Source organism: Mytilus edulis, chromosome 4 (assembly GCF_963676685.1).
Source record: "Mytilus edulis chromosome 4, xbMytEdul2.2, whole genome shotgun sequence".
Taxonomy (NCBI): Eukaryota; Metazoa; Mollusca; class Bivalvia; order Mytilida; family Mytilidae; genus Mytilus; species Mytilus edulis.
In genome coordinates this window covers 94,817,111-94,883,076 of record NC_092347.1, presented here as the reverse complement: position 1 = coordinate 94,883,076, position 65,966 = coordinate 94,817,111, and the positions used below count along the sequence as shown (strand labels likewise).

General features: G+C 32.8%; 2 protein-coding genes and 1 long non-coding RNA gene across 6 annotated transcripts; all 3 read right to left on the bottom strand.

Annotated features, from left to right (window-relative positions):
* Positions 1-21,298: 21,298 nt before the first annotated feature.
* On the bottom strand, positions 21,299-33,000 carry LOC139521101 (placenta-specific gene 8 protein-like). 3 transcript variants are annotated; one of them, XM_071314377.1, is made up of 4 exons: positions 32,898-33,000; positions 23,190-23,310; positions 22,557-22,696; positions 21,299-21,524 (listed from the first exon to the last, which is right to left on the bottom strand). In XM_071314377.1, exons 2-4 carry the CDS (start codon positions 23,308-23,310, stop codon positions 21,429-21,431), a joined length of 357 nt encoding a protein of 118 aa, XP_071170478.1. In that variant the 5' UTR covers positions 32,898-33,000; the 3' UTR covers positions 21,299-21,428. The 3 variants fall into 3 exon arrangements, with proteins under 3 accessions (XP_071170478.1, XP_071170477.1, XP_071170479.1); XM_071314376.1 differs by lacking the exon at positions 32,898-33,000 and adding an exon at positions 25,848-25,985; XM_071314378.1 differs by lacking the exon at positions 32,898-33,000 and adding an exon at positions 25,670-25,777.
* Positions 33,001-38,887: 5,887 nt separating this feature from the next.
* On the bottom strand, positions 38,888-63,089 carry LOC139521100 (serine-rich adhesin for platelets-like). Of its 2 annotated transcripts, XM_071314374.1 has the most exons (10): positions 58,656-63,089; positions 50,534-52,224; positions 47,907-48,128; positions 46,788-46,971; positions 46,533-46,565; positions 45,206-45,328; positions 44,714-44,916; positions 43,593-43,758; positions 40,876-41,004; positions 38,888-40,261 (listed from the first exon to the last, which is right to left on the bottom strand). In XM_071314374.1, exons 1-10 carry the CDS (start codon positions 62,617-62,619, stop codon positions 39,783-39,785), a joined length of 7,194 nt encoding a protein of 2,397 aa, XP_071170475.1. In that variant the 5' UTR covers positions 62,620-63,089; the 3' UTR covers positions 38,888-39,782. The 2 variants fall into 2 exon arrangements, with proteins under 2 accessions (XP_071170475.1, XP_071170476.1); XM_071314375.1 differs by lacking the exon at positions 46,533-46,565 and having other exon boundaries at positions 58,656-63,088.
* A 1,047-nt stretch (positions 63,090-64,136) lies between these two features.
* Positions 64,137-65,478, bottom strand: LOC139518575 (uncharacterized). Its single transcript, XR_011663416.1, has 2 exons — positions 65,374-65,478; positions 64,137-64,825 (listed from the first exon to the last, which is right to left on the bottom strand). It is a non-coding gene; the product is annotated as an uncharacterized lncRNA (long non-coding RNA).
* Between the last annotated feature and the right edge of the window lie 488 nt (positions 65,479-65,966).

Below are 65,966 nucleotides of genomic sequence, written 5' to 3'. Positions count from 1 at the left end.
AGGAAAGGTACAGATAAACACATCTAGTAATAAAAATGTACCAGAGCTTATCACAAAATCTTATGTTTCTAATGACATCAGTAACAGTTCAATAGGAGATAGTAAAAACAGTTTTGCTGTCAGAAAAAGAAATGAAATAAAAGCAAACCTGAATGATTCTTTACAAAGTTACCATCCTAGAGATTCAGCAAAATCATACATGTCTATCCTGAAAATCCTGATCCCAATACCCTATCAAATTCCTCAGACTCAAATAGTAAAAAATGTTTTTCTGTTGAACAAAGGAGTGAGACAAGGGTATCAGAAAATTGTTCTGACACAGTAGGAGTGCCACCAAACAAGAATGTTCAACACATATACAATCCTTTTTTAGACAAAGGTCAAACATTCCTCCTGGACCCAGATATAGCACCCCCTGTGACAAGAATGATATAACCTTGGGAAAATCAAGTCCGCTCCGAATTGTCTCTTTCAACATTAAAGGCTTTAAGGAGGCTCGAGGGTATAACAATTTCATAAAAAAAAACAAACATTTGTTTTTCATTACAAATTTTATTTATTTCCTTTTATAGTTGTTACTTTATCATATGGTACAAAAATCATTCAAAACAATCCATTCGTGTAGGCCCAGATGACTTTCAAAATGTATACATCATTGAAAAAGTTCCAAATTATCTCCCTTTGGTGTAAAAATGCCATTTTTTGGCTCTAAAATTGAAATATCTTTTTCAACTCATCGGTGACCTATCTTTTTTAATATAATTTCCATATAAGCTGTACTTAAACTAAATTATTGTAAAATTTTAGCGATTTCTGTAATAAATTTCTTTTTTTTATTTCGATATTACCTTTATTTCTCCTATTACTTCAACAGAAAAAAAAAAACACCTTTACAAAAATGTATGCTTCTGTCGAAGGCAGATTGTGAGCGCAAATAACGGTGACCCCACTTTTTTATTTTATTTTTCTATTAACTATAAGATAAAGTTCATTTATAGAAAAATATAGATAAATCCTATATAAATGATTTAGACCCGCGAACCCCCTTAATTCCAATAAAAACTACTTTGATGAACTTCTTGATAAACATGATATTGTACTGATACAAGAACATTGGCTTTTAACTATGAAAAAGGATTATTGAAACAACATAATTCAGATTTTATAACCTCAAGACAAATTGATGATAATGAACCCTTATCCCCAATCAGTAGACCAAGAGGCCATGGAGGTATTGCAATTGTGTATAGAAAGTCCATGTCAACCATGTTTTCTCAACTTCCTGATGGAGATAACAGAATACAGGCTATCGAAATTTCAACTACAAAAGACCCAATATGTCTTATAAATGTATATCTCCCCTCAAGAGGTACCGATAAATGGCATGATGCTTTTAGATCAGCTTTGGACATCTTGAAAGAATTATTACTAAAATATCAAAGAGCTCATTCAATTATAATTGCCGGCGATTTTAATGCTTCATTTCATAGACCATACAAGGACACCCAAGATGAACTATTTAAAAACTTTTGTACGGACAATCAAATAATGCTACCATCTAACTACCCTATAGACCATACATACCATCAAGGTGATTCAAAATCACAGATAGACTACATTCTAACAAAACCTAGAGAGAATAATGACGAGTCAACTGAATATATGCAGGTGAAAATCTTAAGAGAAGGCCATAACACCTCAGACCATTTTCCCATCTCTGCTGAATTTTCTGTTTGATTACAGACTACTAAAAAACAACACAATGGGGATATTGTGACTAAGATTGATTGGGAAAAGGTTGACAAAGCAAACTATGAACAAAATTTAAAGGAGGAACTAAAAGATAAAACTTATCTGAATATGAGAACACCTTACGGTATTGAACAAGCTACAAACCAGCTATCCTAATATCTGCGGTCTTACTAATGCTTTAAATTTGAGCTATCCACGTGGGAAATCCAAATTTAGTAGAAAAAAAGAAGAAAAGCTGGTCCCCACAACTTGCTAAAGCTGTAGGTGTCTCAAAAAAGGCATTCTATCTGTGGAAAAGGGTTGGTTAACCTCCTTCAAAAAATAACATTTACAACTTGAAGAGACTAGAGTCGAAACGTTCAGTCAGATCAATACAAAGGCAACAAACCGCTGACAAAAGAATTAAACTTCATGAAGAGATTATGATGGCTTCAGACAGGGACAAGGATCTGGGTTTTTTTTACTTATAAAAACTGAACGGTCGTTTTCTTCTCAATTCTCACACACCCTTAGAACTGAAGAAAAAGAAGCATCCACTCCAAATGAGATGAATAATGTCTTCAAAGAACACTTTGAAAAATTAGCTAAGATTCAAATCCTTCCTTCAACATTGATCATGATAATCTTGTCAAGTTAGACGTGGAAACCATCGTAAACATCTGTGAAAACCAAGAAATAACAATTCAGCCTGTTACCTCAACAGAAATCACAAAGCGTATATCTATATTAAAAAGAAAAAAAGCTGGTGATGTCGAAGGCTTAACTGCAGAACACCTAATTTATGGTGGCACAAAATTGACTGAATTCCTGGTAACCATAATTAACAATATCTTCTATACAAAACATGTACCTGAAGTCATCAAAAAAGGCCTGCTGACCCCAGTCCATAAAAAAGACAAAGACCCTACTATGCAATCCAACTATAGAGGCATCACAGTTATTTCCATCATATGTAAGATTTTGGAGCTTTGTTTTAGAGCTAGAATCGAAGGTACACTAAATAAACATCAAAACAAGCTTCAGAAAGGTTTCACTAAAGGTGCATCCTCGATTGATATTGCTCTTCTCATCTCTGAAGCAATTAATGAAGCCAAAGATAAAATCGAGTGTCTCATTCTAATAAATATGGATGCAGAAAAAGCATTTGACGTGGTTGACCATATACACCTATTTTGGAAATTATATCACAAAGGAATTAATGGAGCATCATGGTTACTAATTAAGGAACTATATAACAAAACAACTACACAAGTTAAATCTCAAGGATACATCTCGGAAACATTTGTAAATGAGCAGGGAGTTAAACAAGGTAGAATTCGATCTCTCTGCCAATTTTTACAAGGCTTATAATAAAAATATCCTAGATACTATTGAATCCACAAACATTTGAATTAAAATTGGAACCAATTACGTGGGCTGCCCAACGTGCGCAGATGACATAATGCTATGTGCTGGTTCAGAACATAATGCCTCAATCCAACTCCGCATCATTGAAATTCTGCTGATTAACAAGAAGAATAAAGATATAAATCTTCAACTTTTTAATGAAAAAATAGTTGAAAAGCAAAACATCAAACATTCAGGTATTGAAAGACAAGAGAAAACTAATCCAAACGTAGAGAAAAGAATCTCTGCTGCAAGAGCTACAATATACTGTTAGGTGCAGGATTACATGGAATAAATGGTATACATCCGCTATTATCGTATAAACTATGGCGGACATACTTTATACCAAGAATGCTCTATGGAATTGAAATTCTCAACATTACTAAAACTGATATCCAAAATTTAGAAGCTTTTCAGAAATAATATTTAAACCAAATTCTATCTTTACCACAAAGAACTGCCGATGCTACTATCTATATCTTGCTCGGAGCAGAATCTATTGAGCAACTCATACATAAAGCTGTCATTTCCCTATTTCTAAGAATATCAAAAGATCTCAACTCAATTGAGTGTAAAATTGGAATTAGACAGCTAACAACAAAAGGCGATAAATCAAATAGTTGGTACATAAACGTGGACAAAATCCTCAAATCTTATGATCTTCCATCCGCACATGAGATTACACTAAATCCAGGGAAAAAATTGGAAACGATCGATTCACGACGTCATAGACAAAACCTGGAAAAATAGATGGACCGAAATTGCTAGAAGCAAAACAACACTCAAATACATGGAAGTTAACAACTCGAATTTAAAAAAAAATTCTGTTGGAGCAGTGTCAGAGATCATAAAAGAGATGTTAGCAAAGGGATAATAAAATCCAGGATACTTACAGGAACTTACAAAATCCAAAGTATTACCAACCGATTTGACGAAACAAAATCTACAGAATGCAAATTGTGCATAGTAGGACCTGAGGATTATAAACACTTCCTAGTTGAGTGTGAAAGTCAGAATAGTGTGAGAAAAATTCATTACAATAGACTAAACTACCTACTGGAGGATAATCATATCCCTTATTGCAGTATAATTAACTCTAACGAGGACCTTCTCGAATTCTTAGTTGACTGTTCTAGGAACAACCTTATAACTGTGTCTCAGCAGAGAGACTCAGAACGAATCTGCAAAGACTGGATCTATGCATTGCATGCTAAAAGAGCCCAACTTTTGAAAAACAAATGAACAATCAGTTAAAGTTCGGTGCTTAACTTGCAAGTGGCTGTCAGTCGTGGGAATGTAATGTGTAACAAGTATTATACTACTTTTGTGTATATACTTTATTAAATACTAAGTGATATAGTAAATAAACTCATCATAGATACCAGGACTAAATTTTGTATATACGCCAGACGCGCGTTTCGTCTACAAAAGACTCATTAGTAAGTACTTAGTAGTTACAATCATAACTAGAGTATATGAATATTAATTATCCCTGTAAATAATCTTGTAGACCCAAAATTATGTTGACAAACTCTACTGTTTTATTTAAAACTAATTTTTATAGTTTTTTATTTTTATTTTTATCTTTTACCATTTTAGATTTTAAGTACATATAAACTAGATATGAAACCACACTAGTGCATACATTTACTCATTACTAATACGGATTAGTAATTCATACCACTTTCGTTTTGCTAAGAGAAATTTAAACAACTGATAAGTTAGTATTTTTATCCATTTTAAAATGTATAGTGTAAATACAAGTTCCTGTTTTTAACTAATTTTTAGTTTTACCCGTTTCTAACTCTGTTACTATTAGTTTTAAATTTTAACTAGTACATAAAATTTCAAATAATGCAATTTTAAAAATAGACGAAAATTTTAAATGCGGTGACCTTGCAGATAGGGTGGACTTCCCGAAGAAGAAGAAGAAGAAGAAGAAGAAGAAGAAGAAGAAGAAGAAGAAGAAGAAGAAGAAGAAGAAGAAGAAGAAGAAGAAGGAATAACCCTGGTACCTAAATTGCACCGAGTACCCAAATTCCACCTATTTAGTATAAGTAGCAGCAGAAATCTTGCATGTATTCTAAGAGACGAAACCATTTGTATTTTTTTATTAGACATTATGCACGTCTTTCAACATAAGTCATATTACGATATTAATTTTTACGTGTGTTTTAGAACAATTATACTATATTCAGTATTTGAAATTTTTTAACACTCTCTTTATCTAACATACATGTAATAAACTGACTGCATGCAAAATGCGTTATGCCTGAATCCGGGTCCGTTCGCACCCATTCACGTTCGCACCTAATCACGTTCGCACCCTTTCACTTTTGCACCTTACACGTTCGCACCCAAAGTCCGTTCGAGCCCAATTTTTATTGGTGTTGTGTTTAATAACTTTGTAATCAAGTTTTGGTCAGTGTATTCCTATTAGTATATTTGTTGTCATTGTCTCAAAATAAACTGAGACACCGTTTTTTTTTGTGTTGAATAAAACTTAATCATGTTTTGGATAGTGTATTGTTAATTTTTTTTTCATCATTTTTTCTAAATAAAGTTAGATTCTGTCAACGGGGATTTTTTGTGTGGAATAAATCTTAATCCTGTTTTTGGTTAGTGTATTGCTTAAATTTTATTTCATTGTTTCCAAATAAAGTGAGATTCTGACAACGTTTTTTTTTTGTGTTGAATAAATTTTAATCATTTTTGGTTAGTGTATTGATATAATTTTTTGTTTAATTGTTTCAGATCAAAGGGGCCAAGCTGTAAAAACAATTATCTTTTGTGTTTTTTATTTCAAATTTTCAATGCTTTACTCATACCAAGCTAAATACATGCAGTATTCACATCAAAGCAATTTTAAACAACAATCATAATTTTCAAATAATTCAACTGGAATTTGATTTAAAATTGGGTGCGAACGTGTACGGTGCGAACGAACCTTGGCTGAAGTTGGGCATAGTGTCCAGAAAAAGACCCAGACAAAACATGTGAGAAACAATGAACCAAGGATTATATATATAGTAATATTTACTATATAAATTTTTGAATGAACTGAAAATATTGAAATCAAACAAGAGGAAAACGTAATATTTTTACATCATTTTATTTTGTGTATTGCCTCATTAAACGATATTTACCATGTTCATGCTTATCTAGTAAATGCACTTTTATACCCCAGTTGGACACTTGTCTCAGGGAAAAATGTTCCGCTATATACCTTGATGTAAGGTATTATATAAGGTTTTATATTAAGGTATATAGGAAAATAATTCTGAGACAAGTGCCTATGGGTTGAAGGCATACGTAAATCAACAAAATAAGTTTACAATACATCATAAAACAAAAAAAGAACAAAACATTATATGCATATGTATCTATCATGTAGTTGTTGAGTCCACCCTCCTCAGTGACCACGGCTTTTTAACAAATGTAGCTTTTGCATGACTAATGATTGAAGGTAATTAAAGACAATGTTGAGTTTTCAACATGTGTTCACTATTTACAATGCTTGTATATTCTGACGCGTGCTATAACAACAGATGCAGTTAAGTTGGCCTCATATCTTGACTTACATCTAGAAATTGACAATGAGGGTCGGTTGAAAACAAAACTTTACGACAAAAGAGATGATTTCAGCTTTCCAATTGAAAACTTTTCATTTCTAAGCAGCAACATTCCAGCAGCACCTGCATACGGGTTATATATCTCCCAATTGATACAATATTCCCGTGCTTGCATTTCCTATCATGATTTTCTTGATAGAGGGTTGATGCTCACAAGGAAGCTTTTAAACCAAGAGTTCCAAAGGGTGAAGTTGAAATCATCCCTTCGTAAATTTTACGGACGTCATCACGAGTTGGTTGACCGTTATGGAATAACCGTTTCACAAATGATTTCGGATATGTTCCTTACGTCATAACAACAATCCACTTCCCTTTCATGAATACCTACCGAATTAGAGTATTTACCGGATTGTTTTATAACATAAACAACACGGCGGGTGCCACATGTGGAGCAGGATCTGCTTACCCTTCCGGAGCACCTGAGACCACCCCTAGTTTTTGGTGGGGGTTCGTGTTGCTTATTCTTTAGGTTTCCTTGTTGTGTCATGTGTTCTGTTGTCTGTCTGTTTGTCTTCATTCATTTTTAGCCAGGCGTTGTCAGTTTATTTTCGATATATGAGATTGACTATCCCTCTGGTATATTTCGTCCCTCTTTTATTATAGTGTAAGTTTAAGGTGATAATTGGATGTTGTAATATAAATTGCAATTTTTCTTTTGATGTTTTAATGAAATAATTTGCTTTAAAAAATTGTGTTGAGGGAAAACCATGGTATATTATCTGCAATTTGGTACCATACTTTGATAATTTAATATGCAACTCAACTAGAATCCAAAGGAAAGAAGTTTGAGCTTAGCTATGGTACAACATATTCATTGTCATGGTATTCCAAGGCTGAAGCTCCACCTCTTTTGTGAACGATATCCGCCTCTGAAATATTAAGGTAACTGAAAAAGGTAAAATGTCATGACCATTTTCTTTTAATAACAAAATGCAATAAATAATTTCTAAAGAAACCCTTCACCCTAAATAGGATTGTTACGAGTTCCCTTTATTTTGGAGAAATACTAAGTTAGGCAGCGGCTACAAGCATATTTCAGACGAATTGTGCACATTCTGCTACAAGCATGAAATTTGGCATAGACCTTCCTCGACTATTACTCTTTTATTTCAGATAGGGAGGCATTTGAAAAAAATTGTCTCACTTCCGGTTAAATCCAAAATGGCGGACACCATACTTAAATCGGCCCAATATCGAAGGCTTGTTTGTAAAAAGGTATTAATATCATGCTGCTATAATAATGTTTGGTACAAACCTTTGTTTTGTACTATTCTTGGATATATTATATAGATCAGATCAGGAAAAACATGCCAAGAAATCCTAGCTAACAATGCTGGTCTACCTCCTACGGTACCCATTAGTATAAACAAAGATTTGATTTCATTCAACAAATTAGTTTATGACCTTTATGTACGTGTCGCTTAGAACACGGCCATATACCAAATGGTCAATATTAATTAAGCTCTATGGGATATTTGCAGAATTTCAACGAAGGCAATTTCTTGGCATGAAAGTTTAATAGTACTTCATATATTTTTTTTCAGAACTGAAAGAAAAGCTTTGTGAAAAATTGTGCACATCCTGCTACAAGCATAAAATTTGGCATAGACCTTCCTCAACTATTTCTCTTTTATTTCAGATAGGGAGGCATTTGAAAAAAATGTCACACTTCCAAAATCCAAAATGGCGGACATCATACTTAAATCAGCCCAATATCAGAGGCTAGTGTGTGAAAAGGTGTTTTTATCATGCTGCTATAATAATATTTGGTACAAACCTTTGTTATGTACTCGTCTTGGGTATATTATATAGATTAGATGTCTTTAAAAACCCTACTTCCGGTAAAATCCAACATGGCGGACATTGTACTAAAAAAAGCTTATTTTTTAGGGAGAGTGATTGAAATGTGTTTTGACGTATTGCTACTATTATTAAATTGTGCGGGAACCTTTCTTTGATGCTTCTTATGGATACAATGTATAAGACATATGTCTTTAAAACCTTTACTTCCGCTTATATTCAAAATGGAGGACATAGAAATATCATTTTTTATTTTGATATTCAACTTCTTTTCAAAATGTGAAAAAAGTGAGTTTTTTTTTGTGCTGGTCATTACATTTTTGGCTTTAAGTTATCCTCTAAACCACTAATTATATTCTGTAGTTGATATCTAAATACAAAGTTAATACTTTCGGTTAAAAAAAACAATATGGTGTAAATTTCAAAGATGAGTTCTCAATCCATATCTTCGATGTAGAGTTTTGTATAGATTGATTAAAACAAAATAAAATCACTTTTGTACTAAAACATTAAAAAAATTACCACTATTTGGCCAAAAATACATGTTAATCCCCAATCACCACCATATGAACACTACGCAGCGCACGGGAAACTTGATTTTTTTACATTAACAACAACCGCGGCAACCTTTCTTACATCCACAATGTGCAAGCTTCTGACAAAATGATGAGGCCTCAGAAATAGTTTTTTTTTTTAAAGTGACCCTCTTTGTCCCTTCGTCATTCATTAGCGCCTAGACTGTGTAGCATAAAAGCCAATTTCAAGCTCGTCCCCTAAACACGTGTCTTAGTATATTGTACGTTTTGTATGCTGGCGAGACTAGAACAAGTTGAGGGAATAGCCTCAATTAGCCTTCCCCTTTGCGTAAATAGTTATATCTTGCTTTGTTAACCACACTAACCCCATCTAATTTGTGCGCTCTTACAGTAAACACCGGTGATTAAGGCGGATCAATTATCATTCTTTATGTTAAAGTTACATCTTCAAATGCCATCAATGTCTCACACGCAGTCATTTTTTTCCTTTTCAAGCAAACAGAGAACCGTATCACAGCCGGTAAATACATGGATCACAATATGTGTGTGTGATTTCTCATTGCTAGTGCATTTGAAAGGTCATTGATATATATTTATCCAAAGCTTTTCCCCTCATAAACACAATCCATAGTTCGTCTATCACTATGTCACGGAATAGCGAAACAGTAATGACAGCATCATCAGTAACGATTGTTCGAATAATGACTCGTTTAAGTTCATGTTTCACTGCATTAGACACATGCACCATGATTCTAGTGTCAGCTGATTAATATGAATATGGTGCTTAACTTGAAATACATCACGCGGTAGTTAAGATAGAAACTCCTGAACATGTGTTGCTACAACTACCATATGCATCCAAGACTTCATCCACTCTTGTAACAGTTTTTTTAAAGGTAAGGGCATAATACCCTATCAGCATACTCGTTATGAAACACCTTGAAACTGTAACAACAGTGGAAGTAGTCTCGGATGCATACATAGACAATACCGGTAGTTTGAAAGCTGCTACAAGAAACAAGAGCTACATTTAGGAAATACAGACGAAACCAGGGTCAAAACAAATTTCTTAAAATTGGCAAAGTTTTCTGAGAGATGACGACATTAAGATAGAACTTTTTAGTTTTTATTCACAGAAGCGTGATCAACAGATTTTGAGGAAAAGGTAGTTGTAGCAACAAATGCTCAGGATGCTCTATGTTATCAACATGATGGTGTTTCAAGTTTAGCCCCATGTTAACATGAAGAGGCTTATACTAGAATCAAGATACATGTGTCCGATGCAGTGATACACATACTTAACTGAGTCATGACTCGAACAGTGTATACTGGTAATGGTGTCATTGCTGTTTCGTTATTGTGTGACATGGGGGCAGACGAACTCTGGCTTGCATTTGGAAGTGGGAAAAGCTTTAGATATATATTTATCCATGACCTTTCAAATGCACGTTTACTTGAAAGGGAACTTCGTTGTTGACATAGATGGCGTTTGAAGATGTGACTTTATGATTTAGAATGATGATTGATCAGCCATGATCACCAGATATGGATTTGATAATGTCATTAATAAAACGATACGTGGTTTTGTAGAAAGATCGAACAAACTTATCAGATGGGGTTTACGAAGCAAGAAAACATGTTTTTGGAAGAGAAAAGACTTACTGATGCTATTTGAACGACTCGGTCTAGTGTTTTTCAGTATGTAAAACGTGCAATATACCATGGCGAGTGTGGATAAGTAACAAGCTTGGATATTTTTCCTATGCTTACTAGTCCAGACGCTTATGAGGCTATTTGAACGACTCGGTCTAGTTTTTTTCAGCATGTAAAACGTGCAATTTACCATGGCGGGTGTGGATGAGTAACAAGTTTGGAATTTTTTCCTATGCTTACTAGTCCAAACGCTTATGAGGCTATTTGAACGACTCGGTCTAGTTTTTTTCAGCATGTAAAACGTGCAATTTACCATGGCGGGTGTGGATGAGTAATAAGTTTGGAATTGGTTCCTATGCTTACTAGTCTAGCCCGGCGCACCTGAGATCACCCCTAGTTTTTGGTAGGGTTCGTGATGCTTATTCTTTAGTTTTCTATGTTGTGTCATGTGTACTATTGTTTGTCTTTTTGTCTTTATCATTATTAGCCATGGCGTTGTCAGTTTATTTTCGATTTATGAGTTTGACTGTCCCTCTGGTATCTTTCGTCCTTCTTTATGAATGGCGAAGGGAAAAATATGATCCATTGGAACCCTTTTGGACAACTCTTTGTGAGGCCTCTTCACCTTATCAGGAGCTTGTACATTATTGATGTAAGAAACAATACCACGGTCTTGGTAAATGAGGAAAATCAGCTCTCCGATTGTGAATATACGTGTATTTGCGGCCACAAATCAGTACGTTTAAAGATGTTTTAGTACTAGAGTGATCTTATTTTATTCTAATCAATCCATCCAAAACTCTACATCGACGATATGAACTGAGAACCCATCTTGGAAATTTACGCCATATTGGTTTCATTTACCGGAAGTGTTAACTTTGTATTTAAAAATTAACTATAGAATAGAATAAGTGGTTTAGAGGATAACTTGAAGCCAAAAGTGTAATGACCAGCACAAAAAAAAAAACATTTGCTTTACATTTTGAAAAGTTGAATATCAAAATAGAATAATGATATTTCTATGTCCGCCATTTTGAATATTACAGGGAGTAAGGGTTTTTAAGACATATGTCTTATACATTGTATCCATAAGAAGCATCAAAGAAAGGTTCCCGCACAATTTAATGATAGTAGCAATACGTCAAAACACATTTCAATCACTCTCCCTAAAAAATAAGCTTTTTTTAGTACAATATCCGCCATGTTGGATTTTACCGGAATTAGGGTTTTTAAAGACATCTAATCTATATAATATACCCAAGACTAGTACATAACAAAGGTTTGTACCAAATATTATTATAGCAGCATGATAAAAACACATTTTCACACACTAGCCTCTGATATTGGGCTGATTTAAGTATGATGTCCGCAATTTTGGATTTTGGAAGTGTGACATTTTTTTCATATGCCTCCCTATCTGAAATGAAAGAGAAATATTTGAGGAAGGTCTATGCCAAATTTTATGTTTGTAGCAGGATGTGCACAATTTTTCACAAAGCTTTTCTTTCAGTTCTGAAAAAAAATATATGAAGTACTATTAAACTTTATTGCCAAGAAATTTGCCTCCGTTGAAATTCTGCAAATATCCCATAGAGCTTAATTAATATTGACCATTTGGTATATGGCCGTGTTCTAAGCGACACGTACATAAAGGTCATAAATTAATTTGTTGAATGAAATCAAATCTTTTTTAATACTAATGGGTACCGTAGGAGGTCGACCAGCATTGTTAATACCTTAACAGAAAAAAGGTATACTATTTCAAGTCAGGAATATGGTCATTGTTATATTATAGTTCGTTTCTGTGTGTATTACATTATAACGTTGTGTCGTTTGTTTTCTCTTATTTTTGAGTGTAAATTCACATTGCGATAAGACGTGTCACGGTACTTGTCTATCCCAAATTCATGTATTTGGTTTTGATGTTATATATATTATTCTCGTGGGATTTTGTCTATGTGTGTTACATTTTAGTGTTATGTCGTTGTTCTCCTCTTATATTTAATGCGTTTCCCTCGGTTTTAGTTTGTTATCCCGATTTTGTTTTTTGTCCATGGATTTATGAGTTTTGAACAGCGGTATACTACTGTTGCCTTATTGTTAGCTAGGATTTCTTGGCATGTTTTTCCTTTTCGAAAATTCAATTTAATTTTGATTCAGGGGGTTATAACTCCAGGTAAAGGAATAAATATCGTCGCGTGGATTAAGACTAAAAACAAATTTCGACAATTTATTCATTTAATTTGTAAAAAAAACATGATTTGCGATCAAATAAGGGGACGGATAAGTATCTTCGCTCCCTGGATCCGCCACTGTTAAGTGTTTTTTCATTTAAATTGTGTTTTTATAAATAAAATAATTGTCGAATTAATAAAATAACGATGTAAAGCAGTTTGTACGAAAACCACTGGCGGATCCTGAAATTTTATAAGTTGGGGCCCATTCCCGTCACGCTTCAGTGATTCTCCGTATATAACCAACCAAAATGTTCCAACAATAGGAGAGAGGGCGCCCTGCCTCTCTAAATCCGCCTCAGAAAACTTTAAATATATATAAGTATGCATCTTTTCAATGAGATGAACAACCTGTAAAATATAATCGATTTGTAAGATATCTTTAAAACAAACAAAAAACTTACCGTCATTAGAATAATGATTTTATCATATTTGCTGGAATCCAACATGTTTTTTTCAACTTTCTGGTGGCATAATAAAATTACCTGTGCATTGATGCTCGTGGATTCGATCATGCAAGGGGCGCAAAACTTACTTGCACGGTTACCACAACGTGATCAATTTCTAACATTAGTGCAAGCTGTCAATGGTTTCATTCATATTACAAATTATATATACCATGTGTCTTACTCATTAACAAATTTAAACAAACCCATCCTTTGGATTCGTTTGAAATATGTTAACTCGTAAGAACCATGGTATATATAGTACTTATTGTAGCAATTAAAACTAAGGACTAGGTTGATAAGAACCCAAACACAACCTTATGTATTTCGTGATCGAAAACGTTTTATAGTCTTAATTGAATAAAAGCAAACAAAAAGTCTACTTTTCGTAATATCCTTTGACGTGGCTAGGTAATGAGTTGTCGTGCAATGGTCATATTGTGTATTCTTGTCTTTCATTTTTACTGATGTGCTTTTTCTATATGCCATTTCGTTTTCCTTTGTTGACGTTTTTGTTTGTTTTATAGCGATTAAGATTGTAACACAGTTTTGTACCCTTTCTTGACATTTTTACCTATAATTATTAGGTCTGTGTGTTTTTGTTCACACATTGTTGTCTATATATTTTGGTATTTATATAATTTATGCAACTGCCATACAAGTGAGAGGTTTAGTTATCTATTAAATCAGGTTTAATCCACCATCTTCTACTTAAAGAAATGCCTGTATCAATAGTTATCAAAGGTATCAGGATTATAATGTATTAAGTCAGGAATATCAAAGTTGTTTTCTTTTCGTTTGATGTATATCAGCTTTTGATTTTGCCATTTGATAAGGGACTGTCCGATTTGAATTTTCCTCGGAGTTCGGTATTTTTGTTAATTCATATTTCTTTTACCTCATAAAACTGTTTCAATAACCCTTACTGGTATTGTTTTTTTCTCAGTTAAAAGTAGTGAATATCCAAACCCCATGAACCCGTAACCCAATATCACGTAATCTGATCATCTAAACATCATTAAAATAGGTAACTAGTACATTAGAATTATGAAATACTCAGAAGGAGATCTAGAGTTATAAAGAATTTCATTTCTTTTGTTTTATGACTTGAGCTACAATTTCTAGAATAGTATGATGAAACACAATCGTTCAAGTAAATCTCCATTTATGTAATTATATTTTCCGAAAAATATCACATTTTGTCTAATGTAAAATATATGTAGGTGAGGATTACAAACTTGGAGTATATTGAATAAGTAAGTGCAATTAAAAAAAGTGCATTTTTTTAAAGAAATAGATTAGTTATGTTTTTTTACATAATCTCAAGATTATAAACCCAATAATGCCATTTACACAATGTAGGATTTCGGGCGTATAAATGATGAAAAAAGTGTTGTATGCATTGACATAATATCATACATTCTTATTTGGTACCGCTGCAGCTAGTCTGCAAATCTAAGAAATATATGCAGACTTGGTAAAAACATATTCTTATATCAAACTTTACCGAGAAAAAAATTCTAAAATGTACCATTATTTGGTATCTGTTAAAGAAACAAAACACATTGTGATTTTATTTTGGGTGAGGGGCGCGAAGAGCAATATGAAAGTGTTCCATAAAAAACCTTTTTCTAGAATGGACGAAGGATACTGCGTAAAAGTACGAACAAAAATTTTATAATCAAAGTATACTCGATTTTTAGTTCTTACTGACAGCCTTGTAAAACATAAGACCATCTATATCACACACATACATCGTAATTTTATGTTCTAGCACATATCTTGTATCAAAATATGGAACTTATTGTTCCCGAACTTATTTGTGAAATCATAAAGAACTATTAAGAAACTAAGGTTTCAACTCAAGAAGGCAAAGTTGACCTGAGTTGGGGTTTTTTTCTGTTAAGGTATTGACAATTCACTTGGAAACTCAACATATACCCTCACGACACTTACCAAAGAGAAAATCCTGGATAATTATAGGTCTGTTCTATGTTCCTTTGGAATTTCAACCAAAGATGAAGAACTGGATCTTCCATCGCTGTATTGGATATCTAAACTACATAAGTGTCCATACAAACAACGATATATTGCTTGGTCTACCAAGTGCTCCACGAAACTTCTTACTAAATTATTAACATCTATTTCATACGCAATCAAAGACGGGCTACAAAGTTATTTTGAAACTGCCTATTCTAGAGTGGGCGTGATCGAATGAATCAGATGTGGATACTAAAATATTCCAAAGATCTTTTAGAGTACATACAATCTAAGACTCTCTCATCTTTAAATGTATTAAAACATTTGACTTTTCTACACTTTACACCAGTATTCCCAATTCCAAACTAAAAGACAAATTGAAAGAGTTGGTATGACTTTGTTTCAGTAAAAAGAATTGCGAACGTAGATACAAGTATCTTGTCTTGGGGAGGGATAAATCCTACTTTGTAAAGAATAACTCTGATTCAAACAAAAAATTCTCTAAAGCTGACATTATCAAGATGCTTGATTTCTTGATTGACAACATATTTGTTACGTTTGGAGGACGTGTTTTTCAACAGACTGTCGGAATTCCAATGGGAACCATTTGTGCCCCTCTTCTTGTCGACTTGTTTCTTTATTATTATGAGGCTGATTTCATAATAAGTTAGCAATATCCTTTAACTTTACGTTCCTCTAATCTTCGCTAGCCAAGGGTTACGATCCACTCCCGTTCTCTTCACAGAAGAGAACGGGAGTGGATCGTAACCCTTGGCTCGCGAAGATGCGTTCCGCTATAAAGATGATGTTCTCTCACTAAATAATAACAAAATAAGTGACTATGTTGAACGAATCTATCCAATCGAACTAGAGATAAAGAATACTACAGATACAGTTAAATCTGCCTCATATCTAGAAATTGACAACGAGGGTCAGTTGAAAACAAAACTTTACGACAAAAGAGATGATTTTAGCTTCCCAATAATAAACTTTCCATTTCTATGTAGCAACATTCCAGCAGCTCACAAGGAAGCTATTAAAACAAAAGTTCCAAATGGAGAAGTTGAAATCATCCCTTCGTAAATTTTACAGACGCCATCACGGGTTGGTTGGCCGTTATGAAATAACTGTTTCTCAGATGATATCAGATATATCCCTTATGTCATAACTACAATACCTTTCCCTTTTCACGAATGTGATCTACCGAATTAGAATAGTTACCGGATTTGTAATAACATAAGCAACACGACGGGTGCCACATGTGGAGCAGGATCTGCTTACTCTTCCGGAGCACCTGAGATCACCCCCAGTATTTGGTGGGGGTTCGTGTTTCTTAGTCTTTAGTTTCTATGTTGTGTCTTCTGTACTATTATTTGTCTGTTTGTCCATGGCGTTGTCAGTTTACTTTCAATCTATGAGTTTGACTGTCCTTTGGTATATTTCGTTCTTTTACCTCCTCAATTGTTGAAATCTTCATTCACACCTAGTTTTACTGATGTATTAATTTGGTTTGTTTTTATAGAGATTAAGATTATAACACAATGTTGACTGCTGTATCCTTTTTTTTACATTTTTACGTATTGTGTCTGTTTGTTTTGTTCACACATCGTTGTCAATATAATGGCATTTGATACAAGTGAGAGGTTTAGTTAACCTTAAAATCAGGTTTAATCCACAATTGTCTCCATAAGAAATGCCTGTACCAAGTCAGGAATACGACAGTTGTTATCTATTCGTTTGATGTGTTTGAGCTTTGGATTTTGCCATTTGATTAAGGACTTTCCTTTTTGGATTTACCTCGGAGTTCAGTATTTTTGTGATTTTACTTTTCTCTATATTGTTTAAGGCTACCTATGTTACACACTCTAAGGTTTATTTGGTTTCTCCTTTTTCACCTTTTGTGTTCATACAGCACTTCAAGTGTTCAAGTCTTCATGTATTCATATACCTCGCATCCACTGTTGTTTTAAGGTGGATAAAAGTTACTTGTTATAATCGTACGGAACAGAGCATCGAACGATACTACAAAATAGAACGATACTACCAAATCGAACGTTTTACCTACAAAAAAAAAACATGAGCATAGGAATATGTAAGCCTGTGAGTACGAAGTCAAATATGAATATTATATTACAACTGCAACTGCTATGTTAAGTAAAATGTATAGGCTTTGCATATTAGTGCATGCACTTATTTTACTTTACATATTCAAGTATTCAATAAGTGTAAGATCAAGCACCAATGCATGGAATGGTGTGCTAGTAGCTTATAGAGTATTGATACTTATTATTAGTTTTGAATTCAGAGTATTAATTAGAAATTTGAAAAATGTCTTTGTTTTCCATAGATCGTTGCTTGATTTAAGTGCAAACCTTTTAGACGCACAGGTTATTTCCACATTATCACCCGAGTAGTACGTTTTATGATTTCACCCTCATTTATGAAAGGATTGATTGCAGTTCTATCTAAAGTAAGAAAAATAGATCCATTTTTGTTATCTTACATTGCAGGTGTTGTGTGGATCCTTTTAAGAATTAAATAATTTTTCTTTTGTTTGGTATCAAGCTGCTGTCATATCATGTTCAAGTCCTTTATTCGCATTGTTTTACAGGTAAATCACACACAGACATGTGGAACTTTATCAATGAAGGTGAACAGCCATTAAACAGAACTTCACCAATTGACAAGTAAAAGAAGAATTCAGAAAATGCTTTTTTACTGTTAGGAATATTGCGTCTACGCCAGATAAGAGTTGAAAAAAGTATGAAATAACAATGTACATGTTCAGTTACGATTGTATTTAAATTCAGCAGTTCAGTTGGAACAACAATATCATTTCCAACATTTACATCACCATTGATTCATCTGACAAAGAACTATAAAACTTTTATTTGAGATAATATTTTTTTCTATTTACATTTTGTCTGTCTTATGTAAAAGTCAAAAGAGTTAGACAAATGGGTTTTAAACTGCATGTACAAGGATTTTGGAATCAGGTGTCAATGTTTGTTGTATTCCTATGCTTTATTGGCACAACAATATTTATTGAACGGTCTTTTATAATTTCACAAATCATGCATCAATACAGAGAAAGTCATGGAAAAACTTTTGTCATTTTTAATCTGGGTATCTTATGGGATAATATTTTTATTTTCCTAATTTTTGCGCTATTTTCACATTTCTCGATCAGTGTGAGAAAAATATTTCTCCTCACTAGGAAAAAATCTGTTCTCGGCAAATAAATTTTCTTTGTTTCTTCTGAATTTTCCTATTGTGACGTCATGAAAAAAGGAGACCATGCCTGGTGACGTCACATAAAAAGTACATAACTTTCTCCATGTTAAATGTTATTTGTATTTAATGTTTGAATATGCAAAAAATCCTTTAAAGTATTTTTGCGTTATTATGTTCACAATATCATTGATTGCATTTGCAAGTTTTGGAAATATATTGTCAGGGACCGTAATGTCCGGTTACAAATCATTTGGAGATAGTTTTATGACTGATAGAATGTACATGTAAAATAAATTATTATTATTATTATATTGACCTTCAGTCTGTCATAGGTTTATACTTCTGTATGTATTTATGTTTTTCTTTTGTTTTATGAAAATGTTCACTGCTATTGTGTTAAACGCTATGAAAATATTGAAACAGAAAGGAGTAACTCATGATGACATTGCATTTTTGATGAACTATTTTATTGATAATGTTAAACGAATATTACGATGACATGCTCTGTATGTTAAAATATTTTCAAAAGTGATTGACTATAGTTGAGAGTATAAAACGAATGTTTTGATGATGTGTTCTGCATGTGAACACACTTCAATAGTGTCTTACGATTTTTTTGTCAGTACGTCAGAATGTGTTTTGCATCTTAAAGTTTTTTACATAGTAAATATCCATATTTAATGATGATGATTTTATTTACGCCTTTTATTTATATAATCTTTTATAACATTCTGTTGATAGGGATCAATGGTTGATTTAAATTGTATTAAGAAAAGATAAGAAATCAGACTTGCATTACCGTTATGTTAGTCAAAAGTTGTGTGAATAAGACAAAATGAAATCATAATAGTGAAAATGAAAGATATATATATCAATGCATGATCAAAAATTTTGATAAATCAGGGCGAAAGAAACGAGAAAAAAACCCAAATAATCGTTACAATAATGTTTGTTTATAATGGCCGATTCTGAAAATTTTCATGAACCGATTATCAATGGCATATTGCTGATTTCAAGCGCTTTACATATTAAAATAAAAACTCATCAAAGATACTAGGCTTATAGTTTGTACGACATAAACAGTTTGTACTTAAACATCGTTCTCCAAGATAAAGGGATGGTTTACGTCACCAAATATGTCAAACCCCGAGGCTTTCTAAAGTCAGCAAACTGTTATTTAGTGCTTGACGTTTGTTTCTTCTTGTATTTATCAGATTTGTTTTTCGTTATTTGTGTTATAAATAAATCAAGCCGTTAGTTTTATATTGTTACGCTGTCACTAAGGGAACTTTCAGAGCTGACAATGCGGTGTGGATTTTGTTAATTGGGAGGCTGCATGGTGACATCTAGTTTCTTACTTCTACGACATTGGTATCACGTCAATGTAGTATCGACGTCTGTATTTCATAGTATATTTCATACATAGTTAATAGTATGGAAATCTTTGATTTTGTGCAAATCTCTATAAAAAATCCGTACAGTAAGCATGAATAAAGGTAACAGTAGTATACTGCTGTTCGAAACTCATAAATCGATTGAGAAAAACCTCAAATGAACCATATTAAAGTATTGCTTTAAAAACAAGTGACAGAAGACACTAAAATGACATTCAGAAATTCACTGTCGAAGAAAAAAATGGAAAAATGACAAATGACAAAAAGATGAAAATAAGACAAAAAAACAGTCTACATAAATTCAACAGAAGACCAAGAAACACAAATTTCATCCAAAATTGTGAATGATATGTTCGCCGGTAGAAAAGTAGACACGTATACACTTAACAATGCATAGTTCAGATAGCCAGTCTTTGTAACTGAATAAGTTGTAATGGCGCTAGCATATTTTTGCATGTGCACATATCATTTGTCAGTTTGTGAATATCTGATTGTATAATATCTCTTTTACTTTCTTTTTGTTGTTCGAATAGAACTCAATAAATCTATATACATATGTTAAATGAGTTGCAAATTTCAACCAAAAGTACTCACTCTATAAAATTCAAAGTTTGATAATAAACTCATCATAGATACCATAACTAATTTTTTTATTTACGCCATACGCGCGTTTCGTCTACAAAAGACTCATCAGTGATTCTCGGTTTAAAAAAAGTTTAAAAGGCCAAATAAAGTACGAATGTGGGCATTAAGGACCAAAGTTCCTAAAAATGAATACCGGTAGATTATGCTTTTGAATGATTACCCAAACAACACAGCACTCATAACTGTGGTGGAAATCTTTTATATAATTGGCTAACCAATCACTGACAGAAGAATTGAAATTCTTCCATAGGTAAAATGTAGATACCTTCACTATTTTACAAAAGAAAGTCGAATTCTCTATTGAACTTCATTCTGTAAATACTATGCACCACTCATTATCTACTGAGTATGAATTATCCTACCTGCCTAGTAATAAAAGAATTGGTTATAACTTTGCAGCGGTATATATATTGATTGGTGCATTTTTCATAAAACTTCAATACATCAAATGCGGGAGTAAACACCCAACTATACGATTTTACCGAAAATCGTATATTGTGACCTCAAACCGTATCAAATCAAGGCAGTTGGCTTTGGTTTCCAATGAAATAGATAGCAATATTTGTAAATGAAGTCTACTGATAATTCGTCAGACCTAGCAATACATTTGGAATTCGTAATCTTTATTAAGAAAGAGCTAAGTCTCAATCACAATTTTTGATATCCTGCTATAATAAATATCACAGATAAAGATAATGCAGATCATGTGCACGAAACTTTTCAAAATCATAGATAATTAGGGGATTCCCATGTTGTCTATTTCTCTTGACATCTGACAGATAGCACAGATACAACAGAAATTGACCACCAGGCAGTCATTACATGCTGAACCCTACAAAATAGTTAAGGAGAAAAATTAGGTAAAGAAAAAATACATGGATTCTGTTATTAAATCTGAAAGCTTAACAATTACATTTTACAGACATATTACCTCGAAGTGTTTATGTGTATACATGACATATACACTAAATTTTGGCTCACTCAATAACATTTGATTTGGATCATAGCTTGGTTGAATTCATGTTTATACAAGTCGTATTCGCAAAATATTTTGATTTTTGTAATTTACGACAGTCCATGGTATGTGTGGGTACTTTGTTGGCATATATTGGACATGGGGTTGGCAAAACATAAAGAAATATCCTGGCGCCATTTAGATCCGTATCTTTTCTTTCATCGCCGCGATAGAGCTTTGTTGTGCTGATGCGACGTAAAGCAAGTAAGGTGATCAAATAGTTAATCTTTTCTTTCGTCACAAATAACGGCAACCACTTAATTACAGGTACATAGAGAAGTTTTATGAAGGTTAAACATGTTTGCAAGCCCTCAAAACTCCCCTGCATGGAACAATGGTGTATAAAATAAGAACATACTGTAAAAATCAATTGGAAATTTCTTGACTCATCAGAATGACACCAAAGAAAGACACACAAGTGCCGAGAGTAAGAGTCATCACGCTGACTGATAGCTAGTTAAATGCCATTAACAAATAATAAATAAATCATTTACCCAGACTTAAGTATCAATGAGAACATATCCAATGGATTTAGTATATAGACGTTATAAACAGTCTGAGAAAAGCATTAGTTTGATCATTGCCAAACGTACACAGTAACCTTTATCAATGTAAGAACAGATAAAAATCATATTCAAATATCTTGTAACAGGGTTGAATGATATTATTTAAATTAGATAAGTTAACTCAAAGGATAAATAACATTGGATATATTGTATTCGAATTAAGAATTAAAGAAAATGAAAGGTCATCCCCTGATGACGCAGCCAAGTCGGTCATTTGCGAATATGATACCAAAAAGAATACTTTTAATTGAAATTCATTTGTTTATTAATAATTTTTCCTTACCTGGATACCACCAAGTGTTCTGATTCGTGTTCTCATGTTTATAGTACCACCTGGAACAAAATAGTGCATACAACAACATTCGCCAATTCTGGATGCTACACTACACGTCAGACATGGCAAACAACAGTATCCAATTATGCCTGTAACATAAATTCCCCCCTTATATTTTTACATGGAAGTCATTTTCCCACTTCAATACGTCATTTTATAAAGTTGATGTTGTCATGGTATGATATTAAATCATCGGGGGGGGGGGGGGGGGGGGGGGGGATGACAACAGTTCCAAATAAATAAAATGTGTTAACAATATATCAAATTAAAATGAAGTTAATGGAATACTATTAGAAAAAAAACACTTCCTTCTTTCTTTAGTATAATGACAATTGTTTTCTTTTTTAACAACAAATTTATGACATAATAATGTACGAGTAGGGTCTTGTCAGTTATTACAAATTACTTTCTTGTATTTGTTGGTTTTACTTTTTTGTTCTACTATAACTTAAGAATCATGGAAATGATTGGATTAATGAAGGCCTAGTTAAAGGTACAAGTGTCATTCATACAAAATGAATTTGAACTACGACAAAAAAAGAAAACTTGGATTTAAAGTGAAGGTTATATGTGATAGCTTACATGTTTTGCAGTCTGAGAAACAGTCGCATAAACCAGTTGACCAATCTCGATGACCATGGACATTTGAGAGAAGTAAATTTCCCATCTGAGATTGTGGTTGAACTGTTACAATTGCTGCCATCTGTTAGATAAATAATAATACAATGCTTGTGTCTTAAGGAACGATTAGGAAATATTCATAAATATAATGAGATAAAATTGAGGATGGAAATGGGGAATGTGTCAAAGAGACAACAACCCGACCATAGAGCAGACAACAGCCGAAGGCCACCAATAGGTCTTCAATGTAGCGGGAAATTTCCGCACGCGGAGGCGTCCTACAGCTGGTCCCTTAACAAATATGTATACTAGTTCAGTGATAATGGACGTCATACTAAACTCCGAATTATACACAAGAACCTAAAATTAATAATGAGACAATTTTCGATCAAAGTTCAAAAAGATGTGAACAATTACATATCACTGTACGTCCTTCAGCAGCGGATGGTTTGTTTTAAACGAAAGGTCCTTCTCTCAAACCAACCTTTTAGCGCGAGTGGCAAAAACATAATTATCAAAACACTTAGTAAGATATTTTATGAAATAAATCCGAAAAAAAGAAGGAAATTCGTTTTTATTAAAACAGTCATTAATTGATTTTTTTTTGTTCATCGATAAGAATAGAGAGATTTATAGATTGACTTTTATTCAATGCATATTTCCTGGCTGTCAGTTTTTATTTGTGGGAGAAACCAGAGTGAACCATCGACTTTTAGTAGTAAAACTGAAATTCAGGTCAATTGATTGAGTCTATTTTAAAATAACGAAAGCAGACTTAAATTCAACAAGCAAATGATAGAAAGAAAATTAATTTTGTTAGTGACGGTTCAGAAATTATAAATCTCAATAAATCCCGCAATTTTATTAATTTGAATACATTATTTTTTCAAACAGGATGTGTTTTTCAATATTCGCTAGGTTAATGATACGTAAAATATCATAAAAAAAGAACATATACCGGAGATAGATACATGCAACAAATTAAATAAGTTTATTACATAATAAAATACGTAGCAACTAAGTAAACATTAATATAACTTAGTATGACACAGTTAAGAAGGTATTTTGATATTTTCTAAGTAAAATTTATTATGTATATTCATGTCTGTTATTGCAGGAAATTGATTATTTCTACCTTTGCCTCTGAAAATTATGATTTTAACATCGAATAAATTATTCTTGTAAAGCGGCACAGAGATTATCGCTATTCCAAGAGGAATTCAAAGTTCCATAAATACTGTAACCCCCCCCCCCCCTCTATGGATATTATGAGGAAACTCTCCGAGTGGTTAACTCGCCACGTGTTCAGAAAATGTTTTATTAAACTGTTTATCGGATGAAACTTCATAACAAACTATGATTGAAATTATTAAAAAAAAACATGTTGGCGGTGTAGATGATATGTATCTGAAAAAATAAGATGTGGGCATTCGTATTTTTTAGTCTAAAACTGGATGTAACACAGTTCAGCAATACCAGAAAAGGAATTATTTTTGAATATATTTTTATAAGACATGTAAAATTTATCATGTATCCTACCAACGAAAGCTTTGAAAAAACCGTAATAAATAAACAACAGGCTTATTATTTAAATTGGTAAGCATGACGTGTATTTCATATTCAAGAGATTCATTAGCGACTCTCGATCGCAGCAGATTGCATAATTTTAAATGGTAATATGATGTTATGAAAGAGTCACAGTGTCCAAATTGCTGAACCCTTCCTCAAATCCTGGATAGAAATTGTTTACAGAAGTTGATATCCCAATGAACAGATTATTTAAGATTTGTAGCCAACCAAAAGTCCGAATGCCTAATATTCTTGAAATAAATATCAGAATGTTGCATTTTACAATTAAAGCCGTACAATGTATTTTTGCATTATTTTTATTTGAAAAAATCACTGACTGGCAACCAAAAGATTTGACATTGATTTTTTTTTAATATTTTTAATTGTACAATTCATTTACTTAGATAGTATGCGGCTTGAATTAAGAAGAATACATATCAAGAAGAAAAAAGCATAACAAAATCTATAAAATGCTAACGAAAGAATACTGAGAAGCGATTTCAGTATAAATGATAATGATTTTATTTAATTTATCATTGGTATTTTTCCCATAATGTTATAGAAATCCCTACTATTTCATTTTTTTTCTAAACGCATTTTTGAATTTGTTGGTTTACCATACCCGATTAATAATATTTTTTCTTGCATTAGCATTTACCTTGTCAGCAACAATTTATCCATTGACTAACGAAACTTCAAAAACAAAAGCAGAGGCGACGAAACAATGAGGCAATTTGGGTATTTATAGAACTATATTTTGGTCGCACACACCCCTACCCTCCCCACTAAACAATAAAAACACTTTTCCAAAGCTGGTAAATATTCAGCTGCTGTTGGTAATCTTTGATTCAAAATAACCTCAATCCACTTACTTTTAGTTCGTAAAATTAGACAATAGCAAAATCCTGTTTTCAAGTATATTGTACAGATATCAACCATTCTGATATTTTGTCTCCCCTCCCCTTCTTTTCCATGAACACCTACTCAAACCATCTAAATACTATATTCCGTCGCCTTTTATCATACCCGTAAATGTTCACAATAACTTACTTCTTCTAATAGGGTATCACTAGTTATACAAATTAACTTCTGCCTCCTTTCCAAATATTATATAATAGAAAGAAATTTGACAAAAACATCGTTCCTATTTATATTTGACCAGTATATATGAATATTCATCTAATTTTCGATAAATTTGATTTGAGCATTTGTATTCATTTTTTTTTAAAACTTATATAGAAACTCTATCAAGCGTAGTTTTAGTTTATTAAAAAAAAAGTTTAGTGTCAATAATAATTCGCCTTAGCAACAGTTTCTAACATTGAATCAACATTAAGGTTTCGTTATGCACTACACCTTTGACAACCTTCCAATTTTCCTCTTTTGATTAACTACTTCCTGTTATATTGATAATGAACTTGATCACCCATTCAATCTGAACAAACTTAAAAGACGTTGTTTTGATATGGCACAATTAATTGCACAGCAAGTGCATATGTCATAAAGCTTTATTACTTGCAGTACAAGGAAATTGAATTTTATATCAATACTATTCGTGGAGTATCAACATTTATACTTTCTCATAAGCATAATCAGGACAGGAGCTAAATATGAAATTTTGTCTACCATAAAGTCTATTTTTAACAACAATTTGTCTTAACAACAGTTTCTGATATCAAATCAACACCTACACGTTTCAAACTTGCTTATATCTTTTTGTGTTACGCACCCAATTTAGCCAACATAACGGAATCAAAAACACCTCTCATACAAGTAAGAGGTTTAATAAGCTATAAACCCAGGTTCAACCTATCATTGCATTCTGAAAATCCCTATACCAAGTCAGGAATATGACAGCTGTTGTTCATTTGTATCGTTAAAGAAGGCGTTCAGTTTTGTCAGTTTTAATTACTTCCCCTTTTTGGATTGCATTGTAGTTCGGTATTTTTTATACACTTTCATTTGTACAATGCAATACTGTTTTTTCATACTTGATATTATATCCTACTACAAATTGATATTGGCATTAAACAAAGTACTTTTAATATACACTTCATTGTGTTCACACTAATTTATTCAGAGCTATATAAAGACAACAGTAGAATACCGCTGTTCGAAATTCGTAAATCGATTAACCAAATCCGTGTTACAGGAAACACATCAGATATAAGAGGAGAACAACGACACAACAGAAACACTACAAAGAATCACACACAGAAACGAACTATAATACAACAATGGCCATGTTTCTAACTTGGTACAGGACATTTTAAGAAAAATGGTGGGTTGAACCTGGTGTTGTGTCCTCCTACTTTTATGGCAAAGTTCAATTTAACATTAAAATGACATTACAACATTACATGACAGGACTACAATACAAATAATTGGAAGAACATACAGGACACAGAAACACACAAATATTAGCTATCAAAAGGTACCAGGCTTTAATTTCATTTAATTTAATTTAATACACAGACGTGTTTCGTCTACAAAAGATTAAACAGTGACGCTCAGATTAAAAAAAGTTCGAAACCAAAAACAAGTACAAAAAAGAAGAGCATTGGGGACTAAAAATCCACAAAAGTTGTGACAAATATTTCTAAGGTTATCTGCCTGAGATAAGAACATCTTAAGAATTTAGAAATAACTTTTGCAAACAGTAAATTTATAAAAATGACTATATTATAGATATACATGTTAACACCGAAGTGGTTACTAACTACAGAATAAAAACAAATACATAAAACAACCTAAAAATCAGCACAAATAAAAAAAAACACAGCTGAACAACGTATTAGAAAAAAGAAATCAACCCACAAAAGTGACGTCACATTTAAATTTCTAAAAAATTTCTAAAAAAATGGATAGAGCTCAAGGTTAGGTTTATAATACTTATATTACGTGTATCAATAACAAAGAAACTTACAATACATATTAATACAAAATTGTGGTAATTGGATAATTAATTGTGTTATATAGCTAAACTGTAAACCTATACATCGTGTAAATTTAGTTGACCCAAACTAAAATCTTATAAATGAACTGGGTGGTTAATTATCTTTACCCTAACACACGAATAGAACAGAAAAAAATATACAACTACAAACGATAAGACATTTGACAATTTCACAAGCCCAGTAATCAGCACGTCGGTGATAACACGAATATCAATTATATGGTCATCTTTATAAATATACTGTCTGCAAAAGTATGAATTATTCCAGGCATTAGTTACCTTCGCCGTATTTGGAACAACTTTTTGGAATTTTGGGTTCTCAATGCTCTTCAACTTTATAGTTGTTTGGCTTTCTAACTATTTTAATCTGAGCGTCACTGAGGATTTACTAAGATTTCCTACACCAGGAATAAATTACCTTTGCTCTTCCTGGCAAAAACCTTTCAGAATTTTGAGATTTATTACATACTTTACTTTGCCTTTTTAACGTTGTTCTATTCGAGCTTCAATGCCGAGTCTTTTGTAATTGAAACGCACGAATAAAATTCTTGTACTTTTGCTGAGTTTATTTGTTCATTGCTATACCTGTCAAACTACAGGGATTTGTTTTAGTTATTGTAAAATTTAATGTTTAATTCAAAATTATTTTTGAAAGCACACCATGACTTAACAATTAAGGGAAAAGACATATTGGTTTTTGATTTTTCAGGAATTTTGGTTTGACTAGATTATGGGATAGAATCATTTGAACAGAGAGCATTTCCAATTTATAATTACAAAAATGAGAATAAATTGTATTTATGAAAACGAAATCCCTATTTGGCTGACTTGAAAGTTATCATTTTTCCAGATTATATAATTACTTTTAAAATTTAGGAAAAGGATTTCGTTGAGTACAACATTCAATTCAACCAATCCATAAAGATCTCAAGAGTTTCAAGTATTAAACTATGTCCTTTTAAAACTAGATATCCAAGGTACAAAATGATGTAAACAAGGTATTACCATACTTGTCAAGAAAGTTTACATAAATACATGATATCTGTTCTTACACTAATGACTATAAAATGATAGCAAAGTAATATTTAAAATTTGAGTTATCTCCTATTGTTCATAATTGTAGTAGAACCAACCTACAATATTCACAGTATTGCCTTCGATTGCAAAAACGAAGGCATAACTTAAATTTCAGCTCACATTGTCCTTTGAAAAAAAAACATTTTACATATACCAGGCCTTCGAACTGGTTTTTATTGAAAGTCCATCTGGTGTTACAAATTATAACCCTGGTATCCTTGATGAGGTGTTTTACACAGATTATTATAGTATGATGTATTGTTTGGGTCATAAATATGAACCCACTTTGAATTATGTGCAGTTAAAGTTGCCTAGACTGTACGGTGTATAACAATTTCATGAAATACTATTTGTTTCTGAACTGCAAACGCATTGTCAAATGACCTGTAACGAAATTGAGTTATGGAGATGCAAATGACGAGATTCTTGGTCAGTCATAAATATCGTACTAAGACTCAGAAATTATCCTATCAAAACCTGGCTTTGGTGCTTTAAATTTCAAATATTTGTCTTTAAGCGTTCCTGATGAAGGTAAATCCAGAAAAGCGCTTCGAACGCATGAAATTATTAAACGTGTTGTTTCCAATTTTTTACATCACTGGGTCGATACCTCTGCAGGTGGATTATTAGTCCCCGAGGGTTTCATCAGCTCAGTAGTCAGTACTTCGGTACTGACATGAGTTAATAAACTTTTCTAAAATTGTCCGTTTATAAATTTTGAAATTATAAAGAAACTAAGGTTTCAACTCCCTCAGGAAAAGCTTCGAACGTATGAAATTATTAAACGTGTAGTTTCCAATATCTTAATTTGTTCAAACAGGACATGTTTTGCAATATTAGCTTGGTTAATGATACATAAGATATTACACAAAAGAACATATACCGGAGATAGATAAATGCAACAAATTAAATAAGTTTATCAAATAATATAACACGTAGCAACCAAGTAAACATTAGTATGCCTTAGTATGACACAATTAAGAAAGTATTTTGATTTTTTTCTAGGTAAAATTTATTATGTATATATCCATGTCTGTTATTGTAGGAAACATTTCTTCCATTAATGATCGAACATACAAAATAATAGTCTAGATTTTTTTTTAGTATGAAATTCAAAACAGTGTAGCTGTGGCCATTGATTGACCCATCAAAATCATCCATTGACTGGGACAATTTACGTGAACGTTTGTCTGTAACAACCACTGTTCATGACGTACCTACGATAGACATTTAAACTGTGGGGTCACCAAAGGTTTCTTAACGCCTTTAATTATAAAATAATTCGAAAAATTAATCAGGAATAAACTTTGTGTTTTGATTTATATAATTGATATAAATCAAAATATCGTGTTATTTCTGATTAATTTTTCGAATTACTTTATTTAGGTTTTGAGAACCTTTGGTGACCCCATAGTTTAAGTTTCTTTAAAAAGTACATAGTGAGCATTGGTCGTTACATACAAACGTTCACCTAAATTGTCCCAGTCAATGAATGATTTTAATGTGTCAATCAATGGCCACAGCTACACTGTTTTGAATTTCATACTATGTATCTCGTAAGTTGTCCTCCTTTAACTGTTTTATCAAACTATAATTTTAACATCGAATAAGTTTTTCCTGTAAAGTGACACAGATTATTGCTATAATAAGACGGAGTCAGCATTCCTCAAAAACTTTAATCTTACCCCGCCACATGGCCAATATCAGGACCCTCTTCAGTTGTTAACCTGCCACATGTTCAGAAAATGTTTTCTAAAAACGTTAATCGGATGATACCAAGACCTTGTCGAAAAATATTCCGTATCAACTTAAATAATACACGATGGTCTTGAAGTATAGATGATAGGTACTGTCGTTGTTTATCATCATCATTACGTGTTTTGGTGCTTTTAGTTGTCTTTGTATTTTTTAACCTTTACTGTTGAGTCCATTTTTCGTAATATACTCTTGGTGTCGCTCAGTAATTATACATGCCGCTATTGTGTTATGATCATTTATTGTATTCTAGTCTTTTATTTTGCTTATGAACTTTTTCTATATAGAATGAAATTCAAAACAGTGTGGCTGTGGCCATTGATTGACACATTAAATTCATCCATTGACTGGGACAATTTAGGTGAACGTTTGTATGTAACGACCACTGCTCACTATGTACTTTTTAAAGAAACTTAAGCTATGGGGTCACTAAAGGTTCTCAACACCTTAATAAAGTAATTCGAAAAATTAATCAGAAATAACACGATGTTTTGATTTATATCAATTATATAAATCAAAACTTAAAGGTTATTCCTGATTAATTTTTCGAATTATTTTATAATTAAAGGCGTTAAGAAACCTTTGGTGACCCCACAGTTTAAATGTCTATAGTTGGTACGTCGTGATCAGTGGTCGTTACAGACAAACGTTCACGTAAATGGTCCCAGTCAATGGATGAATTTAATGTGTCAATCAATGGCCACAGCCACACTGTTTTGAATTTCATTCTAGATATAAGAAGTGGTATGCGTGTAAATGAGACACTTCTCAATCAAAAAAGTTTGAGCTTTGGATTTTGCCATTTGATAAAGGACTTTCTGTTTTCAATTTATTTGAAGTTCAGTTTTTTTGCTATTTTACTTTTTCCACAATTATTTACGTATTTTCAGTCTAAAGCAGGACTAACTTCAGTTTGGCAATATCAAGAAATAATTTATTTTGAGTTTTGATTTTTTATTATTGTTTCTTCGGTACGCAACCATGATCATAAGAAACAATTTTCTAAGACACGTAACATTTATAATGTTTCCTACCGACCATAGCTTTGAAAAACACTCATAAAAGACAACAGGATAATTGTATATTTTAATAAATTCATAATTTATTTCAAGCATGATGTGTATGCTGGTGGAGATTTATTTCCCCGAGGGTATCACAAGCCCAGTAGTCAGCACTTTGGTGCTGACATGAATTGACATGAATTGTTAGGAATTTTGATCCTCAATGCTCTTCAACTTCGTACTTTATTTGGCCTTTTTAACTTTTTTGGATTCGAGCGTCACTGGTGAGTCTTTTGTAGACGAAACGCGCATCTGGCGTATATACAAAATTTAGTCCTGGTATCTATGATGAGTTTATTTTCATCTTCATGAGATTAATTAGCGACTCTCGATCGAAACAGATGCATTATATTAAGAAAAATGTATTTTACATAGTAATATATTATTATTAGAGTCAGTGTCCAAATTTCTCAAACCTTCCTCAAATCCTGGATAGATAAAAACCTGACAGAAGTTGATATCCACAAAAAAAAAACTATTTGCACTTAGGGAATATTTCCAAGTTTTATGTTCTTCAGGGATGAACAGCTAATGTAAGATGTGTAGTCGAACCAAATGTCCGAATGCTTGACATTAGTTTTTTATCTTTTTTTTTAATATTTATAATTGTAACGTCCATTGAAGTAGACAGTATGTGGTTTCGATGAAGAAGACAACATAATAAATGTACAGAAAAAAAGAAAAACAAAATCTTTATAATGCAGGAGAACAAATGCTTTCAATTGGGTTAAGTATAAATGTTAATGACTTTTGCTTAATGTTATTGACCTCATCCACCACACATTATTTCAATTATTTTCTAAACGGATTTTTTAATTATTTGTTAAACCATAACTCATTATCACTATTTTTTTGGTGGGCATTAGCATTCAGCATATCTATGTTATATGTTCAACAGTTTGTATATTGACTAAAACAACTTAAGCTAAAACAAAAGCAGAGGTGATGAAACAATAAGACAATGTGTTATTGATAGAACTATTTTTTTTTGTCAATACCCCGAACTTTTCAAACAATTTCAAAATCTAGTACACATAACAGCTGCTATTAAACTCGGATTCAAAAAAAACTAAATCCACTTACTTTTAGTTCGTAAAATTGGACAACAGCAAAATCCTTTTTGTACAGACATAAAAAAAATTATGGAATCCCCCCACCCCCATCCTTATTGTCATACACCATAACACCACTCTTCTGAAAACTATGTTCCGTTGCCTTTAATCATACCTGTAAATGATTACAATTACTTACGTCTGCTAATATGGTATTAGTAATGATACCCAGTAACTTCTTCCACCTCTCCAAATATTATGATTATGATATAAATTCGACCAAAACAACGTTTCTTTTTATATTTGACAATGCTGTATGAATATTCATTAAGTTATCGATAATTTTGATTGGAGCATTTGCATTCATTTTTTTACTTTTATGTAAATTGCTTTTAGAAACTTTATCAAGCGTAGTTTAATTTATTAACAGAAAAACGTTTAGTGTCAATAAACAATTCGTTTTAGCAACAGTTTCTCATATTGAATCAACATTAAGGTTTCGTTATGCATTGCACTTTTGACAACCTTCCAACTTCTATTCGGTGAGTGTTAATATTTATACTTTCTCATAAGCATCATCAGGACAGGAGTTAAATATGAAATTTTGTCAACCATAAAACTTATTTTAAACAACAATTTGTCTTGAAACAGTTTTTAATATCAAATCAACACCACGTTTCAAACTAGCTACCTTCTTTTGATTAACTACTTTCTGTTATATTGATGATGAACTTGATCACCCATTCAATCTGATAGGAATTTCATAAGTCTACAGTCATAGAACGGACTTGTTTAGCACTTTTTTGACTGCAAGGTATTTCCTTATTAGAATGGAATGTAATAAATGCAAGCTTTCATACAAGTAAGAGGTTTAGCTAGCTATAAACCCATGTGCAACCTATCGTTGCATTCTGAAAATCCCTATACCAAGTCAGGAATATGATAGCTGTTGTTCATTTGTATCGTTGAAAGAAGGCGTTCGGTTTTGTCAGTTTTAATGACTTCCCCTTTTTGAATTGCATTGTAGTTCGGTATTTTTTTATATACTTTTATTTGTACAATGCATTACTGTTTTTTTTTCATACTTGATATTATACCCTACTACCAAATAATATTGGCATTAAACAAAGTATTTTTGTTAACACTCATTCATTCAGAGTTATAAACACTGACATCTATATTAGACAACAGTGGCTTAATAATATTATTTACAAAGCAAACAAACTTAAAAGGTTATTACTCGTTACCGGTTAGAGTTTGACCAGTCATTTGCAATTCATGTATGTTTACGCGCGCTGGCGTATTTAATTACAAGCCTGGTACCTTTGATAACTATTTACACCACTGAGTCGATGCCACTGCTGGTGGAAGTGTCGTCCCCAAGGGTATCACAAAGCCAGTGGTAACATGAATATCAATTATATGGTCATTTTTATAAATTTACTGTTTGCAAAAGTATGAATTACTGCAGATACTAAGGATTTTCTTATCCCATGCTTATGTTACCCTTGCCGTATTTGGAACCACTTTGTTGAATTTTGGGTCCTCAATGCTCTTCAACTTTATACTTTTTTGGCTTTCTAACTATTTTGAACGGAGCGTCACTGATGATTTACCAAAGATTTCCTACACCAGGGATAAATACCCTTATTTCTTTTGCAGCAAAAATACTGCAATCTGATTGGTTGACTACCCCGGTGTAAATAACACCCCACCCTTGTTCACCCGGGGATAAAGAAAATTTTGCCAAAATTTGAAGAAAAAAAAAAGGAAATTTTGCCAAAAAAAAATTTAAAAAATAAAATTTTCCCAAAATAAATTAAAAAAAATAATAAAAAGAAAATGCTAAAAAAAAAAAAAAAAATAAATAAATTTAAAAATTTAGTTTTTTTGTTTTTTTGTCAAGTCAAAAGAACACAAAAATTTTCTGAATTTTTCAAAATATAAAGTAAAAAAGTATTTGACAATGAGCAGCAACATGGACATTAAAATTACATTAATTTACGCTGGAAATTTTTCATTACCATTTAATTTTACATCCTGGTTTAAAATGAGTAAAGGAATTGTTCATAAGAAATAAGTTCGTTATCTTGGTGTAATCAGGGGTGTACGGAATTTTACACCGTTGTTGAAAATTCATACATCCATTCGGCTGCGCCTCAGGGTGTATGAATTTTCAACAACGGTGTAAAATTCTGTACACCCCTGATTACACCAAGATAACTAATATTAGCTGTTTCTGGCAAATACTAGAATTTTGGGCTTCATATCATACTTTACTTTGCCTTTTCAACGTTTTTGTTTCGAGCTTCAATTATCTTTTGTAGACAAAACGCACTTATGATGAGTTGTTGTTCATTGCTTTACATGTCAAACTAAAGGTATTTTGTTTTGTTCATTGCTATACATGTCAAATTAAAGGGATTTTTTTGTTCATTGTAAAATTTAATGTTTAATGCAAAATTATTTTCAAAAACACAGATAAAGATTACGCCATGACTTATGCAACAATTAGGGGAAAAGACATATTGGTTTTTGATTTTTGAATTTTGGTTCGACAAGATTATGTGATAAAATTATTTAAACAGAGAGCATTTCCAATTTATAATTACAAAAATGAGAATAAATTGTATTTATGAAAACTAAATTCCTATTTGGCTGACTTGAAAGTTTTCATTTTTCCAGATTATATAATTACTTTTAAAATTTAGGAAAACGATTTCGAATCGTTAAGTACAACATTCAATTCAACCAATCCATAAAGATCTCAAGAGTTTCAAGTATTAAACTATGTCCTTAAATAGATATCCAAGGTACAAAATGATGTAAACAAGGTATTACCATACTTGTCAAGAAAGTTTACATAAATACATGATATCTGTTCTTACACTAATGACTAATAAATGATAGCAAAGTAATATTTAAAATTTGAGTTATCTCCTATTGTTCATAATTGTAGTAGAACCACAACTATCCTATCAAAAACTGGCTTTAGTGTGTTATACTCCGGGTATTGAGAAGGTTTCTTTTCATCAAAAATGCATGTATCTAGTCAGAAATGTGACAGTTGTTATTTTATCGTTCCGTCAGGTCTTATGAACTTACACCTTTTTGTATTAACTTTGGAGGTCGTATTTTCTTGTTGTTTTATAAATAAAAGGCCAGGTCTACTATTCTAAACTTTATAATTATTATTGCAAATTCACAAAATATATTGATAGCTTTTTGGGTTTACTTACCAATATGATCGTAAAATAATAATAAATGCAAGTCACAATCTGACCTTGTTTGGTATGTGAAGGGAACTATTTTAATAAATGAAAGATTGAGAATATATTCAGGAAATGATTAAAAATTCCTATTTTTCTTGGTCACAGGCCTCTTTCATCCCAACATCGCAATACCTAATAAATGTTATTTAATCATGTTAAAATAACGCGTTCAATTATCTGATGATCAATTCGCAAGATTCACTGCTGTTCAAAACCATTTTGTAGCAGTATATATGAAGATAATATTACATTCGTCGATGAGTTGTTATACACATACTGTAGAGTTTCGTTGTTTTCACTAACGGTGTTATGTTCAAAAGGTGGTATATTTTTTTTACAGTTAATCATATTGAAATTCCATCGTGTTGAGCAAAAATGGTATTCCTCACTTCTCTCAGTCTTTCACAGTTTAAAAATAAATGTTCTATATTTTTATCATCCTTTGCTCATGCCAGGAATTTGGCTTGGTCTCTGCTCATTATAATCATTTTTGCTGTGTATGATATAAAATAAACTCATCATAGATAGCAGGATTAAATTTTGTATTTACGCCAGACAAAAAACACATCAGTGACACTCGATTCAACAAAAATAAAACGGCCAAATACAGTACGAAGTTGAAGAGCATTGAGGACCAAAATTCCTAAAAGTTCAGCCAAATACAGCTAAGGTTATCTGTTCTTGAGGTAGAAAAGCCTTAGTATTTCTAAAGTTCAAATCTTTGTTAACAGTTAATTCATAAATATATGACCATATCAATGATACTACTGGGCTGATGATACTGATGGTACAAGCCTGTGAGCAGTTAAACTTTTACTGGAACCTGATACTCTGTATAAATGTGCATCGTTCTATTTATGTTCTCCTTGTGACTTCTAGTGTTTTTTTTACGCTTGGTTGTCCTAACTTATGTACGATTGAGAAGTTCTACTGTCATGTGAAGTTGCTGGTAACTTCTTCGCATTCATTGTATCGTAGCTAATTTATTTTGCTGACTTCTAAAAGCCGCCTTATGACAATTAATGAACGACTGAGTGATACAGCTAATAGAAATACGATTACTCCTTTTTTATGCACATTCAATCAATAATATTTTTATGACACTGTGGTAGATCTTACTAGTTTTTGGATGAAGTCGACGAATTTTGTGCTTCCTGAAGTACTTTGAACGCAATGATAGATATAAGCGAGTCCCATGAATTCGAAACGGAGGATCATGTCAGGAATAAGTGAAGGACGTAATCGGTAGATGTACAGAGTTGTGAACTGACACAAAGACATACATACTAGTAATTGCTTAACCAATCTGTGGTTGCCACCATGATGTTTTTGTTGCTTTATCTGTGACAAAACTTTGACGTTTCAAAAATACTAAGAACTTTCTACCTAGGAATATATTCCTTGGCTGTATTTGACAAAATGTTTTTGAATGTTTGGTCTTCAATGTTTTTCATTTGCGTACTTTATATAACATATAATTTAAATTTTTAAATTCTAGCGCTACGGATGAGTCATTTGTGGCCATGCGTCTGGCATAAAAATATAATCCTTGTAAAATGATGAGATAACTTGTTTTCCGTCGTTTAACCTCATAGCCGTTGAGATAGTTTTTGTGATTTTTGAAGTGCACCCCTCTATATTGTTTTTAAACACCATATAAGGTAGAACCGAATGTTCTCTCTGGTATCTTTCGCCCTTCTTTTATGCGAAAACAAACGGGTTACTTACTTAAAAAGAGGGAAACACGTCAACTATCAGAACAAAGAACGGAACAACAGAAACACAGAACTGCAATAAAAGCAAACGCAAACATACATAGAAACAGACTATTTGATAAAAAAAAAACCCTGCCATATTCCTAACTTGGTACAGGACATTTTAAGATAAAAATGATGGGTTGAATTCAGTATTAAGGCTAGCCAACCCTCCCGCTTATATAACAATGTTACAAATACCGCTAAAATGACAACATTATGTGACAGGAACATAAGTGTTTAATGTGGAAAAAAATAAAAGTGTTGATTTTGTTTTTTTAGATCGATGTGATTGCGATTCATAAATTTTGAAGCATTATGATATCTTTACTGTTTACAAATATTTGAATTTTTTGAAATACTCAGGCTTTTCTACCTCAGGCATAGATTACCTTAGCTGTATTTGGCAAAAATTTTAGGATTTTTGGTTCTCAATGCTCTTCAACTTCGTACTTTATTTGGCCTTTTTAAAAAAAATTGGATTCGAGCGTCTTTGATGAGTCTTTTGTAGACGAAACGCGCGTCTGGCGTATATACTAAATTAAGTCCTGGTATCTATGATGAGTTTATTCACTTTTTTCCAATATAAAGATATCTGATTGAAAACGCTCACGATAATAATTAAACTTCGTGTCTTACCGCAGACAGATAAATAGTCAAATCGCATGTGAATAGAAGAGATTCGCCTCGTCTGTTTTTATGTTAATATTAATGGAAAGCATGATAGATTTGTGATATTTCTCAACTCTCTGTTGTGAAGGATGAAGGTGTATAAGTTGGATTCCAAAATCATATTTGTAGTGAACTTTACACATTAAAATAATGATATTTGCATGTAAAGACCGTCTTTTTTTAGGAACAACAATATAGCTTGTCGTTTCGAAAGGATACAGCAGCCTCAACAACAGGCTTCTTGAAAGGGTTTTACATTCTTGCTTTCATAGTATATCTCAGTTTATATGTGCTTCTAAATGCTTAATCTAACATCGTTTGTCAATTGTTGGGCTAGAACATTCGATATTTAGGCCATTGACGTCGTTATTTTTTACGTTGCCTAGTTTACCATTTATTAGACAGTGATATTTTATTTTGAGTGTATTCCTTGGTGCAATTGATTTGGTGTAGTTATAAGAAATTTTAAATTGACCAAACTGTAAACGAAATAAAACGATTGGCTATTTTATTAAAGTAGCTATACTACATAGGTTTGTATAAATGCATACTCAAAAGTCGGTACCAATTCAGGTGACTAACCTCAAGTACACCCTATATGAAATACAAAATAATATCTATAATATTATAAATAACTAAATACATAGTTAAATATTTGTGTACATGATAAAAATATTACAACAAAATAGTATACAAGATTCAATGGAAGACATGTGTTGTCCATGATTAGACGGGTAGATGGAATCTCTCCCTCCCTTAGTCTCTCTCCCTTGGAGGAAAACAGCTGTTTGGATATTGCTATAGGTAGTGCTCATCTTCCGTTTAAAGTCTATGATAACTTGACATTTTTTTCTAGTTTCTGGTGAGTTATGCAGCAGAAGATGTAAAATTACATTGATTCCTTTGTGACGACAAATGAAACACATAATTATATGTTTGAATTTATCTTTGAAAGTCTCCTTATTTTTTCTCGCGCACATTCAGTAATAATTTTGGGATCTATACTGGCGATATCTAACAGCGCAAATTTCTCCAGCAAAAACATCATCGAAAATGATTTGTCAGTAATGCAAAAATCTATAGGATTTGTTTGAGATTAGAAATTGCAATAAATTTCAGAAAATTTCTAGAATTTATTCAACGGTTGTACTGGTGGTGTCTTTAAAGGTGGATCTGAAATGAAGTACTACCTTCATTTCTTCAGATTTTTGTTCATCTATCAAGATGACTGAGACAAAAAAAAATATATTGGTTAAAATGGTTTTAGGTATGGCACAATAAGTTAAATACACAAATATACAAATATAAAGATAGCTCTAAGTTATGACACCAAGTTAATATCAACTATAGTATGTGTTACATAAAAAAACAAAACGAAATCACTATTTATCGACTAAGAAAATCCACAGTGGATTGGATATGTTCACCCGTAGATACATCAAGAGCACTAACTCTGATTTCAGTTTCTCCAAACTGCATCCTTGTTTGTATCTCACGCCTCTTTGGCATTTTGTCTTCACTGGTCCCTGACAAATGTAATGTTACTGTTCCTACTTTATGTACTCCTGGATCTGTTATAAATTTTGGATCATTGTCTTCACAGCAGTAAATGTTGATTTGAATAAGTCTTTGGTCAGGACGGGCTGGAGTATAACTACGTAAAATGACGTCACCAATCGTGACTGGTTGATCGACAACAACATATTTATCGAAAACATCAGTACACCATTCTATTTCTTGGCGCGAAACTTTCTTTTTCAGTGGATGTTTTTTTGGATTATATCTGTTAAGGACACCAACTCCATAGGTAAGAGGACATCTTCTTACGTTGACGATTGTTGGGTCAAGGCCAAATAACACAGCACCTGTTAAAAATGATAAAGAACTTAAATAGAATGAAAACGAAGAGTGTGTCAAAGAGACAGCAACCTGACTAAATAAAAAGAACAGCCCAAGGCTATATTAAAAAATATTTTTTAGATATACTAGTACTCGTTTTAAACATAGTAACAGCATAACGAATTTTATATCTATTGCACAACTACCTTTCTATGGATTTTTAAATATTTCGCTAAAAAATGCATGCAAATCGTGAGTTGATTTTTATTGCGTTGTCAGTATATTTTAGACTTATGAGTTTGAATGTCCCTTTTGGTATCTTTTGCCTCTCTTTTATATATCTTTTCTATCAGATTAATGTCGGTTTACCTTTTATATTCATATCAAAACTGATGTATGGTGTATATATCATCAGCGCAAAATATTAGCAGCTTACGACTTTATATATATTCAGCATACCAAAAGGTAACAATATTGTCTTTTTTATATTGTATAGGTTCATCGATGATATATTATATTTCAACGTTTTCATGCTCAGGATTTCTAAGTTATTATTGTTGTACTGAAAATAGAGGACGATTAGTGACATGATGGCATGTAACGTGAGCAATAAGAAATTAATTTAAAGATGATGATATACCTTTAAGAATCGTCATGGCAACCCCTTGTGGTATTATAACTTGAATTAAATTTCCGAATTCCTGTCTGATTTCACTTTGTACAATGGCGGACTCAGCAAAACCACCAACAAGGAACATATATTTTAGGTCTATAAGTAAACAAACAAAGGACATAAATCTCAAGTCTATAAGTAAACATACAAAGAACATACATTTCAAGTCTAAAAGTAAACACACAAAGGACATACATTTCAAGTCACAAGGTAAACATACAAAGCATATATATATCAGGTCTAAAAGTGAACTCCATAGATCAAATAGTTCAGGTCTAAAAGTAATTTTTAGTCTTCCAGTTTCGATTCGGGGAATCTGAAATGAGTAATTTTTAGTCTTCCAGTTTCGATTCGGGGAATCTGAAATGTATAAGTTTACATCCCCATTTTAAAAATATAATTCTGAAAAGCACTGCATTCTATTGATTGATTGGTTGTAAGTATTTAGTGTCATTTTGAGCATTATTGTGCTACTTCGTGACGGCCAGTTTTTTGTTTTTGTGGGGGGAAAGAGGAGGTGATGAAGCCGGATTGACCGGAGACAACCACAGCCCTCCGGTAAGAAAACTGACAACCAAAGTTAATTAAGAGTTGAGTGTAGCGCACCTGCCATGTGCGAGATTCGAACTTACAACCTCAGTGTTGACTGGCTAGTGATACAGACGTTCCACTAACTATTCGGGCATCTCCAGTGCAACCTACGTGTAAAAAATGTTCTAAAATATTAAAAAGAAGTTTATTGTTTCACTTTGAGTTGAATTTATCACACTTTCTAGTTTAAAGTTTTAAATGCAACATATTATATTTGAATGGTTATAATGGAAATTAATTCTTTTCCAATAAATCACTGTAATGAACGATTCGTGTCAAACAAATTATTTGTCTCTTTGATCATCTTAACAAATTACCTTACTTTATATAAATAAAAGTATACAGTCGTGTGCCTTTCCAAATGGTACATTTAAACGGGAAACTCTGTACATCCTTGCAACTTTGAAATATGTTTTAATTCTGACATGTGTATTCTACTTACTTCTAAAAGTACTATTTGACGTCTAAATTTTAATTGAGGAGATAGATGGTTTGGTTTTGTCGGGTTTTTTTCAGCTTATTTTTTTTCGTTTTTTTTTTCTTCATTGAAGTAATCTGACATACAGAATGTTTGAGTTGGGTGTGCATTATTTCATGTAGCTATTTATTGATGCGACTGTCATACAAGTGAGAGGTATAGTGCTATAAAACCAGGTTCAATCCATCAATTTTATACATTTCAGAATGACTGTACCTAGTCAGGAATATGACAGTTGTTGTCCATTCGTTTGAAGTGTTTTATCATTTGATTTTTGCCATTTGATTAGGAACTTTTCTTTTTGAATTTTCCTCGTAGTTCAGTATTTTTGTTATTTTACTTTTTGCACAATAACATCCGTTAGATTTTACATGTATCCCATTATCTATTAAAATCATTTTAAAGGTTGTATATGAAATGATTTTCATGATTCGTGTTAATTGTATACAAGGGTTTGCTAATTAATGTAATTATTACCGGGAAAACAATCGGAAACCTTGATTTGTCATTAAAAAAAAAGGTACAGAAATATGACTTCTTCAAAATGATTCACTAAAACATTCATAAATATGTTGTCATCTATTTGTCATGTAAGAATTGTTTACACATTATATCAATTATTGTAAATGTGAAGTGACAAAACATTGCCAAAATTAATTTGTATTCAAATTATAAATATAGGTGTATGATACAGTATGTAATAATATGTTGATTAATGATTACTGAATCAGTTTGTTTCTTTTATAATACATTTTTACAAGAAGCATTATTTGTGGGTAATATATCAATGTATACCAAGTTAATGGGCAGTGGGCTCTGTTGTTATTTTGGTTATGGGCAGAGGGGACTAGTTGGTTAGGAACTTGAAATAAAATAGGGAATTTATATATATAACACCTGCTACAAGCAATTGTTTGTTTTTTTTATAAATGATTTTATGGCATTTCATCACAACCATCATGCTAGGGAAACGATTCAAACCAGATACAAGTCAAAGCAAATCTTTTTCAGAATTTTCAATTTTGTTGTATAAAAAATACGCTTAAAGGTTTCAACTCCTTCTTGCAAAGTTGACCTTAGATATATTTGGCTATTGTGTTAAGCATTTTTTGGTAATATAGCTCCTGAACTGTTTTGGTACTTATACATCCTCGGATTTCAAATATTTGGCTGTGATGTAGGTAATTCTAGAAAAACGCTTCAGGCACATGGAATTATGTCACGTGGTGTTCTCACTTTTTTACAGCACTGGGTCGATAACTCTGCTGGTGGACTATTTGTCCCCGAAGGTATCATCAGATCAGTAGTCAGAACTTTTTTGCGACAATCGATGTACTTTTGATTTTGGAATTCAGAATTATAAAATTATTTTGCAATTCAATATTTCAACCATTTTAGGTATTTCTGAATACTAAGTAAAAAATAGAAACTAGCTCCAAAACGTGGACATTTTGAACTGACTTGCAGCTGAAAGAACAATTAAAGTCATAAACAACAATTCAGGCAAAAAAAAAATTACTGACAGCAGAAAAAATAAATAACAGTAACATGATCAATAATCAAAAAGTGTCTGTTGTGCGTATGAAAGGCCAAAATGAAATTGAAAACGAAATACCTTTGATATTATTATTCAATATAGATCCAATCTTTTCTTTGATTTTCTGAATTGTAGGTTTAAATAATGTGTTCATTGCCTCAGGAGCCAGACGCAGCATTCCCTGTGATGACCACGTGATATCTTTGTCTCCATGGCGTTTTATAGCTGTGTCTATACCTGTCAACTAACAAATGATGCAGCATTTAAATTTTACAAGAAAACAAGATATCAAGGGGGAACAGTTTACATTAAAAGGACATTATCTGTTAAATTCGTGTTAACAAGTTTGGCTTAAATGCTCGTATTTGATTTATAACATACTAAAACGTATATCCAAATTTAAAGAATTTAAAAAAAAACATGGGCTCGATAATATGTATCAGCATTTCGTGTGTATTTTTGTCTATACGTCATATCTAACCATCGAGATGACCTCCAAAGAATAGATATCGACCACGTTCATATGATTTTTCTAGGTCTGTTTGATTGCATTTTGAAGGTTACAAAGTGTGTTTATCATCGTTCTTATCTGCATTAAAATGATTTTTTGTGGATCGAATCAGTAAGCCAAATGGTTCATCTTTGTTTCATTTTAAATAGTTACATTCGTTTCCTTTAAATAGTTTAGTACAAGTGTAACCTATCTCCGGCTGAAGGATTAAATTGAAGGTCACATTAATATGGATTTAATAAGGTTGAATTATTCGCTTGCAAGTGAATAATCCATCTGCGATAAATTTGTTTTTGTAAAATTGAACCAAATTGGCTGCTAAAAGCAATTTATAAAATTGCTTTTTTTCAAAGTTTTTTTCACATTCAAAAATAATTGAAAAAAAAATCATGTTTAAATGTTTTCATGTCGTTGCTCGTGTCCCTTTTTTAACAGGCAGAAAATTCATCTCAAGATGAACAATCCATTCGATTTAATAAATGACGGATGAAAAAACAAATTTAAAGATGAACTATTAATTCAATTTCAAACATGAACTATTCGATTTCAAAGATAATAAGTGTCGTTTCTAGATTGCATCAAGGACTTTGTGACATGTGTGTTAAAAGTTTAATCATTTCTGACATTTATACTTAAAATGAATGATCTCTGTTTATCACATTTCCTTAAGAAGAAAAAACTAACGAACCTTGTGTTTTCTGTAATAGTCAATAAATGAGAAAGGTAATGCTATATTTAGAGGTGATGTTTTGTAGGGTGAGGCAGATCTCTTTCTCGACTCGAAAGCTATCAGCATATCAACCCAACCAGCAGATCTCTTCACTTTGTATTGTTCGATCAATGTCTTCCCGAAAATTGACATTAATAACTTTTCAAACTCGACATCTACACCTGTTTAAAAAAATGTGAAGGAATTAGACACAGAAAACAGTGGAGATAAAGAATGATAATAATTTCTTTAAAAACAAACTTGCGTTGCTTTTTTATATTCTGTGCTTGTCAATGATCTGATAATTTGAAAATTATCTTTGCAAATACTTTTACAGCATTTCAGATGCAATAATTTGATTGTCTGCTTTGATTGTTTATTTTGTTTTTATCAACGTCCACACTTTTATAATATCCTTATTCTCACCAGCTCGCAGTCATTAGTTATAAAGAACTGAGACATTATTCATACCGATGGATCCGTAAGGACCGCCACTTGCTTTATGTAGTTCTGCTAATTTTCCACTACTGTCTAACTCATGTACTGTTATGTCGACAGTTCCACCACCACAATCAACTACCATGTAACGGGTACCTGTATACAACAATTGGGGGTTAAAACAGCAAAATATCAAATACGTTTCTTGAAATTGATTTATCATTTATCAACACATCTATATAAGGACAATTAGTTTCTTTTTTATTTTTGAAACTTTCTATACCAAATCTTAAATTAAAAATGGAAATGGGGAATGTGTCAAAGAGACAAGAAGCCGACCATAGAGCAGTAAACAGCAAAAGGCAAACAATGGGTCTTCGAAACAGCGAGAAAATCCCGCACCCGGAGGGGGCTTTGGTTAGACCTAAACACAAATGTGGACTAGTTCAGTGAAAATGGACGTCATACTAAACTCCAAAACATATAAATGAACTAAAATTAAAAATCATACAATTCAAAACAAAGGACAGAGATTCCTCTCATGGGACGCCTCACTATTTTGTTTAATGACAATGTTAATTGCTCAAAATTAAGTATGTGAATTTTCTGTTTCCTTTTTCTGTCTCCTGACAGAAAACAATAGGGGGATAAAAATGTAAAATGATTTTATTCTTTTAAATATTTTATTTAAACTGTGTTGGAAAATGTTCTGAACGTTTAACGATGTTTGACCAAAAATATCCATGAGTTGTGTAAGGGTAAGCTTGCAAATTTAGGGTATATGGTAGGGTCAAATAGAGACGCAGGAAACACAACTATTAATCTATTTAACCTTATACTCGAAAGACAAAACTTAGATCTTTAATATATAAAGTGTTTTACAAATGCTTCTGTTGCTATAGACTTTCTTTTGGTGATATTAAAAAATTTCCAGATTGATAATTAATGTATTGATCGATATTTGTTATTTGTTTAGCGTTCAGTGGCAAACATGTCATTCGCATCCTGGACTATACAACCAATATACATATATTAAACAAAATCATTAAGAACAATAGTAAAACAAGAGAATCGTACATACTAAATTATCAAATGGTTGTATATCAATCAGTGCATGCAGATCCAATACGTTGTTATAATAAAGATGTACAATAACGTTTTAGAGTTGATGATCATACATGTCAACGTGGGTACAAGAAGTATAATAAGATAGTCAGTTGAGAAATAAGATTTAAAAGACAGGGAAATATATATAGAATAGGACATGAGTCAACTATTAATATGTTTAGGTTGAAAATAATGCATCAGGAAAAAGAATTAGGAATGATAATAAATTGAATATGAAGGCGATTATTTATACCTCTTAATATCATTTCCATCGAATATTCATTCACTGAAAAAAAGAAGCATTCATGGCATATATTATTTAATAACATAATATCCAATTCATCTGATTGTCTAATTGCAAAAGTTTCTTTGAACCCTGAATATTGAAAAGGTATTACAGAGACTGGTAGCTTTTTGGGGGCTCCAAATCAATGTTTTGAAATGAATCAAAAAGGTGAACGTTTTATATTTTCACAATATATTTCTATCTATAGATGACTGTTTTTACCTTGATTGGAAACTTCGAATGCATTATCTAAGTTGACTGGTTCGCTTCTGGTCGGAGACTGTACTTGACGAGGGGATTCTGGGACTAACTGGTGCATCCTTAACTTTCGACAGTAAATAGACGCTGCTTCAGGTTCCAAGGCAATTAGAAGTTGATCTGGGAATTCTTCGGATGCAATACCAGCCTTCAATATAAACAGTGTATAGAAATAAGGAATGTAATGACAATAATGATAATAAACAAACAGGGGATTTCATAAAAAGTCATGCAGATAAAAAATCGGGAAGGATCTAAACTTGAATGCCGCCTAATTTGTATGTGTCTGTCCAAATTTGTCAGTAATTGTCGTATGTCATTTCCCTTATTTAAAGAGGTATGTAGATGGCAGACCTAAAAATGTTTCTATAAGAATGGTGACAGCTTGGCATAGTGTATTGACACCCGTCTATTGCTGACGACTCCATGTTGACCAATATATTTTCGTTATTTATATCATTTTGGATGCTATCTCATTTTCTTGATAGAGGGTTGCTGCTCACAAAAAGCTATTAAACCAAGAGTTCCAAATGGTGAATCCCTTCGTAAATTTTACGGACGCCATCACAAGTTGGTTGACCGTTATAGAATAACTGTTTCACAGATGATATCGGATATGTTCCTTACGTCGTAACTACAATTCCCGTCCCTTTCATGAATGTGACCTACCGAATTAGACTATTTACCGGATTTGTTATCACATAAGCAACACGACGGGTGCCACATGTGGAGCAGGATCTGCTTACCCTTCATGAGATCACCCCCAGTTTTTGGTGGGGTTCGTGTTGCTAATTCCTTAGTTTTATATGTTGTGTCATGTTTACTATAATAATTGTTTGTCTGTTTGTCTTTTTCATTTTTAGCCAAAGCGTTGTCAGTTTATTTTCGATTTATGAGTTTGACTGTCCATTTGGTATCTTTCGTCCCTCTTTCATGTATGTACCAAAATGCATTTAAAGCGATGATAGTCAAAACATAAAACTTACAGAATTATACAACGACCTTGACTCTATGCAGTATATCTTTTCTGTATGTGTATAACTTCAATATAACTGCAATACAATGTATAATTGTTGTTCTCACCTTATAAGCTGCCTGTCTCATGAACTGTTTAGCTGGAGCTTTCCATATGGCAGGAACACATACCACCCATCGGATATCTTCGTTTAGGATCTTTACACCAGATTGGTCCGACAATTCCCTGATCACATGATCTCGGAGGTATGACATTGCGTATGTAAAGATCTTCAAAGCAGGATAGTGTCTACCATTTGCAGCTGTTAGCATTGTATCTGTCGACAAATCCTGTAAGATTATGGAATGGTACTTATAATAGTTAGAATCCTATAAAAGCAAGTTAAGGGACAGTTGACCGAACAACTGTATAATATTGATCAAGAGTATGTGAGATGGCTCCTTATGGCTCAAAAATCAAGATTAATTATAGAAACAATGACTTTGAGTTTTAAGAAAATGCCTTTCTGTCATCATATGATTAGACATATTCATGATATTATGGTTTATGGATTTGAAATTAAAGTAGAATTTTATAACGACTTTGGAATACTTTTTATTATTGTTTCTTGTTAAATCGTAATTTCTGTCTGAAGTCCTATTTGCATTTTCTTAAAGTTTATGTATCATAGATTTTTATATAAATGTCAATATATTTTATTTACTAATATCAACATGTAGGTAGATTTTAATTTATAAGTTGATTCAAATCTTGTGGGTGGGAATCATCAATCAACGATTTATTAATCATTCAAACGGATAAGTGTTTATAGTAAATTGTAAATATCTTAATGAAAAAAATCTTTAAAACAAGTTCAAGTTAAATGTGCTTTGTGGTCGGATAGGTAAATTAGTTAGCAAAATTTATAGCTTGCCTATTTTATCATGAATGTGGTGTGCACGTGGTCAAACTGTTTCTTACGTATATATCACTAAACTTGAAAGTTCAGTCGTTGATAAAAGTTGATAAGCATTTATACTTATTTCAGGTAGTAAAAAAAGAGAGGAAGAATGGTTGACATACTCAGTATCGAGTGTAGATGGACCGTATGGCCTTCAAAAATGAGCAAAGCCCATATCGCATAGTCAGCTATAAAATACTAACGACCTAATTTTTGTACAAAAAATAAACGTAAACCAAATTTATAACACATAAACAAACTACAACCACTGAATTAAAGGCTCCAGACTTGGGACAGGCACATACATACAGAATGTAAGTCTGTTAAGTCTGCTTATGGTAGTGTTTTGTTTCCAAATATTTAGTTTTCTCTGAAGTACTTGGTGGGCTGCTGTTTGTCTTTTCAATAGGAATCATTCTTGCCTGTTTTTTTCTGTTTATATCCTGCTAATGTCTTATGATTGATCAAGTATATATTCCTCTTTTTAATTATAGCTGTAATGTGTTTTTGTTTTGCTTATAATCTTTTAAAAATAATACACAGCAGTTTTGCTTAAAAGTAAACAAATGAAGCTTTAATATAGTAATTTTGGAAAAATTTTGGTGAATTATCAAAATGACCTGAGGGTGAAATTAATTAAGGGTAAATTGGTCCTAAGTCTGACTCCCTTACTGAATTGTGTCGATTGCAAATATCAAAATACTTAAAGCCATAAGAAACCTCAAATTAAAAAAAATAATGCATATGTTTTTTTATAACTCAATGGATAGTTTTCATTATAAAACTTATGTACACATACTTTTTTCTGAAGAAAATTCTTTAATTTATTCATATTTAGAAGAAGTTTACTTTATTTCAATTGCTTCCTTCCAGGAAGCTATTTCCCCGACATATTTTCCGTATGCAAAGTGACCTCGGTGTGACCCATCTCGTAAAAATCCGGTGATCGCAATACGCATGGATGTCCTTAAAATAAACTATTATCTGAAATTACATGTTAAACACGTGCTCAATTTCCATGCTTTTTTGTTGATTTTTTGTCGATTGTTGACAAACAGGTGACAATCGTTAAACTTCGGCTTCAAAACACGAACTTTAATTACCTGCTATATTTTCACAACAACACTGACCGATTGAAAAAAAAATTGACGATTATACGACATTTACACGAAAAAAATGATAAATTTGTGCTTAGAAGACTAAGTTTATGATGTTTGTATGCATTGGTTCAAGAATTGGAAGAACATTATTTTCCACCGGTCACTCGTTTCTTATGACTTTAAAGTAGACTAAGTTTATCTGAACAGGAAAAATAATATCTAATCTCTATTATTACCTCCTATCACGATACAAAATGCAAAGTGCTATGAGGAAACATAAATTAATTTATCTGTTTATCAATAAAGAAAGAATTTAAGAATGTTTGTAATGCGTAACGAAGATCAAAGGTCTCCTTATAACAGGTGTATGTACTGTTTACCTGTTTAATTCGTTATGCATATGCAACAACATAGACCGATATAATATCGTATAATAACCTATTAAAGTCGGTGGACTCAAATTTTACTATATAAACATACAAGTTATTGTATGCAAGGCGTTGATCAAGTCGACCCCACCAGTCGAACAATATTTACAATTGAACTTCGGTTTTTTTTCATGTCTTTTATAAACTTTTAAATATCTTTTTAAAGACAAGTTTACTGAATCTGACTGTGTTAATTTTCATAAAATAAACATTATATTCTTTATTTTCTTTAATTCCTTAATAAAACTGTTGAAATATACACTTACAGTAGCTGTATGTAGGGTCATCTTAAACTTGTCAAAGTACAGCCATTCTTGGGCCCTCTCTTTGTCCAGATCATGGTAGTTATCACGGGCATTGTACCCAAACGAGTGGAACGATCCGTCAGGGGTCAGTAACATGATGGTGGGAGTTTTCTGATTTATTATTCCAGGATCACCTCCTTCCCATTTCCTCATCATATGGATACTGTCAGGATCACGAGTAAAGCTGAAAGCATAGCCGCTATAAGCTGTCCCAAAGTCAATAGCTACTACTACAAAATGACCTTGGTATTTGGGTGGTGATTGCTCTGCTGCGATGATGGAGTTGTCTAACGTCTGGAGAGCATGTTCCACCTCTAGGCTTTCTGTATTGTCTATTGAGAGTTCCCTCCTCGGGGCAAAATCTGGCTGTATATCTACTGATTCTGATACATTCGCTGGTTTATTGTTCAATACAGCATTAAGTCTGGGTTGTTCTTCTACCTTGACAAATTCCTCTTGGATGGTTTCGATATCCATTTTCGCATTGACTGGTGTTTTCTTTGTTTCCGTTGTACAGTGTATTTCGACATCAGTAACGTTTTCTTTTACAGATTTCTGGGAAGACTTTGAAGACGATGAAGAGGAAGACGAAGAAGAAGATGATGACGAACTATCTGATCGCTTTAACTTTGCTTTGTCTGCTGGAGAAATCCATGGTTTCTTCATTTCTATCGTTTGGTCTGTTTCCATATCCAGCGAAGGAATACCCGGATTAATCTTTTCCGATGTATATTTTGTGTCAAAAGACAGTGATGGATTTTTAAAGTTAACTTCCAATTCACCACTCTCACTTTGTGGAGTTGGAGGAAAGATTTCACGCTCCAAGGAAGACAGTGACGCTTTTCTTTCAACATCATGTACTATTACAACATCGTTATCTGAAGAAACAGACTCTGAAGACGATTTTTGAGCTGATTCTACTCGTTCAATCTTTTCCTCAACAACCAGTTCTTCAACAGAGCATGGCACAGGGACTTTGTCTTGTTTTATTAGATTTTCGTCGTCGCTTGTTCCTTTCATATATTTATTTTCTGTATTTATATTGTCGTCTGTTTCTGGTCGCGTTCTAGCAACTTGTTTATCCAGAAGTTTTGAATACTCTTGCAGTGTTTTAAGTGGACTGTTGTCGTCAGTATCTATATTATGACGATCTTTATCGTCTTCGTTTTCCGGTAGGTGGCAGACATCTGATTTTGTCGTCTGCTCATCTGTCGATGTTTGTGATGTGCTTCTACCCCTGTTATCTGACGAGGATCGTGACGGTGACTTTTTCTTTTCTTTTTTCTCTTTTTCTTTCTTTTTATCCTCTTTTATCGGTTCTGTGATCTTTGCTTTATGAGTTCTATGGAATATGTGAGATAATTTATCAAATGGTGATTCCGGAGTTGTTGGTGTAGATGGTTCTTCTTTGGCATGTTTCTTCTTCTTGCTTTGTTTACCATCTGGTTTAGCTATAGTTTTTGTTTTGAGATCAACTTTGAAAACGTTAACTTGTACCTCTTTATCTGCATGATTCATATCAATTTTATTCTTCTTCTTTTCGTCTTCAGACTCACTTGACGATGAAGAGGACGATGAAGTTGATCTTTGTTTCTTTTTTAATCTAAACTTGCTTCTTTTCTTGCTTGCTTTCTTCGTCGGCTTCTCTGTTTCTAGAAAAGAAACTATTTGTGTTGTATTGATAAGATAGAAAATAGAAAATTCTAATTTGCAGATTCAACAACTTTATCAAATTTATATTTTAATAGGTTTCATTGATTATAAACTTATAAGACCCCCCGTTTTTGGTAAGTTTCGTGTTACTTAGTCTTTAGTAGTCATTATAATAAATAAATGGGGACTGTGCCAATGGGACACAGATGATGCCCCAGGTTGCGTACTACGTTTACAAGAACGGTCTAAAGTGACGCTACCTAAATTTGTACTTGATCTGAGTTTTGTAGTAATATTTCATAACATTTGGTTGAGGCAGACTTTAGTTAGAGAACAGAAACGTAAAATTCTACAATAACTCCATTTGTAAAGGGGTATTACTCTTGAACAGAGTAAGTGAAGCCACCAAAATCAAATCCGGATCTTTTTTTTGTGGTAATGGGCATTGCGTGTAAGTTTCATAACATTTGGTGGAGGCCAACTAAAGAACAGAAACGTTAATTGCAATTCATTTTTTGAACAACTGTTTTTTATTCGACCCTCAAATCCTTAGAATTAATGTACTACGGTGGAAAAAGTGTCACTCATTTGTGTTTTTATACCTAATTTGTACAATTCACTGTTCCTTTGTTTCATAATTATTGTTTAAGTTATATTTGGTACTTGATAAAAATAAGAGCCGATTATTATTTGGCTAACGCCCCGTAGCTAATATATCTACCGAATATTGAAAAGTGCCGCAAATTGTACATTAGTATATTAGATTTAAACATTTTTATTTGAAAATAGTTGGAGAAACTTTAATTTTTGCATCTAATGTATTTTTAATTTAAATAATCATAAGAAAAACTAAATATTAAATTTAAACTAAACTGTATAATGAAATATTACCTTCAGTTATTTTCTACTGAATTAAGTTGTGTTGTTTACTTTTTTTAAATTTGTTCTAGTTATTGCTTGTATTTCTTTTACTTGAAAATATTGCTTTAAATAAATTCACTTTCAGTTTTTATTTCTAGTATCTACTTTATTCTAGCTCACAAGTAACTACAGAACAATGCGTATGTATACGTATTATCAGGACAACGTATCAAATAACAAAAAATGAATTATATACCGTTGCATGAGAACATAAGGGAGTGTATCTGTAGGGTATTTCATTCCGGCGTGTAGAGTTCTGGTATATAAAGGAGGGACGAAAGATACCAAAGGGACAGTCAAACTCATAAATCTAAAACAAACTGACAACGCCATGGCTAAAAATGAAAAAGACAAACAGAAAAACAATAGTATACATGACACAACATAGAAAACTAAAGAATAAACAACACGAACCCCACCAAAAACTAGGGGTGATCTCAGGTGCTCCGGAAGGGTAAGCAGATCCTGCTCCACATGTGGCACCCGTCGTGTTGTTTATGTGATTACAAATCCGGTAAATAGTCTAATTCGGTAGGTCACATTCATTAAAGGGAAGGGGATTGTAGTTACGCCGTAAGGAACATATCCGATATCATTTGTGAAACGGTTATTTCATAACGGTCAACCAACTCGTGATGGCGTCCGTAAAATTTACGAAGGGATGATTTCAACTTCACCATTTGGAACTCTTGGTTTAATAGCTTCCTTGTGAGCAGTAACCCTCTATCAAGAAAATCATGATAGGAAATGCAAGCACGGGAATATCGTATCAATTGGGAGATATATACCCCGTATGCAGGTGCTGCTGGAATGTTGCTACTTAGAAATGGAAAGTTCACAATTGGAAAGCTGAAATCATCTCTTTTGTCGTAAAGTTTAGTTTTCAATCGACCCTCATTGTCAATTTCTAGATGTAAGTCAAGATATGAAGCCGACTTAACTGTATCTGTAGTATCCTTTATCTCCAATTCGATGGGATAGATGCGTTCCACATAGTCACCAAATTTTGAATTGTTTAGTGAAAGAACGTCATCTATATAGCGGAAAGTGGAGTTAAAGGATATTGCTAACTTCTTATCTTTCTTCCTAAGAAGTTCCTGCATGAAGTCAGCCTCATAATAATAAAGAAACAAGTCGGCAAGTAGAGGGGCACAGTTTGTTCCCATTGGGATGCCGACAGTCTGTTGAAAAACACGTCCTCCGAACGTTACAAATATGTTGTCAATCAAGAAATCAAGCATCTTGATAAGAAATGCACTAGCAGCTAGTGGTTTATTCCTTCCGTCGGAAAATTTGTCATGATTTCTTTTCAATGAAAATACTCGCTGTTACCTTTTCTCTCAATGTAGCGCTATTTTAGCCCCTTCGGTTCAGCAAAAAAAAAAAATAGTCAGAAATACATCTTTTTGAACAAAAATTTCGGTCATAATTTTTAGTAATATTCAACAGGTCAATTCGCAATCTTCTGATTCTCATTGCAAATCAAAAAAGGAATATTGAAAAAAATGCTGCTTCTATGAACTAACAATTTGGTAGCAAACCAACAAACAGCTTAAAAAATATAGAAAAAATCTTAATCATCACTACATTAATGCGCATAGCTTGAAACAAAATAAAAGAAACCAGTTTGCTTTAATAATAATAAGGGTTAAAGCCAGTAAATGATATACTCAAAAAGTAAAACTCAAAATCACCTGACCTTACAATAATCTAGATCAAAAGTTCTTACCGTGTGTGATGTGTTTGTACTGAACAAAATTCTGTAAACGGTATAATTTTCGATTTTGACTTTGTTGTGAGATTGATTAACAATATAATTAGTATAAAGCAGGCAAGACTATGAATAAATGAATCTGTATTTACATCAATTACCAACTGATTTAAGAGAATCAGAAATACAGAGTAAAATAGCGTTTGAATTTCTTAACTTACAAGACACCGAATAAGTATCTCACATGCTTTAAAACTTCGATCGACATATATATATAGTTTAAGAAAAGGAATACCAGAAGAGGTCTGATTGACAATGAGACAACTATCAATAACAGACCATATCACATCTACGCGTCATTGTGCAGCCTGTAACAATGAGCACATCGTATATAAATATAAGAAGATGTGGTAGTAATGCCAATGAGACAACCCTCCACCCAAGTAAGCTATAACAGTTATAGAAAAATTGACAAAATGTAACACAATGCAAAAGAGAAAAAACAACGGCATGGTATATCTAGTTTTTATTATTCACCTTGTTTAGTATCCATTAATGTTTTAACTTCAAAATATATTAACAGCAGAATAAAGGATGGGTTGATTTTTGTTGTCAATAGTGTACATTGTAAAACAATATTAACTGCGATGATTTAATATACTACATGTATAGTACTAAAGGAGAAGTTGGCGTATTTGCAGCAGATACGTTCAAACATGCATTTGAATTTTATGAAGTTTGGTCACACAAAACTGCCAGAAATGTCGCCAGTGACGGAGCCTGAAGTGTGGTATAAACATGTAGGTATAATTGTTTGTTTACTTTTGATAGATAGGACAATAAGTATATATCTCTCAAGTATTTACAGATACCTGTAAAGTTTGTTTACTATTTTATTACTATCTTTATCAATGTTTATCAAAGTGGCTCTAAAACTATAATTTCTTTATAATGTTTCTTCTCCATGTCAAAAGTAAACAAGACCCCGACCTTTAACCTCTAAAGCAATATCATAATGGTTACACCTTATCTTCATTCAATAATATCTACATTCCATTCTAAAACAATGATCGTTCTACGTATATATACTGGTAATTATACATAGCTAATTAAAGGTTCGCAATTTCAAAACAGGTTAGGAGGAAAAAGAGCAAATGGTATATCTACAAAATGCCATTCATTATAAATAAAAATTAGAATTAAAAGGACACATTGATATGTTTAAGAAATATCAACTACAAAAAGACCAATTTCCCATGACTAACGCTTACGTAAGTGTAATGAGAAAAAAATCCACGGGTTTGTATCATTGGCAGATGACATTTATGAAGACTAGCAATTTGTAAAAAAAACAAATCATGAAACTGTCTACTAAAAATGATATAAACACTTTTTTTTCTAAACCAATTTTATCATTGTACATTAACTGAAAAATGTCTTTCTGTAGGCGACGGAAAAAACATTTAGGAAGGTTACTGGGCATCAAATATTTGAGCATAGAAACTGTTCGGTCATGGAATTAGGATTTAGTTCCGTTTCAGTATTAATCTTACATAATGTATTAATGTGTGATGTAAAAGATATGTATATGACACTATTATTCTATAATAACGTGTTAATGTGTGATGTAAAAGATATGTATAGGACACTATTATTCTATAGCAATACAAAAGATTGTAAATATCTTTATAATCTGTGCTTACTCGTTTAGAACTGAAATGACATATGCACAACATGATAAAAATGTACTTTATTGAACAACCCAACTCAGCTTCGGTCAAATATTCTACTCATCAGTTTAAGAAAAGCAGTGAAAAATGTATCAAAAAAGAAGAAGAAAAAAAACCAAACAAATAACAGCCAAATAACAGCCTAAAAAAATCTCCAATAAAGTCAAACCTCGGAAAATGTCCACCCATACAAAGATGATCCTTAGAGCAGGCAGTTCCCATGATTAAGTAATAACAGCATCAATGTAATATAGTACCGATAAAACATTATCTTTCTGAATGAATCCATTCAAGCTTTTATATGGATCGTATCGTAATTTACGGACTCTATAAACAACATTTCCGTAAAAATGAGGATCGAAATCTCGTTAAAACTAGTTTTCTACAGCCCATGTACGAAAGTACAATCATTCTTCCAAACAAATGCAAATATATCTATGTGTATGAAAGAGTTAAGTAAAGGTTTTAAGTGATGTGTGGTAACGAAACCACTGACTGAATAATTTGGCAATGATACATATGTTAAGTTCAATGAATTCTGTGTCGTTACTACAGATACGGACGGAAGTAGTGGGATTTATAGACAAAGAAAATGGCCCTAAAGGAACAAGTAACAGTAAAAAAAAAACAAAATAAACAACAGTGAACGAAAAAATCGTCCCCCTCTGTCGTAATTTTTTGGGGGGAACCGTTTCTGCTGCAGCTTCAGGTAAATTGCAAGTAAAAAGAGATGGTGATTCCAAATATAACATTATTTTATCTATTGACAGTTTCCGACATTCTCATCTAATATGGTTAAGATTTCATTTTCATTTTACAAATAATCATTGGCTTATCAAATGATTGAAAAATGTTGTAAATTACATGATTTGTTTTCGAAAATTCTGTAAAGCTAACCGTGGTAGAATACATGTGAATCGCATGTCAGTGGCGGAGCCAGAAAAAAGGGGGGTCTGGGGCCGGTTGGAACCCCCTTTTTTGGACGATCAATGCATTTGAATGGGGACATATAGGACCCTCCCTTTTATTCTGGATTAGTAACCCCCTTTTAAAAATGGCTGGGTCCGTCCCTGCATGTTTTGCTTCTATAGCCAGCGAGTGTAATGGAACAAATTCGTTTCAGAAAAATGTCGGTCATTAAACATTCAACAATTAACGTGCTAATTATGAAGTCTTAATATCTATATTTGGGTCACTGAAAGTAAAAAGCAGCACCACATTTCCGCCATTCTTATGTAGTTTTAATCACTACTGCGATATGTGGTTTATTTTTCTGATTTTAGTATATTTTTTCCTAATTTGGCCCCAAGTAGGTTCAATTTTGAGGCCATTATTCATAACAATATGAACAACATCATAATTAATGTCATATTGTTGTCGTTACGTTGACATCTAAGTTCAGTAGCACCTTTCACACTTGTTTTACATTAAAACTAAATCACAGGTATTTTTCATATGTAGGAAATGTAAAAAAAATATAATTATCTGTAATAAATGTATTATGATAATTTTGCGGTTTTGTAAACAAGACAAAACTGATGAATTCTTATTTACAGATAAATAGAAGTTTGTTTTTAAATTCGAAGCAAACGAATATATCTGTTTTGCATTTTATTGTAAAATTAACAATTAACTCATAATTTTACGGGGGTTACCCCAGATTTGTTTAGTTTTATGTCAGATTGATTTAAATAAATAATGGATATGGGTATTTTTTTCTTTTTAGTTACATATTTATTACTGATTGAAATAAATCGTAAGAAATTCCCCTTTAATACAAATTCAGTCATGATATTCCTTTCGTATTGTAAATGGACACTGTAGGTGTGTGAAATAATGCATTCACAGTATTTGACCGAGTTTTGTTTACAAATGACAGGGCACATAATAAATATACTACGATAGTGGTAGACAAATATTTTTTTGTGTCATAAAACGTATCGAATGACAATAAAATAGGGCAGGTCTAATAAGTATTGTCATGACCACTTTCTATCCTTTTCTGTGAACTCTAAAAGTTCACACTTTAAAAATTGTGTAATTCAAACTCTTATAAAGCTGTACTCACCACTTATGGTCTTATCTTTGGTCTTCGGACTCATCTCGGCACCAGATAGTGTTTTTGTTTCATAAAGAATAGGCTCCGATGCAGTTAAATTATCCGTCGATTTGAGTCGATTTTTATCACCTCCTTTGAACGATAGCTTATGTACCAATGATGTTATTTTCTCCGGAATTTTTAATCCAAAGTCTGGTTTTCTTTTGCCTGAATCTTTTGTTTTATTTGACTTTTTAGTTGTTTTTGGAGATGAATCTTCTATTGGTTGTTCCATGCTGATTTCTGGTACATTTGCTTTTGGGACTTCGAATTCTGAACTATCTGGAATATATTGCATATAGTTTTGGGGTAGTTCTATCGATACAGTATCATTGAAAGTTTTACTGACTTTGTTTGATGGTATATCTACTTCAAAAGCATTTTCATTGTCACATTCTTTCATTAGTTTTCTGTCTAGGTCAATTTGAGGATATTCGGGACTTTGTGTTTTTAAATTAAAGTCGATTTCTGGTTTGCATTCTAATGAAATATCTGATGTAGCAGGAAAGCTCATGTCAACTTCCGGTTCGCAGGTGTTAATATTTTCGGAAATTTCTGTTTTACCATCATATTTCGGTTTATTTATGTCTGGTATATCTAGATCGATCATTTTAGAATCCATTACTTTCATGTCCTGTGAAATATCAAACTCTGGAATTACCACAGCAACGTCTAAATCTGTCTTTCTGGACGGTATATCAACAATTGCACTTTCTTTGAGTTCAACAGAATTTGTTTTCTCCAAAAGCTCAATGACGTCATCTTTGGGTAAATTAATATCCTCTGCATAAATTTTCTCTTTGTTTATATCATTTTTTGCATTATCATTTTCGTTGTCACCATGCGAAGATTCGGAATCGGAAGAACTCGAAGAACTAGATTCGCTTGAAGACGACGATTTTGAGTTCTTGCTTTTCTTTTTCTTTAGACGAACATCGGGTTTGATAGAAGATTCGGTGGTTATGTTTATTTCAGGTTGGATAAGTTCAGCTTCGGGTGTAGCTGGTAATTCGTCTGCTATATCTATGTCCGGTTGTGGCGGTAATGATAATCCTGACTTGATAATTACAGGGCTTTCCTCTGATCCAATTGAAGCTTGTGTGTCAAATGATGGCAAATTTGTTTCATAAGGGAGTTCAATATCTGGTTTGTTCACATCTAAAGAAGGCATGTCGTATTCTAATGATTGTTCGTATTCTGGTAAAACCGGTTGCTGCTCACTGTTTACTACATCTTTTGGTAGAATAGCTGACATAGTAGCATCCTCTATTTCTCTCCCGATATTGGGTTTGTTAACTATTATCTCTTCATCTCCAGATAACATGGGTCTTTGGTTTGATATATCTTTCTTCTGTTTTTGTTCGTCGTCCGTTTCTGAATCTGATGAGCTTGATGAACTCGAATCACTTGACTTACTTTTTGTATCCTTCGAAGGTTTAACAGACACTGGCTCCTTAAACACAACTGCAGTCGGTAATGTTTTAATAACATCTGTAATCTGCAAACCGTTTTCTATGTTATCAATGCCATTTTCTGATAAACCATTGTGGTGCTCCATATCTTGTATGGTTTCGTCTTCAGATGATACTGATTTCGGTTTTACTAGTTCTTCATTTTGTTTCACGTGATCATCGGAATCGGAATCTGACGAAGATGAGGATCCACTACCACTCATGGATTTATCTTTTATATCCTCCACTTTCTCTGGTTCGTCTCCTTTCTCTTTGCCGTCCGATCTGAGGGTTTCCTGCTTCTCTGTATCTTCTGATAAACCCAATGTCTGCTTTTCGTCATCAGACTCTGTTGAACTTGATGAACTTGAATCGACTTTGGATTTAACATATTCAGTAGGAAGCGATTTTTCTGGTTCTTTATTTTCTATATATTTTCTTTCATTTTCACTATCAGATTTTGATGAGCTCGTTTGGTCATTTTTAGTTGGCATATATACAGATACTGGTGATTTAGTTTGCGTCTTTGGAACAGTGGCTGTTTCTTCCTTGTCACTTTCAGACTCTGATGAGCTAGAACCAGTTTTCGATTTAGACTGATTATCTTCTGTTGGCATTGGTACGAGCGATGGCGAACCGATTGGTTTAATGTCTGAATGTATCATTTTCGACTTATCAGTATCAGACTCAGATGAACTGGTGGAGCTTAAATCTATCTTTGATTTAGGTTGTTCATTTTCAATTGCTGTAACTGGTGAATTGATTTTAGTTTCTTTGGTTTCCTCTTTTTCATTATCAGAAGAATTGGACGAACCAACCTTTGACTTAATAGGTTCCTTAATAACAACTGGTGTTTCTATTTTTCTTTTTTTGGATTGTTTTGTTTCATTTTCTGATTCTGATGAACTTGATGAACTTGATGAACTGGACGAACTGGACGAACTAGATTCAGTTTTTGATTTTGTATTATCATGATCGTCTGGTGGCACAGATGCCTCGTTTTGATTTACATATTCTGCTGTTATAACTGGAACAACTTCACCATCGTCTTCCAATTCATTGATGTCGCTGTTGTCAGTAGATAAACTGATCTTTATATTGGATATTTCTAGTGACTTATTTGTGCTCTCATCTTCCTCTTTTGCACTTTCAGTTGAATCGAGGTCAAACTGATCCTGTGGCACATGTTCAAGTTCAATTTGACCTTGAAAAATCATACCACTTTGATACGAACTGTCCCCACCAGAAAACTGAGTTGATGATGTAGGCATAATAAGTACATTATCATGCATATAAACGGGGCCATAATATGTAACAGAAAGTCGTTTACTACTAACCTCGGGCTCAGAATCAGCAGTTCCTAAATGATTCACATTTTGTGGTATATCAGACTTCAGGTCATTTGAAATAAGTTTCACTTCCATGTGTGCGTTTGCTGAGTCTACCATGATTTCTGGTGGTTCACTTGAAGGTAGCGGTGGCGCTTCGCTTGACTGACTAGAGGTTACCTTTTCACTGAACGATTTACTGCTACTACTGTCGCTGCTTGAACTGGAATCTGCTCTGTTGCGTTTTGTTGTTAAGCTTTTTTTGGTTTCCTGATCAGTGTCAAGCTGTTTGGATATTAACGGTAAAGTATCTCCAATTATTTGATTTTCAATACTAGAAAGTGAGGTGTTGTGGTCTGAGTATTTCAATTCAGAGTTTTCAATTTCTTCAGGACGTGTACTAGTATTACTATCCCACGGCTCTTCGTACACCGTTAGTCGTTTTTCCACAGAATTAACACACAGAGCTGTTTCTGCTTCTATTTTTTCTTGGCTGCTTGAGCTAGACTTCCTTTTCCGACTTTCTTGTTCTGCGTTTTCATCAGAACTTGAGGAATCACTCCGAGTTACCTTTTCAGTAACTGTATTAGACGTACCGAGAAGAACATCTGTACCATTTTGTCTATTTGAATTAGACAAGTTGTCTTTAGTTGATGACCCAGAAGATGAACTGGAACTTTTTCTCTCCAGTTTCCCGCTCTTTTTGTTAGCACTGCTGCTTGAACCTCCGCTACTGTTGCGTCTCCTCTTCGTCGGTTGTAGATTTAAGTCGGGATCGTGTTGTAAGTCATCTGCTCCCTTTTTATCTAGATCATACGGTAATAGTTCTGAATCGTCCGTTATTCCATTGGATTTTGAAATTTGAGGAGGTAACTCACTCAAACTGTTGCTTGACTCTTCTCTGAATGGGGATTCTCCCGACCACGTCAAAGCGTGTCTATTCCGATCGACGGATATATCTTCTCTTTCACCATTATATCGCCGTAATACGCTTATATCCTTTTCTCCGTAAGCAAAACTTAGTGGTCTATTTACGCGTGGATTTCTGGCGGTCGTAAAATCGTCTGAAATTTTTCGGTAAGTTCCAGTCGGACTATCATCCTTAAGCACGCGCAAGGAATATGCCCTTGCCACTTTATATTTCTTTCCAGACATTATTATAAAATCTAACAAAATTCCAATCACGTATCTAAATGCATATTAATTGTAAATGAGTTCGATGGAAAATTGATGGCTATGCTAATCACTGAATTGTTATGTCGCTGTACTTCGATTGAAACAAAAACTGCAAATATATTTCCCTCTTTTCACTTCGGTCATGCACCGTCGACTGACTTATGAATACACTAAACTTTTATCTTCAATTTCATTGTAATGTCACTATAACAATTTAATTGGACGTAGGAAAGGATTGTAAAATCAAGCGGTCACCTATATCATGCACATTCCATTGTTTAACTATAGTTGATACAAATTTCTGTTAGAATTATGCCAAATATTTATGACATATCACGCTCATAAAAACCGATATATTTATACATAAACATACAAATGACGTTCTCGTTTTATGGCCATAATATCTTGAAATATTCATTTTCACATGAGTGTTTATTCTGTCTTATTTATGCTTGACCCTGTTCCATAATGATTCTAGAAATGTATATACTTGTGTCTATTTTATTCCGTTTTCATTTGTATATTTTGACATTTACTTATAATTAACTTATGTAATTGTTTGACATTATAAGCTAGGCTCCATTCACAGGTAAACAAACTTATTGTATTTTACACATTAAATCATACTTTTTATCAGGAGAGTGTCAGATGGGTCAAATTGAAAATAAAGCTTATAAATTTGTTAGAAACCATTTAACAAAATATAAAAATATCCTTAAATGCAGAAATAGAAACAGGATGTATAGCAGAAAAGTAGTAGAGCGATTTTCCACGAATTTATTTCACATCGGGGCCACTTTCAAAAAATTAAAATCTTTCTATCTTTACTTAATTTCACAGCATTAACCGTCAGATATTTGTACACATTTTAAGACTATGAAGCGTCACGGCTGGTAATCTACACACGCAGAACATTTGGTTCTGCAATGAAAACCGTGAGAGGATTTTCCGGTTGTGCTTGAGTGGAGCAATTGTCACCACTTCGAAAAGTATGTACATTTCTAAATCGCAATTTTCTTATTCGACTGATCAAAATATTGAAAATCGGAGAATGCTATGCTGTGGTGAATACTTTAACGAAGAGATACATGTATTATTTACTGTTGTTCGTGGAGTTGAACTCCTACAAAATCAGTTGCCGCACGAGAATTTGCCTAAAAAAGTGACATTTGAATTTTGAAATGGTTCTAATTACAGACCCTAAAGTTCAAATTTACTTTTTATTCGGTCAATGGGTATGAATGTCGCTTTGGGCGGCGTGTACGATGTCCGGTGTTGATCGACATCTTAATAAATCTAAAAACCTCATATTTTCATTATGTCATGCGTGAGGGGATCGGTTCTGATTGAGGACATCGTGAATGCGTGAGGGGAAGTACACATCATATCTTTATATTCATATATATATTTATATATGAGTCGTTGAAACTTACCTAAATTAGGTTACATTGTTCATGAAAAAAACACATAATAATTATTAAAACACATAATAAATGTGTGCTTAGAAAAATTTATGAGATTGAATTATGAAATAAATTATGGGAACCTAGGTTTAATAATATGTTTCACGAAAAATCATTGATAAACAAAAATACTACAGAGATGTTGGGGAGTATCTTATTCGTCTTGATTCGTCCTTTTCAAACAACCCAACAATGTCCAAAAACAGGTCGAATGCAATGTTGTTTAACGCAAAACGTCCACTGTACTAATGAAAAGAAAATAAAAAATCTTTCCCTTTTCCCTACGTCTAAGAGTTTATCTAAAGCACTTTGAAAAACTTTATATTCTTCCTCAAGGTCTTCCGTGTGGTCTTTCTCGTGGTCTACTACGTGGTCTTCTTCTATGACTTCTTCGTTGTCTAATACATGCTCTTCCTTATGGTATTCCTCGAGATTATCTTGGCTTTCATCGATGTTCGTGAATAATAAATTCTGTATATCTGCCTTTTTTGTTTCGAAAATTTCGTTATTTTTGGTGAACAGATTACGTCTAATATATAAGGTGTTGAAGTTTTGATCGGCGATATACTTTTCTTAAATATATGTGGTGATCTCTGTGACGTATATTTGACGACAGGACTACTCCCAGACGGTTTAGTTCGCTTCGAGGGCGGGGATAACTTGTATCTTCAGGGCTTTTTGTAGAGAGTCAATTTCAGTCCTCCTTTGAACAATGGCATTTTCTGAAATTGAACAAACAATTAATTATAGTTTGATTTCCTTGAATCATTGATCAGTTTACATCTATTAAAGTATAAGGATACATCTGTGCTTTTAATCAGCATTGATCACATTTATTGAGTCAACAAAAGTCACAAAGTCAAAGATTAAAAAAATGTTCGTACTTCCCCTCACGCATTCACGATGTCCTCAATCAGAACCGATCTCCTCACGCATGACTTAATGAAAAAATGTAGTTTTTGGAATTTATAAGACGTCTATCAACACCGGACAGCGTACACGCCGCCAAAACAACATTCATACCCATTGCCCGGAAAAAAAACTAAATTTGAACTTGTAGGTCTGTAAATAGAACCATTTCAAAATTGAAATGTCACTTTTTTAGGCAATTTCTCGTGGGGCAACTGATTTTGTAGGAGTTCAACTCTACGTACAACAGTAAATGATACATGTATCTCTTCGTTAAAGTATTCACCACAGCATAGCATTCTCTGATTTTCAATATTTTGATCAGTCGAATAAGAAAATTGCGATTTAGAAATGTACATACCTTTCGAAGCGGTGACAATTACTCCACTCAAGCACAACCGGAAAATCCTCTCACGGTTTTCATTGCAGAACCAAATGTTCTGCGTGTGTAGATTACCAGCCGTGAGCGTTGAACTTGTGATTGTATCTTTAGAGAAAGAGGAGAGAATACGGCATGTATCGTTGAGGTGGATTTAAGGGTTTCAGTTTTTTCTTCTGGCTCCTCACTTTTTCTTTCTACATGCTGATGATACTGTAAATCATATGTCTTTCTTTTTGTTTTTAATATATATCTCGATATCGTTTAGGACTTCTCCAAATACCACAGATACGCTAAAAAGCATACGGTATGAAAAGCTGAACTTTTTTTATTTGAAAAGCAATCAGGCAAGTAAAAACATAATATTTCTGTTTTTTAAGAAAAGAAAGTAATTCTATGAAATTATTAAAACTGCAATTCATGAAACCATTAATATTTGATTCTTGAATTGTAAGCCCACTCACAAACAGTTCAAATAGGAAAGATATAGATATAAAATTAAAAGAAAGAATGCTTTCCAACTCATCCATTTATTGTGAATTATTCATTTTAAACAATTCTGAGTTATGATTTGA

Bases quoted from the DNA above. Each gene is read 5' to 3' on its own strand.
- LOC139521101 (XM_071314377.1), bottom strand. From the start codon at position 23,310: ATGGCAGCAATTGTAACAGTTCAACCACAATCTCAGATGGGAAATTTA. The intron at 22,697-23,189 runs GTAAGCTATCAC...TTTATGTTACAG, and splicing joins TTTCTCAGACTGCAAAACAT to GCATAATTGGATACTGTTGT. The intron at 21,525-22,556 runs GTAAGGAAAAAT...ACTATTTTGTAG, and splicing joins GAACACTTGGTGGTATCCAG to GGTTCAGCATGTAATGACTG.
- LOC139521100 (XM_071314374.1), bottom strand. From the start codon at position 62,619: ATGTCTGGAAAGAAATATAAAGTGGCAAGGGCATATTCCTTGCGCGTG. The intron at 46,972-47,906 runs GTGAGAACAACA...TTTATATTGAAG, and splicing joins TGAGACAGGCAGCTTATAAG to GCTGGTATTGCATCCGAAGA. The intron at 45,329-46,532 runs GTATAAATAATC...TGTTGTATACAG, and splicing joins GATGGAAATGATATTAAGAG to GTACCCGTTACATGGTAGTT.